Raw genomic sequence first — 71,698 nt, forward strand, 5'->3', positions numbered from 1 at the left:
GTAAGCTTTAGCAGCTCGCATAAACAATGCAGCTCCACCTACTTTGAACTTCAACCTTGACTTGATGTTTTGTCCTAGATTCCATATGCAATGTCCATGTCGTGCTCGCTTGTATACGGAAGCAAGACCATTGATGATTCCGGTGTGCCTGTCAGAAATAAAAACCAGCTCATCATCATCAGGTATCAACTCATACAAGTTGTTTGGAGTGATTTTGGCATTGGTTTATGAGCCTCATTGATGTTGGACGAGATTCAAGTTTTCTGTGCGCCAAGTGTTTGTGTATTTGCTTGTTTGAGATTGCTAATGCTAGCTACCGTAAGAAAAATATATAAAAAAAATAAGGGTACATTTGTTCAAAAAAAATTATCTACAAATTTATCCCACTTTTAAAAATCACACCATACATAATATTACTTACCACAAATATTATATATCCTCCTCTATCAACAACTAATCGTTCTAGTTATTAATCTTTCAATTATCCATTACACTCACCAAGTGTTGCCAAATTATACTAACCATGTAAGATGTTGAATAATGATGGATAAACGATCATATGTTTATTTTGATGGATCAATTTTGTGATTGATATTATGATTAAGTGACGAGTTACAATTTTATCCTTTGCTGATAATATATAATCTTATTTTTAGTTTTATTTATAAAATTGAGATTGTGATTTTTATTGAAGAATGTAAATTATTATTAATTCACATGTAAATATTTTAATTGATCAAAATGATTGATTATAAACATTATTTATTTTTTAAAATAAAAATTAATAAATTGAGTTAAATTTTTTTCCATGAATAAGCATAAAATCAAATGAAATGTATTAATCATATCTTAAATTATTAGAATTTTTATCCATGTTTTATAATTTTTAAATAGATTTTTCATATATTAAAATCAAATGAAATGCAATAATCTATACCATATCTATACTTATTATTATATTATAATAGTTCAACCCTTTAGAGTAACCGATTTTGATGCACATCAAAATTTTTCTCATTTTACTCCTAAATTTAACAAAAATATCTTTTATGTTGATCTTAAATGACTAAATTATCTCAACTTTTCTCTAACATTCTTATCTTTAACTCTTTTTTCAAATTTCATCATTTATCAATACCTATTAAATTATTTACAAACTTTTTTTTACAATTTATCTCTACTTTATATAAAATTATCGAACATGTGAAAATCACGTGTCACAGTCACTAATAAATATTATATTGCACACGCAAATCGTGTGTTGCGGTCACTAGTATATCTTAAAGTAGTGGAGTTTTTATATATTATTTTTTTAGAAAGTAAAAGATACTAGTGTAATTTTTTTCAATTGAAAACATAATTAGTTAAAATGATTATTTATCATATCATTTATTTGTGATAAATCATCAAGATTTAAAGTTTAAATATATATTATATTATAATAGTTTCACCCCTTATAATAACCAATTTTGGTGTGTTAAATCATACAAAAAATTCTTCTTATTTTATCTCTATTATAATAGTTGCAGCTCTTATAATAACCGTTTTTTGTGTGTCAAATCACACCAAAAATTTTTCCTATTTTATCCCTAAATTTAACACACATATCTTTTATGTTAAATTTTAAATGACTAAATTATCCTCACTTTTTTTTAACATTCTTATACCTTTTTATCTCTATCTCCTTTAAATTTTATCATTGATGGATTGTTATTAAATTATCTACATAATTTTTTACATCTTCTATTTACTTTATATCAAAACTCCCGTATATTTTTTACAGTGATATTTTTTTACATTTTTAAAAATAATTAAATTATTGAGCACGTAAAAATTACGTGCAACAGTTGCAAGTTAGATAAAAATGTATGAAGTGAGTTAATATGAACCATAAAAAAAATAAATAATAATGAGATTGATAAGATTATTAATATAATTTTATATTTATCATAACAAATAAATGGGTTTTTAATTAAAAAGGTCAATAATAAATTAAAAAAATTTAAAAAAGAAAATAAACGTCTGCCCTAAGTCGTTGATTCGCATCAAGAAACAGCAGTAGCTGCAGCAAAACCAGGAGAAAACCAAGGAAAAGCTAGGCGTAATCGCCTCCCGTTTTCTCTTTTTGTCAGTACGTGTTCGTAAAATATAAACTATATGTAATCAACAAATTTTTTGGTTATCAACGTTTACGGGCTCTCTTTTTTTCTTCGTAATTTTTTCCTTAGATCGGACAAGTTTTGGGTCAATGGCTTCCAAGCGGATCTTGAAGGAGCTCAAAGATTTGCAGAAAGATCCTCCTACTTCTTGCAGCGCTGGTGAATCTTTGACCCTTTTCATTTTTGTTGCTTATTCTTTTTAGCGTGTCTAGATGTGTCTATATTTATATATATTTGCTGAACTTTATTGCCATACATTTTGTATGGGATTTTTGGACTTTCGTTAAGATGTAGTAGATTGGCATTTATTCAGTGTGGGTGCCCGTGGTTTTGTTGTTTTCACTGTTGTTTGCAGGTAAAAAACTTTGTCATAGCCATGAATAATGCTAATTTATTACGTGATATATGAGTGTGCAGATTAGCTTATTTTTTGTGGTTTACATAAATTTGTTGTTTTGACTGTTTTAGCAAGTAGGAATGCGGCTCTGGCCGTAAAGTTTGATGTGGGGTGTTGTCGATCCTTGGTGGAGCTTCTTAGTGAATTATGATAAAAAAAAATGTAGCATTTTGGTTATTAACTTGTTGATTAACGGTTTTATGGTTTTATTCTAGGGACAGCTTGATTTTATGGTTATAATTAACGGCTGCTGGTAAAAGTTATCTCGGTTGTTGGAATTTTTTGTCGGTGCCCATGTTGATGTTAGTAGGATAGTGCAGAATATTAAGAAAATATAATATATTATGTGAGTTTTGAGTTAATTTTTAAAGGTGGTGATGTTCTCGCAATGATCTTGTGTCCATAAAGCCTATCAAATTATACACCTTGAGGCTCTTTATGATCCACAGCTTGAGCTAATGATTAAAAGATTTGATGTTTGTCATGAATTGACAGTGTTTGTGCAAAGCTATTCTTGTGTTATATATGAAACCATGAATTATATTTGTAACCAAAAGTTGTGCATTCATGTTTACTATGTCCCCCAGGTAGAAGTTTTCAATCCATTTGCTTTTTTGTATAAAAGCTATTCTATTGCAAGTTTGCAAGTATATATGCATTATTTACATCTGCATATCTTTATCACATAAAAACCTTGGGAACTTCGAACATTTTTAGTGGGCTGCATTCCGTTTTCACGCCCTTTATCCATTTAAGCTAACTGCAAAGTTGTACCTGCCTTTTTTTGTCCTGAACCATGCAAAAGCTTCCATTGATTATAGTGGTATTTTAAAGGAACTGAAATCATAATCTGCAAGTATCCATAGGTATTCTTGCATTATGTGTTTTATTTGAAAAAAATGTTTCTATGACACAGCACTACTGCAGGACTTGCTTTTGACACTTGAACTTTACACGATGGATCCATTTCTCCCACCATTTTCCTTGTTTTGAATGAAAACGTGATATTCCTTTTGTTGTAACAGGACCTGTTGGCGAGGACATGTTTCATTGGCAAGCAACAATAATGGGACCACAAGATAGTCCTTATGCTGGCGGAGTGTTTTTAGTCACTATTCATTTCCCCCCAGATTACCCATTCAAACCTCCAAAGGTATGGAATTCATTATATAATGTTTGTGAATTGTGGCTCTTTATATACTGGCTCGTTGTTGTCGAAAAATATTGATCTTTCCACATTTGTCCTTCATTGCATGTGATTGTGATTTCTGTTGAAATGGTTTTGTTTTCAATTTTTTTCTGAATGCAACCTGTTAGAGCATTATTGCGGTTTTGTATCGTGTCCGTTCTTAGTAACCAAGATTTTATTGGCGTGACTTCTATGGATATGAGCGAAATCATTCCAGCACTGATTTTTTGTTTCTATTATTTCTTGCAATGTTTAACCTAAATCTGGTGGAAAAAACCGATACTTGGTTTCAATTTCCCCTACAAGTGTCAGTAAATTAATTCAAAAATTGAAAAGCTTGAAATTCTATTTTCCATGTATATATTATTTCATAGAGCATTAATTTGGTTCTCGCAGACTATTATGATCAAATTCTTTCGTGCCTTTAACATTGCTGAAATTGTGATGTGTTTTTTGTGATTAAACTTCTGCAGGTTGCATTCCGGACTAAAGTTTTTCACCCAAACATTAACAGCAATGGTAGTATTTGCCTTGACATCTTGAAGGAGCAGTGGAGCCCTGCTTTGACAATTTCGAAGGTTGTTACTTATTATTATTATTATTATTATTATTATTATTATTATTATTATTATTATTATTATTATTATTATTATTATTATTATTATTATTATTATTATTATTATTATTTTGACAGAGGTTGTTACTTATTATTGCTTGGGTGCTTTCTTGTAATTTAATTTGTGACGAGTTCACATTTACACCTCAAAACCAACAAGGGCTTTCATGGCCAGAAACACTGTAGAATGCTCTTTAGACGAAGAGGGTGTTTGACTAAGCTTATTAAAAAAGCTTAAAGCTGTTTTATGAGTTTATAAGCTGTTAAAACTTATTTTAAAAATAAGATGTTAAAGTGTTTGAGTAAACTTATTTTAAACAACTTAAAGACTTTGATATGTTTGGTATTAAGATCTTTTTATTGTCAAAATTACCAAAAAGAGTATAATTCTATGAAGATAATGTTTCGAGTTATACATATACGAAAATGGTTTTAGAATAAACTTATATTGTAAAAATAAAACTATTTTAATATTTTAATTTATAAAAATTTATGTGATTTGGAAATTTTTAAAAAATAATATTTAATATTTAATGAGTTGAGTGTATGATGGAGATTTATGAAAATATTCAAGGATATTTTAGAGAAACTGAATGTTTAAATAATATTTTTTTCAAAAAAGTAAGGCCACCTTTATTTTTTTAAAAAAACAACTTTTAAGCTGTCAAACAACTTATTTTGACAGCCTATAAGCTAGATGTTTAGAAAATTTTTTACCAAACAAAATTTAAGAGCTTATAAGCTCTGCCAATCACCCTCTAAATCTTTTCATGCATCTCTTCTATAAGTCCTCCCCATCAATTCGTCAGAGCACCGTACATAGCTTCCAAGGACTTACCATTCTTCTCTTCTTCTAAATTCATATAAGATACAGTTTTACTGCTCAATGTTTGTTTTCTCTTAGTGATGTATGCAAAAGGTTGGGAGGATGGATGCATAAGCATAGCAGTTATCTATGCTCAACAGTAGTATATAATATAGTAAATAAAAGTCGATGGTAGTATATAGCATGTAGTGATAGCATGAAGTTGTAAATAGTACCACATAATTGTATATAGCAGAAAGTTTTGCAGATAAGTGTAGACAGTGATGTATCATAGTATAAAGTAGTATATATTAGAATGAAGTAATATAGAATAGTTGTGGATAGTATATTTTGTAGCAGTATGTTGTATATATTAATAGTATCAACTATCAAGTAGTATTGTATTTTTAGTTTATGATAGCACTATAAAGTGGTGTGTATGGGGTATTTGGGGGTGTAAGATGAGTTGAGTAAGCTCGCAAGCCTGATAACCATCTCGCGCCGAGCTCAATCAAGCCAAGGTTTTCATGAGCTCCAAATTTTATTTAGTCGTGACGCTCTGGAGATTATTTATATGACTTCAAAATCACTTTAATACTACGTATAATATTATTATTAGGCAAAATATTATTTTTATGTTTACGTATGAAGTTCACAGCACGTTATTGAGTTCAAGATTTCTAACCAACCTCAGTGATATGAGCGTGCAAACATGTTGTGAATAAAGTATTCGAACTCAAGCTGAGCTCGAGCTTCTTTATTAAGAGCTCGATCGGCTTGAGCTAGAGTTATAGATTGTACTTTTGTAGTCTAACTTAAGCTCGAGCTTTATTCAATAACGGAGTAGTGTATTCTCATAGATGATACTAGTATAAAGCAGCATATAGGTAATGCATTGTAGCTTTATTTTTTCCCTTGTCTTAGGAATCGCAATAGTAGCCGTCCGTGTGATCCAACCACAAATAATAATGCAGAAAATATATACGAAATGGAATGTATCGATAATGAAATAACAAACGACTACAATTCCGAATTACTGTAATAAACCTAAAACAGAGAAGAAGAAGATCTTACTAACCGTGCGCCTTCACTTGAGGAAATGCCCAATCTCCTTACCCCTAGCTCAAGCTAGCCTAACAATACAATAAGCATGAATGAATAATCCCCTATCAACCCATCTCTACTTGTTCCCTCCCCCATTCTGAATTCTTTCTATTAATTTAAAAATAGAAGACTTTGGCCTTTGTTGCCATCTTTGATCCAGACCCACTGTAATTGTGCCTTTAACAATACCGCCCACTGAAAATAGGCCTTGTCCTCAAGCCGAAGTCAGGAATTTCAAATTTAGTGGTTCCACCATAATTCCAACTTGTCTTCCTTGATGCTTGAGCTTCTTCCCCATCCTTCTCCCAACAACAGCTTGGATCACCACCATAACTTGGTACCTGGCAACTCCAGCCATGAATTTAATCCCTTGCATTCCACTGGAAAAGCTGTTTACTGAAATAACAGAGGCTCCGAACACAACCCTCAACTTCAACCAGCTACATATCCAACTCACCTTATCTTGATATTCATCTTCTACCCATACCCCAATCATATGTGAGACATTAATCGACAACCCTCATCTCCTCGATTTACCCATAGAACATGTGATCTCGTCATCAACCAATGTTTGAAATTGGTTAACCCGTACTCTCTTCACTAAATCATAATTGTGGTTCACACCATCACCGTTGCAAACACAGAAACCCAAGTGCACCCACTAATATCATAGTGAGTGATAGAAATTTACCTCCAACCACATCCATCAATCGCCTTAGCAACTGGAATTTGCATCCTAAAACAGACCCCGAATTTGTTTTTGGGCCATTTACACCACCACTTCCCAAGGATCGATTGCCATTTTGACAACAGAGTTGCCATTTTGACAACAGAAAGCAAAGACAGCATCACATAAGACATGCCTGTCCATTTTTCCCAGCTGTCTGCCGTCAAGTTGGCCCTTAGAAATAGTTATCCATTTAAGCTCCCAATCAATGACAATCTTGGCAAATAAATTCCCTTTGAGCAAACTTACTTTCGGTATCAAAAATCTTTGAAGGGTCAAAATAATTAACAGTGAGATCTGAGAGAACAATAGAGCAAGAACCATGTGGCGCCTCCATCATCAACCACTGCTTCACTGCCCCGCAGACCCTCTCACTCGCCTTCAACCCCTTCTGTGTTTCTTGCTTTCTTTGGGTCCCCTAGTTCCGCTGGCATAACCCATCCCTTGTATGCCTTTCACCATATCACTACTGCATTCCCAATCGAAACCATCACGGTCCCTCCATGGATGATGTGGCTATACAGTACACCTTTAGTTTGCTAGTCACATTCCAGAACCCCTTATAAATATAATGGGGCCTGGGTCTATTTCTATTGTCGTAATCCCATCTATGGGCTGATTATTGGCATAACTCAAGCAACCTACTTCAGCTGCAGTCCACTCTTGAAATGTCCAAGACCCATACCTTACTACCAGCTGCTCTAGAATCAATCGCCCCCGCAACAAGTCAGCGAGAAAATATAGAAAAGTGATGTTTTCTGCTGGTATGTTATCCGCATATGATTCGGCCCTAAAAATTAACCCAATAGTGTCTCTCCCCCTGTGAATCCCATTGAATTTTGTAGCCTGAAAGCTCATAGCTTTTCTCCTTCCATATTGATTTCTCCCTCTGCCTGAAATCTGGATTTTGAAGCCAGTTGCAATTTGGACTCAATTGTTGGCTTGTACCCTTTGTTTTTGGCCCGATTTTGCAGGTGATCTCCAGCCCAATGCACTCCTATATTCTGCATCTGACTCAATCCATCCCAATAACCCTTAGCCTCAATTAATGGGTCCGCTCCTATAACCCGATTGATGGTAGCTGGCCAACAGTTTTTCACACCTTGACACTGGTTAGCTCGTCAATGCTCCGCCATAGTTCTTGGTTCATCTTCTCCTCCTCCCAGAAGAAAATTATTAATCTTCCTCAAATCATGTCTTATCTCATTGAACCCAAAATTCCTTTTCATGTGCGCACTGGTGGTCTGCTCCTCCTCAACTTCCTCATTATCACCAGCCATCTTTTTCATAATGTTAGATGAGTTTTTTCTACTTCCATCCTTATCACCTTCAGCAAAGCTGCCCCCCATTATTGCATGACCTACACACCGTTGCTTGAAATTCTCCTTAAATTCCAATTTATCAGCTACCATCTCTTCCATCTTATCTTCCAAAATTTTAAACCTCTGCTCTGATGTTCTGGCCTCTTGTTCAATTTCATCAGTTACATTTCTAGTACCTCATCCTCAGCATCAGATCTCGTGGTATCATTTTACCCTCTCGGTCGAATCCGGCAAGTCGGACCAATTTATAAGATAACTAATAATAATGCAGAAACACATACGAAATGGAATGTATTGATAATGAAATAAGAACCAACTATTACAATTTCCGAAGTACTGTAATAAACCAAAAACAGAGAAGAAGAAGAAAATCTTACCAACCTTGCCCCTTCACTCATGGAAACACTCAATCTCCTTGCCTTAGCTCAAGCTAGCCTAACAATTCGATAAGCATGAATGAATCATCCCATAAAAACCCATCTCTACTTATTCTCTCCCCTCATCCAGATTCTTCTATTTAATTTGAAAAATACAAGACTTGGGCCATTGTTGTGCTCTTTGGTCCAGGCCCACTGTAATTGAGTTCAGTACTTCAGTAACACTATTTTTTGTTTAATGGAGGTCTCTTTGGTTAAAGCTGGCATGTGTGATATATACACACTACTTTTTCTCTACACTCATTCAGATTCTTCTATTTAATTTGAAAAATACAAAACTCTGGCCATTGTTCCCCTCTTTGGTCCAAGCCCACTGTAATTGAGTCCGTAACACCGTGTTACCGTTGTACCTATTTTTTTGTTTAATGGCGGTCTCTTTGGTTAAAGCTGGCATGTCTAATATATACACAAGATGAAATATATCCACAGAGCAAAAGTACCTATAAGTCTACATTCGGTGTGGACTCAGAGTCCACAATCATGGATTGAGAAAATAGATCAACCATGAAACATCACCAACCACGAAAGGGCTGGCATGGAGATTTGTCACTAAATCTGAGCTCAGGTTTAATAAAAATGATGCAATTGATGAAAATGAAAATGCTTGAGGATTTTACCTGGAGTCTCGTAACCGTGAGGAAAACATGTGCATCTGATGTCTGAAAAGGTTAGGTATGTGAAGGGAATAAGCTGTGAACCTAAATTAATAGTTGCAAAACTAAATGTAGTGTAGCTTGCCAACTTGTATCATTAAGCTCTTGAAACTTATTATATCTGTTTGGTGGTGAAATTAAATTTCCATCTGTTCCTCGACGGTTGATCGATGTGGAGGGAATAAGCTGTGAACCTAACTTAGTAGTTGCAAAACTAAATGTAGTGTAGCTTGTCAGCTTGTATCATTAAGCTCTTGAAACTTATTATATCTGTTTGGTGGTGAAATTAAAGTTCCATCTGTTCCTCGACGATTGATCGATGTGGTTTCTAGGTACTGCTCTCGATATGTTCCCTTTTGACGGATCCAAATCCCGATGACCCTCTTGTGCCAGAAATTGCTCATATGTATAAGACGGACAGAGCCAAGTACGAGCAAACAGCAAGGAGCTGGACTCAGAAATATGCCATGGGTTAGTATTATTTGTTGCTGGTGACCTATTATGATTTATAAATATGTGCCTGTGCTCTACGATCTCATAGTTGAAGAAATCCTGAAACTGATGCAATGGTGTCTTGAATTGTTTATGTGGAATGATTGTTGGAAAAGACTGGGGGCATTCTGTTGACTGTTTGATCTGTAACATTGAGTAACTTCTATTATCTTTAATCTACTGTTTATTTCTTTACTCCATATATATATATAAGTTAAGTTTACAGTTTCTGATCTCGGAAACAAACTCGACTATGAATATGTTATATGGAGAGCATATGTATTGCATATCATATACATCGACGGGATATTCATAAGTACTGTTGCTGGTTTTCTGGGTGTATATTTGAATTGGAATCATTACCTGGAGAAAATCAACCATGAATATGTTCCACACGCCTTTAAATTTCTCATGGATCAAATTACAAATATACTGATGCGAAGTTCAGCAGTTTTATTGTGGTATACCTACCAAGCATCCGGTATGGATGATAGGTTGATCTGTGCACTGTAATGAATACCTCAGTGGGAAAAAAATAATGTAACCATGAATCTGTTACATGGTTGTGTATGATCTGTGCATCGAATATGCAGATAGGACATCAAACCAGTTCTATCATGGGACAGTTCGAAATCCCTGAGTCGATCATGTATCGCCGAATGTAGGTTTGCATAAGATTGAGTACCTTTTAGCCACATTACCAGTGACACAAGGCACTCCTGATCAAGTAAAACGTTGATGCTGGATTCATGTGCATATCATAATATGGAAAGTGTACTGAAATCAGCATCAGTTTCTTGAAATTGGAATGTGTATAAATGAACCTGTTCATGCAAACCTTGAAAACAAACAAAACATTTAAATTGTGACCGAAGAATCGACGAATCTTTCTTGAAATAAAAGTTGGATATATAAATAATTGAAGTGTGATTGTTGACTCGTGAATTTCCATTTTGGATAATTTGTTTAAAGCTTGATGCAAAAAAGCCACGAAAAGTGTACCAGTATCTGCTTTTTGATCTGGGTAACTTTTGCTGTCAAATTTTGAAATTTGCATCATTGAGAAACTTGGTGGCAAGCATTCAAAATTTGTTTATAATTTTTTATGTGTGAATCTGCGATTGTATATATATATATAAAATTTTGTTATCCTGCCCACTCACCGTGCCCACCTAATGTGCCCACCATGAAGTGGCACTTAACTATTGGATGTGATGAATTGTGCGTCCAATAGTTGAGTGACACCTCATGGTGGGCACATTATGTGGGCACGGTGAGTGGGCAGGATAACAAAACTCTATATATATAAATATGTAAAACTTTCATCGCTTGGTTTGTGTGATTCAAACACTACCTTAAAAGCTCTCCCAAAACTCTACCTAAAACTTTCATCCCTTGGTTTGTGTGATGTGATAACTGAAGGATAGATAATTAGAATGATAAAATAATGAAAGATGTGGATAATTAATGTAAGGTGACAAAATATGTGTTGTTTGGTAGCATTTTAAATTGAAGAATAAATTGTATGTATTCCAATGCAATGACAAAAATACCCTTCTTGTATATTAATTTTTTCAACTTATTTTTGTATATATCCCACCTAATGCATATATTTGGAAATTTCTTTATATAATATTCAACTACTCAACTAATTATTTACATAAACATCAATTCATGTATATTAATAACATAATTATATTACATAAAATTTATTACTTAATTTATTTATAATATTTTTTCCATAATAATAATAATAATAAATAAATTATAATTTTATGGTAAAAAATAACTATAACAAAAAAATAATTAATTATTAATAAATTATCTATTTATTATTCTTAATAATAATATTGTTAGTATTATTATTTATTATCAACATATTAATTACTAATTACAATTATTACTATTAACCATACCAGAAAGTGAATGATGATGATTAACTACAATTATTATTATTAACCATACTAATGAGAAAGGGAACGATATGATTATTATTGAATATTTTGATAATACATAATATTTCTAACAATATTATTCTTAATAATAATATTTTATTATTAAGAATAATAAATAGATAAATTATTAATAATAAAAATAATAATATTGGTAATATATTTAATAAAAACCAATAGTTAAAATAAATATATTAATAGTAAATAATAAGGTCAATAATATTAAATTTAAGAAAATTATATATATATATATATAATGTATATATGTATATTATGTATATATGTATATATTGATGTTAAAAAAAGAAAAATAATATTATATATATTGATTTTTTTAAAAAAACATTATCTTGATATAATAATGTTTAGTATAAATAGTTTCTTATTTTATGATTTAATTCTATTGTTTCTTATCAAATATCAAGTAATTTTTTGTTTCACTTATTATTTATTATTACACGTTATTCTTGTTATTATATTTCGTTTATTTATTTATTATTATTAATAAATTTGTTCCGTATTATGAAATAATCATTTCATAGTAATTTATTTTTATTTATGATTACCATTATTTTCACCCTTATTCTTTATTTAATATTGTTTCATTATTATTGTTAATACATAAATATTCGTAATTGTTTTATTATTATTAATTTAATTATTCATATTATTCTTAGTTATATTATTTGAGGAAAAAAATTAAAATAAAATAAAATTTATGAACAATGTGGTTTATCGGTTTGAGAGAAAAGGGTATAATTGGAATTTTTGAAAGTGATAAAGGCATGGATGACTTATACTAGGATGTGAGAAGGGTTTACTAAACCAACCATAGTACCACTTTATCCTTGCTCAAATGGATTGGATTGTATTAGTAAAAATGCTACCAAACAATGGATAATAATATAATTCACCCACAATCTCACTTTATCATAGCTACCAAACACTACCTAAATAATAATTAACACACGGGTTCCTAACTTTCTAGCTCGAGTTAGACCTTTTTGCTCTTTCATAGTAGATACTTGATATGAGCAGATTTAAGTTTAGAAAAAATTGGCATCATGGATTGTATAATGGAAGGAAGATCGGAAAAAAAATGCGAAATAAAGATGTAAATTGACTGATAGAAAGAGAAAAAATGGAATGGAAAATATGTGTCTCGTAGCAATTTTCCCTCGATAATTTAAAAAAAAAAAAAAAAAAAAAGAATGACATCAAGAATTGTATGGAGTTAGTCTATGCTACACCAGGAGTGATTTTTCTCTTATTTCAATACCATTAGATCACGTGGGACCCTTATATTTTTATGAAAATTGACATGTGTGTCGATGATCCAATGATTGACATTTGACCACATCATTAAGGGAGAAGTACTACTCCAGGTCTAGCATAGAATAATCCAATTGTAGGAGGGATGGAAAAATCAGACCAATTATTTAATAATGCATTTAAATATAAGGTTAAGATTTGCGTCTGGATTTATGATATTCAAATTATATATATATATATATAGAAATTTTCAGATGTCCAACTCGTCCCCGACAACTAAAATTCGCTAGTGGGTTTTAGTGATACGAATTTTTTTTAAAAAAACAACTAAAACCCGGTAGTGGGTTTTAGTGGTCGGGGACGAGTTGGGCAGGATGATTGGACAGCTGAAAATTACTATATATATATATATATATATAGTTTTACTATGTTGTTCACCTATAATGCCCACCAATCATGCCCACCAATGATGTGATACTATTCTATTAGACCTACTATTTATCACATCTTTATCACATCCAATAGAATAGTGCCACATCGTTGGTGGGCATGATAGGTGGGCAGCATAATAAAACTCTATATATATATATATGCTACGTAAAAGTGTGGATGATAAATTAGAGGTTTATGGTTTTACTTCTGTGAAATAAAAAATAAAAAAATTTGAAATACGTGTATTTAATGTATTTTTGTTGTTTAGAAAGGTAAGTGGTAGCGCTTAGTCGTATCACGCCCAAATTAACCTAACTCAAATTAACTAAATAAACATGTAGTAGCGAGAGTATGAATCATTCCCACGATGAAGGTGAAATTTATTTGTGTTCTTAAAAATACTGAAAATAAACAAAAGAGGGGTTTTTGGATTTGAACTTAACTATTATTAATTAAAAGCAATTTAAAATAAATTTTTATCAACTATCATGCAAGAATAAATTATAACGAAGAAATCAATTAGAAACAAGTCTTGGTATCGGTCGACTACACCCTTGAAATTATTCATTCGATCATCGATTATCTAAAAATAATTAATTAACATTGAATATTCATCATTGAAAACTAAATTAATGTTTTACCTTAATATTAGTTAACTAGACACAAGAGTTCTAAATTAACCATTACCAATGAATTAACCCAATACAAACGATTAGATTAAATTCAAGTCAGCATGCAAACTAGTAAAACTGATAAATCTAGACAACACATACACAAGCGGATGTATTTAATCTAGTCTATTGTTCTTCCTACAATTTAATAAACTCACAAGCGGACGATTATTAATTGCAGTTGCTTCACAAATCAGATGATTCAAAAAATTACGGATTTAAATTTTAATTTAGCAGTAGATTGTATAGCGAAATCATAGGGTGATCAATCCGTAAATCTCACATACAAGCATGAAATAATCCAAAACAACTTTTGATACTCAATAATAATCAAACACTGAAAATTTGAATCTCACAAATAAATAAGTTCAAGGGCTTGTATTCCTCAAACTAAGTTCTAAATTCTAGCCATAAATATTCATGAAATTCGCAAGAAAAATAAAAAAGAAGAGAAGAAATCTAAGAAAAGTTAGAACAAAATCTAGCCGCCAAGGAATACTTGGTGTTCTACCCTTCAAAAGTTTGATAATAATCCCAAAAAATGAAATAAAAGTCTTAAATATAGACTAGAGTCCTCAAAAATAAAGTTTCCTAATTAAGAGATTTTTCCCGAACTGCGCAGCTCGCTCGATCGGTTGAAAAACACGGATCGAGCGAGAATGTTTCTGATTCAAATCTCCCTTTTGTTCTTCCGGCCGCTCGATCGGTTGAAAAACACGGATCGAGCGGAAATAACTCTGACACAATTTTCATGCTCCTCTCGCTCGATCGGTGGAAATTGGCGGATCGATCGAGATTACTTCTGTCCATTTTTTCTTCAAAATGCCACGTCTTGGAAAATAAACACGGGAGCATGTAATGTAGACACAAAATATGAAATATGAACAAAATGCTTAATTAAAACACACAAATGCATTCAAAACAACAGTAAAATGACATTAAACTATGCAATACAAACACGACACAGTGAAACTATAAACATCAAATTCATCTCTTACATAATAATAATAATAATAATAATAATAATAATAATAATAATAATAATATATTATTATTATTATTATTATTATTATTATTATTATTATATTATATTGCATGTTAATTAGAGGGTATTTCAAGTTCACAATAAACTTCGAATCTATTCTAATTTGTATTACTAAAATGTAAATAATTAAAGTTTTGATTTAAGATTTATCTATGTTTTATTATAAAATATAAAATTATAATCGAAATTCGTAGATTCCAAATTCATCAATCCAACTGCAAACCTTAGTAAAAATTGACATCACTTAATCTCTTATGGATCAAGAATGTCCTAATATTTTTTATTAATTTGAATTTTTTCTCAATTGTGTGGCCATGAACATTTAAGGTATCATTTGATTTGATTATTATTAATATCTGTATAACTTGTCTTATACAATTTTAAGTTTTTTTGTCATATTATTTATCCATCCACTGATTATTTATCTTATATCAATCAAATCATTAATTATTTATCTTAAATTAATAGAATCATTAAATTTAAATTATTATATTACCTTTTATAAACAATATTATTTTATTTTATTAATTATTAAAAATACTAAATTATAATTTATCATTTTATCTAACACGAAATAACATTACCTCAAGTCTGACTGTGAGTTAATTCTATTTTTCTTTGTGTACTTTCTCTACTTGTTACCCGCAAAAAATGTCTTATGCTAATTGATTCTTGACTATATCTAACAAAAAATTTAATTATATCTATTATAACTATAAATTATATAATTTAAAATTTTTGAAATGAATTTGTAAATTAATATGTATGTTTCACATGTATACGTTAATATTAATTACATAAAACTAGTCAAATTTACAACATAAGTAATCTATTCATAAATGATTTCTTAAAAATAAGAGGACACATTGCATTTAGCTATGTAACTATAGATTGTCTTAAATATAAACAAAAAGTGTAAATACATTTTTTTTTAAAAAAAATCATCATTTGTTTAGGCATATTAAAAAAATCATAATCTAAGTTTTTTTTTTGAAAAAAATTATTCCTTCTAGAACTCTCAATATCAAAATTTAATAATTAGAAAAAAGTATAATCCTAAAATTTTATTACGTAAATAATTGATTAATATGAGATCATACTAAATAAGTGACTAATATGGTTAAGAAAAGTGAATTATCCTTTTTTAAAAAAATTATATTGGTCTTATATAATAAAATTATATATATATATATATATTAAAAATTTTCAGCTGCCCAATCATTGATGCCCAACTCGTCCCCGACTATTAAAACTCATTACCGTGTTTTAGTTGTTCGAAAAATTAAAAAAAAAACAACTAAAACCCAGTACCAGATTTTAGTGGTCAGGGACGAGGTGGAAAAATATTGTTGGGCAACTGAAAAGTTCTCATATATATATTCTCGACCGATTCATTAGATTCATATTGGGTATGAGTCTAACTATATAAACGTGTAAGGAGTAAATTTGAAGTTTATGTTCTTACTTACAACCAGAACACATTTAAATAAATGGATTTAATTGTTTTCAAATGTATTTTTATTGTTAAGAAAAGTGAGAGCAAAACCATAAAATTCAAATAGAACATTTACAGATTAGTATAATATTTCACGTAGATTTCAATTTCAACCGAAAAAGGTGTAATTTAAAATCGTAACAGTGTAAATAAGTAAGATATGAATGTAAGATTTGATCTATGTTGCATTGTAAATAATAAAAGCTATAATCGAAATTCAAAGATTTAAAATCTATCCATCCAAACGCGAAACATAAGCGAAAATTGATAGAATTGATTTGAAATTTAGTTGTATTTCCTTCATCCCGATTATATACACCTATTTTTTTGCCACACAGATTAAGAAAAATTATTGGGAAAACAGATTTTGTACAAACTTTATATTTTATCCTTATTTGATGTATTCAAAAAATGATTGCACTATTTTCAAAATGTGTTTAATAGGAGTATATTAGTAAAGAAGTATAAATATTATTACTAAATATGATATATATACCTATATATTAAGATAAAAAAAAAAAGAAACGCGACCTATATAATTGAAACGAGAAAGTATATTTTGAGCGGAGTTGGAGTCAAACGAATCCAAGCGATGGATGGATGGTCTACGTATCTTGAGGCGAAACCAACCAGTTAGTTTTTTATGTAGGTTTGAATTATTCCTTCACGAAAATAAAAGATCTGAGACATTTCTTTTGTTTTTGTTTTTTAAAAAATAAAAAATAAAAAACCCAATAAGTATTAATTATATTTTTTAAAAAAAAAAAAAGAAAAAAAAAAAGAAAAAAAAGACCCGAGTCAAATATAACAATATTTCCTTGATTCAACGCATTTTGTGGGTGATATGACGAGGTGTGAGAAGATGAGTTTCTTTTGCTTGAAGCCCAAGTTCCTCGTAATTCACGTTCAATGAGTCGGTGCCCTGTTGGATGCGGCTGCTTGTATTACATACAATTCAATTACAAAACAAATGTTAATTAAAATTAATAATTATATTTACTTTTATTTTACTCTCATCTCATCTCATAAATAAAAAGAGAAAATATCAATCACTACTGATCTCGTCTCGTCTATCATTAAATTAAATTATAAATGAATTTTGATCCCAACAATTAAGGGGTCTCACCACCCTTATACAAATGCATTTCTCAACTCTCATTTCTGCTTTGCTTTTTGTTTTGTTTCTTTTTCTCCATTTCACACTTTTGTATTTCTCGGCATCAGTTACTCTTTCACTCCCTTGTTATGCTGTAACCTACTCAGATTTTTTCTCCTCTCATTTAACTGCTTTGAATTCCCATATTTACCACTCTACTACTCTTGCTCTTCTTCATCTCATCATTTCATTTCATTTCATTTGATTACTTATTTCTCATGAATGGATCCCAAATACTCCCAACCCGTCAAGTTTTCGGTCCATAAGACTCTCACCACCGTGCTGATTCCTCCGTCGTCGTCGTCGGCTAAAAACGCCAGAACGCCGCGTTTGGTCAGGATTTCTGTCACTGACTGTGATGCTACTGATTCTTCCGGCGACGACTGTGAAATGGGGGCTCTCCGCCGAGTGAGGAAGCATGTGACTGAGGTTAGGATGGAGACGAGGAGTGGGTTCAGCAAGAGAGCTACTGAGGAGAGGGGTCTCGGGAGGAAGAAAAAGAGGCCGGTGATGGAGCAGAGGGTGGTGGCAGCGGCAGCGGCCGCGGGGGGAAGGAAGTTCCGTGGCGTCAGGCAGCGACCGTGGGGGAAATGGGCCGCGGAAATACGTGATCCGACGAGGAGGACGAGGGTGTGGCTGGGGACGTACGACACGGCGGAGGAGGCGGCGCTGGTTTACGACAGGGCCGCAATCCAGATACGCGGCCCGGATGCTCTGACCAATTTCATGAAGGCGCCGGATAGGGAGATTCCGGCGGCGGAGGCCGTTTTGACTTCCGTCTCCGGCTATGATTCCGGAAAGGAGGAGTCTTGCGAGAATCTCTGTTCACCCACCTCTGTTTTAAGGTTTAGCCATAACAATAAAGCTCCGGTTCGGTCTAACGTCGCCTTGGTTCGGTCCGAGTTCAGAAAAATGGGGGAGACTTTGTTCGAACCGGTCTCGCAACAAAACAACGACTTCGAATTGGTCGACGATTATTTGCCGTTGGATCAATGTTTTTTGAAGGATTATTTCGATTTTCGGTCTCCTTCGCCGTTGATGTACGACGAAATCACCCCGCCGGAGCAAAATACGTACGGGGATACGATCGACTTAGGGGGTGATTTTGAGTCTTTGACATGGGATGTTAATGAGTTCTTTGAAGATCAATTCTTGGTGACTTGAAATGGCAAGTGGGGATTTGGACCTTTTTGATTGGTGACTTGAGCAAGTTTTGAAGGAAATATGAATCTTTTGGTACGCAATAAGTCTTGTGATGGAAAATGGTACATAATAATTTTGGTAGCATTGGTTTGGGTATTTTCTTGGAAAAATCTTGTAAATTTGTAGCGATTCTATGGTAAGTTTATGAATTGTCTTTTAATTTATGTGACCTAATATCTTTATTTTATGGTATGAGCAATCAATTTAGTAAAAATGAGTCACGATCCTCGAAGAAAATGAATGTTTGCCTTTTTAGTTTGAGAAACTTTTTTCAAATTTCAAATTTTTTCAATCTCGCTTGCTAGAATGAATTTGGATGTTCTGCAGTGATAAAACGTCGAGGATCCATATGATGTAACGACTCTGCATTACATAACACCAAATTCAAAAGCCACCAAAGGTTCAAAATACTGATTTTGCTCATCCAATGATAAAAGATCAAATCCAAAACTAATACAAATATCTCATATTCAGCCTAACTAGGTTTATGTACTAATCAAAATTTTAAACAAGTAGAATCCATAATTTCTTAATTAAATTTTTTTTTTTTCAAAATCTAATACCACTTCAAACTTACTTATGTAAGAGAGACCCAAAGGCAACGAATGCTAGAGAGTTTGGTAGGCACTAAACAAAATTTCGAAATTCGACTCATTAACTGCGACAAAATTTCAAGATTAAAAGTGGGTTTCTCAGAAAATACGCGAGACTCGTGTAATCTAATGATTTTTAAGATACTTTGCTGCTTTCATAATTGCCGATTTACGAGTCCGAAATAAAAAAAGGACCCAATAAATGATTTACAGATCCAAAATAGAAAAAATGTAACTAATAGATATGATACAAGCCTATAATTCAAGTAGACCAACTTTATAATACTCCATTCGTTCCAATTATATTGTTTACGTTTTCTTTTTTGTTTGTCCCAAATATATAGTCATACTCATACACCATATTTAATAATATTTTTTTACACTACTTTACTATTATACCCCTATTAACTACACCTTGAAAATTGTGCAATCATTTTTTAATATATTAAATAAGGATAAAATAGGAAATTTATATAAAATTTATTTTTTTAATAAATTTTTTTTAATTCGTGTGAAAACTAAAAGAAGACAACATATATAGAACGGAGAAAATAATAAACAAGAAATTGGATTATTATCGTTTTTACTACGTATGATGTGAAATCGACCCTATGTCGAATTAGGTAACAAATTGTTTCTTTTTCTTTAAATCTTTTTATAGAAAAGTAATTATTTCATTCTAAGCAAAAAAAAAAAAAAAAAAAACATGAATTGAGATGTCAACTTTGAACTGTGAGTACGGCTATCGTACCTTTAGTCTGTGTTTACGTACAATCTATGTCGATTTGTCGGCACCCCTTGCACATGTCCTTTGGACTAGGGATGCAATGGAATCAAACAGGTTCACGAGCTTTTCGAACTTATTTGATAAATATTTGATTTGTATTCGAACTTATGGAACTTGAGCTGAATTTGAACATGTTTGAATTTTTTTACGAATCGAACTCGAGCCAACATTATTTTGTTTTATAGTTTGCGAATAGTTTGCGAGCCTTAATATTTAATTAATATAATATAATTATATATTAAATATATATACATTTCGAACATTTTCGAACATTCGAGCTTTTCGAACCATAATATCCGAACAATAGTTTACGAATAGGTTTGAATATTTCGAGCCGAATTTCGAGCCGAGCTCGAGTCAAAATATTTGAAATTATCAAGCTTCGAATCGAGCTCGAACTCGCATATACTTATAACGAGCCGAATTCGAGCCTTAAAATTTTACCATTATTCGACTCGATTCGATTCGTTTGCACCCCTACTTTGGACACCCAAAAAACACAATTTCCTTTTTTTTTTTCTGAAAAAAATCTGATATAATACAAATTAGTGATTATTTTACTTTCATGACATTTATTAATAATGCAAATTTGAACCATTTCGTTTTATTTATTATTTATTTGAGAAACGGAAGATGATATTTTGTAAAATTATTGGTATTATAACGAACTGTCTATAATAATAATAATAATAATAATAATAATAATAAAGAAGGAGCCATGGCCATGGAATCCTGATTGGATTTAAGATAGTCATGTGATTGTCAAGAAAAAGTGAAACATATCGCACTACTTCACATTTATGTGACAAATACATGGTATATATTTTATTTTATTTGTATTGTTTTGACTGATAAGATGTTTGATTCATCCAACTTAATTTATTTATTTAGACAAAAATGAAAACTCATTAATATGTATAGTGTAGCAGTTAAAATATGCGGATTTACAGTCTCAGTTTTATTTTATTATTGAAAATGAAAGAATATTGTGAAATATGGGACTTTAAAATCAAATTTCTCATTAATTGAATAAGTTTTGCAAAAGGGGAGGTGTTTGTTACTGGAAAGCAAAGGAAACTGTATTTTGCTACCGGCAAAACTGCTCGAATGCAGCGACAATCTGTGCCGGTTGAACTACAGTCCATTCCTCTAAGACGCCAGCGTATGGAGTCGGCACATCCTGCGATGACAAACACAGGATCGGAGCATCCAAATAGTCATGGAAATTTTCGTTTATGGATGCTGTCAAGCTGGCGCCAATGCCACCGGTTCTCATACACTCCTCCACGATCAGCACGCGGTGAGTTTTCTTCACAGAATTCCCGATGGTGTGAAGATCAAAGGGTTTCAGTGACCTGATATCGATAACCTCGGGGTCGTATCCTTTGTTCACCAGAGTCTTGGCAGCCTGCATAACATGATACCTCATTCTAGAGTAAGTTAGAATCGTAGCGTGCTCCCCCTTCCTGACCATCTCGGCTTCTTCAAGATTCAATACGTATTCTTCATCTGGTATCCTCTCTTTGAGATTGTAGAGCAAGACATGCTCGAAAAGAATCACCGGATTATCACTTCTGATAGCAGCTTTCATCAAACCCTTGGCATTGTAGGGTGTTGAGCAAGCAACCATTTGAATCCCAGGGATCGACTGGAAATATGACTCGAGACGTTGAGAGTGCTCTGCTCCAAGCTGTTTGCCTACTCCACCAGGTCCCCGGATGACGACTGGTATCTTGAACTGACCACCAGATGTGTAGTGGAGCATGCCACAGTTGTTGGAGATTTGGTTGAACGCTAGAAGGAGAAAGCCCATGTTCATTCCCTCGACAATGGGGCGTAGGCCGGTCATGGCAGCTCCTATAGCCATGCCAGTAAACGAGTTTTCAGCGATGGGAGTGTCGAGAACCCTGAGGTCTCCATACTTAGACGCCAAGCCCTTGGTCACCTTGTACGAACCACCGTAGTGGCCAACATCTTCTCCCATTACACAAACGTTTGGATCTCTGTCCATTTCTTCCTCGAGGCCTTCGCGAAGAGCTTCAAAAAGCAAAAGCTCATGGCTGGGAATAGAAATTTATTCTATTACTTGATCATGTAATCTCAATTAGATGTAAGGCAGATAAAGGCTATAATTTGTTACTAAAGTACCATGCATGATCAAGAAATTATTTTTTTTCCAACAATTCCTATGCATGAGAGCTATAAACATACGTATACATGGATACATTAAAGCATCCGTTCACCCTGGTTCAAATATTCAGCAAACACCGTGATCATATACTACAATCAGAGGCAAATTACAGTAAATAACTAGAGGATATCATCGCGTTGCTTGTTTGCTTTAAAGTATGTAATACGATAACACTGACATTCGACAGAACGAGAGTCCATCTTGCTGGTGTTTATCAACACTCTTGTGTTTTTTTCCTTTTTGAAATAAGATTGTTACTACGGAATAAAAGTAAAATCAATGGCAAGATAAAAACAAATCCACATGACAATATATGCAATAGATACATAAATTTCTGAAGCATACCCCGGATTGGAAGCAGTAGAAGCCGCTGCCTTTTCTTGCTTTGTCTACAACATAGAGAAGCAAAATACACACACAGTAAGAGAACTCAAACAAGCGGATCATGAGTGCATTCCACGCACGAGGAGAAGGATGCGAAAATTACTGAAACCGCATTAGTCGTTAGCCCTCCCCTTCTACTCTTGTCGCCGTTTAAGCCAGAGGGCAAACTTCCATCAGATCTAATGACAAAGAAGCTAACTCTCCTCTCTGAAAAATTTGATTCGTAGACAGAAAGAACAAAGAACAAGCTTACATTGCTAGTAAACTGTTTGACATGCTTAACTTCAGAAAATACACCGAAATGACATAAAAATGTAAAACTTGATTATGAGACATCATGAACAAGCAATCAAATATAGAAACGAACAGATTTAAAATACAGTAAAAAATGTAAAGCTTTATTAAATTCTACTATGCCGAATTCGGAACAGCTTTGGCATCCTACCACTAATTAGAAAGAAAGAGAACAATTATTACACATGTATGTAATTCGAGGGGAAAAAAGACTTCTTTTAACATAATTAACAAAACCCAGCTCGAGAATTAAAGAATAAAAAAGAAAAAAAGAATCAACGAACATAAAAACCTGGGAGAGTTCTGCAGGAACCCGGATGAGCTATTTTGTAATGGGCAGACGAAAAACCAGTCGCCAACCCCATCCCTTGCATAATCAAAGTCGCCATTGAGAAACAATTTACTGGAATACAATAAACAATTGCGTGATTATTCTCCTGCAATACGCTGATTCTTTTTATCCCTTGGAACAAAATCCACTTTTGGAAAATATCCTCTTCAGTTCTCAAAACAATTTACTCTGAATCGTGTGGTGCTGCATTTTTCTACTTATTTAAAATTTATTTTTAAAGGAGTTCGTGCAAAAAATATATATATCCGTGTCTATGGAAAGCCAACAACAAAAGGATCCCACTTTTGTTTTCATGACTTTGCCAAAAAAAACAGTGACTTAGAGTTATAATCAAGCAAAGGGGTTTTTTTTATTATTAATTTAAAAAAATAAAAAAATTACAAAATTAATTTGAATAATGGAAAATTGCAAAAATACCGCAATCCTCCTTAAGTAATCGTGGACCTTCACGTTTGCAGGTCCCCATGTACCAAGTTTTCTTTCTTTATTTTAAAAAAATTAATTATATAATTAATAAATGTTTTAATTATAAAATCATTATTTATTTATTATTAATATGGTGATTTTGTTTCTCAAAAAGTCAAATTTTTAATTTCGAATTTCACGACCAGCTAAAAAAATTATTAAGGAGAAAAAAATCAAAAAAATTAAATGATTGATCAGTTATATTTATAGAAATTTTGGTTAACCTAAATAAACATATGTTGATTACATTTATTTTACGTTATATTTTTTAATATAAATTTTATTTTAATTACAAATTTGGTTAGCGTAGTTGTTGGATTATTTTAATTTTTTCGGATTATTGAAGGTTCCTCAACCCGAATTCGACCGAACAAAAGTCATCTCGAAAATGGTGAACTCGAATCAGACTAACCCGATTAATCCAATTTGATTTTTTTTTATTTTTTATAAAATAATTAAATAAAAATTTAAAATTTATTATATTAAAATTTTAATTTAAACATAGAATTAAAAATATCGCTTATATATAATTTGATCGTAGAAATTTAAAGTATACTTAGTAAACAAAATAAATAATTTTTAACAAAAATCAAACTTTTACGAAATAAAACAATATGTGCAATGGTGCTACTGGAACTATAGCGAAGCTGTGCTCAGGTTGTGGGCTCTCGACAACAGCTGCCTAACGACAAATGCTTGTATAAACTTGGATTCCTAGTAGTTATTGGGATTTGGAGTAGTCACTAGCTCAGTTAAGTCTTTTAGACAAGTAATGATAATAATATTCGCTTGACATGTGGGCCTGGACATTAGGTTGTTGTACTCCTTGACCAGTGATTATAGGTACGTAAGTATTGACTGAGATATTTAGCTGAGTATGTATTGTATTATTATATGTCATCTGATGCATATCTTGTCATGTTATGTATGAGTCACTTGCATACAATGTTGAACATGTTAGTTTTCGGATATAACCAGTTGTGTCGGATCGTTCATTTTTAGTTTTTTTGTACGATAGGATATCATGTGACATTCACTGGATCGACAGAACGTATGTGGTTACCCATGATGGTGATAGTCCAAGATCGAAATTAATATGTATGACACCTACTGGATCTTCGAAGCAGCATGTACAAACTTGTGGCTCCCATAGTCTGAGCATGTTATTCTAGAGTTTGATATCTGACTACCGAGTATTCATGTTTAATGCATTGCATATAGAAATATATACTCATACATTATGTATTTGGTGTTAACGTTGACGTCCTTGTTGTTATTTTTGATATCCTATTCTACGTGACAGTTTGCAGGTTGTTCATGAGATAGATCAGGGTCAGTCGGTGACCACGACCTAGGAGCAAAGGTTACCATTGGTTCAATATAAGGTTATTCATGTTTTCTGTCATATTTGATATGGTTATATACTTGATATTTGAGTTTTAAGTTGTTGACTCGGTTATATATTGTCGATTTGATGTTTTGATTTCCGTTTTTGCATTTATTTTTCTAATTAAGTTAATTTCATGCTAATCAAGTGATTAGTATGTGATTCAGATCGATATCATACGAATAATTGATTCAAAAAATATAATAATTGAAGAAAATTATTGTTTCTGCTGGATAGAGCAACTGAAACGTGGCGCTTGAGTTGTCCTATATTTAAAAGATTTTAGTTATATCGTTATAAGCCGCTATAATTTTTGGTAAGACGACAATAGCTCGATCCTACAAAATGATGTTAACAAAAACTTATTTTAAGATTTTATAAGTCAAATACAAAATAAAATCAAGATATATATGAAAAAGATTCAATGTCTTATCTTTGACACATACTTTTACCGCATTGCCTAACTTGTTTGCCTATATTTAATGGGATATTCTATCTTGCGTCGAAAGACATACTCCGTCTTTATAATATTATTTGATGCCTAACTTGTTTGCCTATATTTAATGGGATATTCTATCCTGTGTCGAAAGACATACTCCGTCTTTATAATATTATTTGAGATGATAGTGCTAACATCTCACTAAAAAAAACATATAGATCTTGTCAATATTTTTTTCCTTTTGTTTTTTTAACAAGATTTTCGTGTCATGTTTCATTGTCCAGGAATTGAAAATGGCACAGGCCAGCATTATGATCTACTTTTCAAAATCAATTTGGCTCCGATTTGGACAAATCTTTTTAAAATATTTTTAATGTTATGAGCGAAAAGTTTTAAAGTATTTGTTAAAGCAAAATACTTTTATAACCAAATTGGTCTTTAATTATTTTTAACTATAAAATCTTATTTTTTTAATAATTGTTCACATGAATTTTCAAACATAAAAAAACATAAATAGACTAGCTGTTTAAAATTCACTTTTATTCTTAAAATAATTTTCAAAATTTTGTGTAAAAATTTTATAAAAAAACATTTTGGCCCCGTTTGGTATAAAAAATCAGACCAAAAAAATATTTTTTTTTAAAAAAAATGCGTTTTTTAGTTTATAAGGTGTTTGGATGGTTATTTAAGTGCTTAAAAAATTACTTTTATAAATCAAATTTCACTAAAAAAAGTGATTGTTAGCTTTTGGCTTAAAAAAAATCATTTTTGTGTGTTTTTTAAACCTAGATTATGTGTTAGCTTATGCTTAACTTAATTGAAATTCAAAAGCTAGTCATGTGGTGATTATGATTCTCCAAAAGTGATTCTAATAAGAAGATCATTGTTAAAATAATTCTAATAACTTATTTATCAAACATTACCAAACTTTGATTTTTAGATTTTCACATTTGTTTCCAAACACTATCAACTTTTAATTTTTCTTAACTTTTTTATAATTTATAAATTAATCACTTCTACAAAAGCACAATCTATTACAAACAATCCTTCGAAAATTTTTCAAAACCTTAAAATCAGAGCTTGAAAAAACATTTTTTTTCAAAAAAAATTTATGAAATTCAGAGGGGCTCTAAAAACGGGAGCAGTTTAGGACATGTAAATAGCGGGAAAGTCTATGCTGGCCTTTGGGCTGTGCCCCAATCCATTTAATTACAGCCCAAATCCATTTAATTTTTGACACGTGGCATAAATTTTTTAAACTCAATAATGGTGAAAATCGTGTTTTTTTTTAATTACAAAACTGATTTGCTTGACCAAGGTTAACTTTGGTGAGATAAAAATTTAGGATTTTTGTTTTCTTAGCGCTAAACTCTGATCTCTCATCTCTCATCTCTCCCGCCTCACTTTCAAAAAAAAATTTGGTTCTTGATCTTGGCTAACACACCCACCGTCTCTCGTCATCCCTCCCGTCGCCGTCCGGTCCTCCATCTGCATCATCGGATCATTCAATTTTTCAAAACTCTCCGCATAGCTTGGGAAGAAGAACTCCATATTTCAAAACTCTTGGCATCTCTAGCAAAGAATAATTCTAGATTTCTATTGAGTCGCTCAATCCACAGTCATCCGTGAACTCCAGAATTTGTTGCTCATAAAAACACAGTGAGTGTGGAGTTTTTCTTTCTCTCTGTCATGATTTTCAAAGTGTTTCTTGTTTTGTGATTGTTCTGTGATTTTGTAACTCATCGTGGTGTATGTATATTGTGATTTGAGCCTTGCTTCTTGTGAGACCCGGACGCTACAACCAAAACCCAAAACGATTCGGGGGCATAATTTTTTTAAAATATATAGTGCTCAGTTGCGCATCAATGATGCGCGTTCGCGCATAGCTCATGTGCTGTTGAGCACAATGATGCGCGTTTGCGCATGAGCATGCGCTGTTGGGCATCATTAGCGCATGAGCTATGCGCAAACGCGCAACATTGATGCCCAACAGCGCATGCTCATGCGCTAACGCGCATCAATGTGCTCAACAGCGCATGAGCTATGTGCAACACTCATTTTTGCAGAAATCCTAAAAACAATATAAATTAATATTATCCAACCTTAAGTATTGATCGATTCTTTTGAAGAAAGTGGTGATTAAGCTATGAGGAAGGCAACTTGATTTTGTTCTACATGATCATTTCTAAATTTTTTATAACTTGACACATAGCTTTGATTCATTATTATTTTTATTTACATTTGAAAATTTTGTTTAATTATAGGCTTGATGGTAGACAACAACGAAGAGTTTGAAGTTGCAAATCTAACTCCTGAAAATGTCGAGGTATCATCTACCAACTCTATTGCAGATGAATTGGAGAGTAAACTACTTGTTGGAGAAGTAGTGAGAAGTGTTGAAGATGCTTATTTACTTTATTGCAATTATGCACATGCTAAAGGGTTTAGTGTTAAAAAAGGTGATCAACGTTATTTTCCTGGTACAACTGAATTGCAAGCTAAATATTTTGAGTGTTCATGTGAAGACAGTAAAGATGAAAAACGCTCTAATGAAAAAGTTCCTGTTTACTTGAAGCCAACTAGTAGAAGTAAATGTAAAGCTAAACTCAGAATAACCAGACAAAAAGGGGGAGAGTGGAAGGTTGGTAGGTTTGTTGTTGATCATAATCATGACATGGTTGCTGTTGATCAAAGGCATCTGCTGAGATCTTCACGTAATATTTCTCATGCACAAAAATCCACTTTAGAAGCAATGGTAAATGCGGGGATATCTGTGTCTAATGTTGTCTCATATATGGAAAATGAAGCCCAAGGGTCACAGAATTTGAATTTTCTCCGAAAGGATGTATATAATCACCTTAGTCGTATGAAAAAGCATACAAAAGTTGAGAATGGGGATGCTTCTGCGCTACTTCATCATTTCATAAATAAGGCAAATAAGGATTCAAATTTTTTTTGGAACGTGCAGTTAGATGATGATGATAGGTTCATGAACTTCTTCCTTAGGGATTCGAGATGTCAAGTTGATTTTGAGTATTTCGGTGATGTTTTATCAGTTGACACCACATATCGAACCAATCGTTACAACTTGATCTGTGCTCCTTTTGTTGGGATTAATCATCATAAGCAAAGTGTGATGTTTGGTTTGGCATTCATGTCAGATGAAACTGAGAGTTCATTTGAATGGTTGTTCAAAACTTTTCTTGATTCTATGGAAGGGAAGCAGCCTGAAATAATTTTCACAGACCAATGTCAAGCTATGATGAATGCAATTGAAACAGTATTTCCATATTCTCACCATCGGTTATGTCAATGGCACATCAATCAAAATGCTCTGTCACACTTTGGGAGTTTGAATGGTGATTCGAGATTTAAAAGATTGTGGAATAAATGCATGAGTCATTGCGAATCGGAGGAAGAATTTGAATCTACCTGGAGGATTATGAATGAAGAATACAATCTTAGTGGCCATAAGTGGTTGAATAATATGTATGCTTTAAGATACAAATGGGCTACTGTATTTAGCAGTCATAGGTTCAGTGCTGGTCTTTTGGCAACTTCTAGAAGTGAGGGGACAAATGCAGTGCTGAAGAGAGTGGGTAACAGTGCCATGTCATTGTATGATTTTGTGCAGAATTACGAGAAAGTCCAAAAAAGTTGGCGTGAGAGAGAAAAAGTCGAGGATACGCGCTGTCATCACATGAAAGCTCCAACGATGCTAAAAAATAATCCATTGCTGAATTCTGCGGCAGATGTTTATACACTCAACGTGTACAAGCTTTTTGAACTAGAATTTATTAATTCTTTGAATATGCGGTATTGAGATGCCCTCCGATTTGAGTGAAGTTTCTCTCGGGTTTAAAGTAAAATCTCATGATGAGAGTTCAAAGGTAAGACACGTGTTATTTAACAAGCAAACGTTTGAAGTAAAATGCAGTTGTCAAAAATTTGAGTCAATGGGAATACTTTGCAAGCACATTTTGATGATTTTCAATCTTATGAATGTGAATTTTCTACCAAAATAATATTTGAAAAAGAGGTGGATGAAAAATGCAAAAAACAGAGTTGATGACTTTTTTCTGGATGAAAGTCGAAGTGGAAGCGGCAGTGGCTGTGGTCGTGAGTCTGAGACTGTTTTTGTGAACGAAATCATGAGATCAACATATGCTCTGAGCATGAGATGTAAATTTAATGAAAATTCCAGAAATATGTTGACAAAAATTCTAGATGGTGCGAGGGAACAAATAGATTGCTTGTTTGAAAATCTGAAGTTGGAAGATCCGAAAGTTTGTGGCGACGAATTTGTTGAAGAAAATATCCTGTTAGATGACATACTCGTGCTTAATCCTCCCCGAGTGAAGTCAAGAGGAATCACAAATAAAAACATACAATGTCATTGGGATGTTAAAAATAAGAAAAGGAAAGGAAAGGAAAAAGGTGATCGATCAAGTAAGTTAAGTTGTAAATTGATCTTTCTTATGTGTTTAGTTCTTTTATGTTTAAATTATTATTTTGTATGATATAGATACAAGGGGAACCAAAGGCAAAGGTCAAAGTTCACAACCCTCTCAAAGTACAAAGTGCCAACGACGTCAAAATGCTACTGTCCCACCTTCACAAATCAATATTAATCATCCCTTTGATTTTGCATCAACTGGATCTCAATTTCATGTCAACCAAATATATCATTGGGTTGTTACTAACTTTTGCCTTGGGTTAATTGAACACCTAACTTTTTTTAAAGGATGGGGAAGCGCTTCTGCTGCGCATATGGAGTGCTGATGCGCTCTATCTAAAGCGCAACAGTGCTTCTAGTTCATTATGATGGGTGCTACTGCGCTCTAATTCTCTCATCATCTTACATTTATTTGTGTATTTCAAATGCAGAAAAGTGATGCAAACTTAAATTCACATGGCCAAATGAATTCATTCTCATATCAATTTGAGAATCTTCATTCATTCCAAGTAAGAAAAATTGCTAAAGAATATTTAAATTGTTTATAAATTTATCTCATTTTTTAAAAAAAATATTTTTAGGGACACAATGATAGTAATCATAATAGCTCGATATAAGAGCTGCGATGTCTCGGATTCTCAAGGTAATTTTTTTGCTTCTTTATTTTGTATTTAAGCTAAAATAATAAAGATGAGGTGGTGTAAAAGATTTGTTTTTGCTGTGTTGGTATTTTCATAATTGTTTTCGTGAATTATGGTATTTTGCGCTAGAATGTATGCCGGTTTCGTGAACTCTGGTTTGATCTTGGTTTTGAACAAAGAATCAGTGGGCACATGATGATCCTGCATTTGTTGTCATATGTAATCTCCTTTTGTCAGTTGCTACTGCTGGTTATTGTGTTGCGTAAGTGCACTGTTTTCATGATCTTGGTTTTGAACAAATTTGTGCACCCGAGTTGAAATGTTCAACATAATATTCTTTTAAATGATTGCAATACATGTGTTTTGTGGTTATTTCAGTATTGATTTTTCCATTTCCTTGTGACTTTGTTTCCTCGCTGGAATTAGTCGGTTTCATGAATTCTAGTTTTTTTGGGAGAAGAGATTTGAAACCAATTGTGTGACTTTGTTTCCTCTCATTTGAATTGATATCTCATTTGATGTGTTGGTCTTTTCAGAATTGTTATAGTCGCGAGCGTTTTTTGGGAACTAGTTGCTTTTGTGAATTCTGGTTTTTGGGAGAGAATGGAGATGTTGGCAGCTGGCAGGAGAGCTGATAATAGATCAAGAAAGGAGAAAGAACAGCAGCTTACCCACTGTGGTGCTAAGCAGTCGTCTCGTCGCCAAGAACATCCTCTTGTTTAGCAAGAGCATTTTTGGATTCTTAATGGAGAAGTTGTCAAAAGTTGGTTAAGAAATAGTTGAAATTGTATGGGATTTATGTTCTGGAATCCAAATGTCTGTTTTGGAATTTACTTTTATAAATTAGTTGGAAGTGTATGGAATTTTTTTCACTCCAATTTCTGTTCTGGAATTTGCAATGAAACAGAGGCGTGCATTTTCCAATTTTTTTCAGTCCAAATGTATGTTCTGATGCTGTGTTGTATATAGGTAAAGAAATAGCAAGAACCCAACCCAAAACTTCCCAGCTCTCGAGTGAGAAAAGAAACTTTATTTAGCTTGAACCTTGACTTTCTTTTGTTGATTTTGGGGAGGGAAACGGTTGTACAGCTTACTTTTTTTTGTTTCTGGTAACCACTATTAAATTCGAGCTTAATCGAAATGTTTAAACCATTTTAATTTTAAATTTGTGCCGCTTTGTCTTGTAGTCACAATGCTTTTCTGGATCAATTTTTGGTAACATCTTAAATACAAAATCATCGAACACAAGGGGAGCATTAATGAAGACATACAGAACCGATAATTATTTTCATTTTCCATACGGGAATACAATCCCAGAACTAATAAGGCCGCAACATTCTGCATAAAGAAACCATTCAATTGCAGATCTTCAGTTGTTAAAGTACAAAGCACAGCTACTTAAGCTTCTGTAAGCATGAGAGAAGCAGCAATTGGCTTGGCTTTTGCTTCAGTTTTGTTCATTTTACAGAGCACAACTACTTACAAATATTAATTAATGAGTAGGACCGAATTTATGCATTGCAAAATTGATAAATAATTTTGGGATTTGAAATGAACCAATATGATCCAAGAATTCATTCAACAAAAATCCAATACACGGACGTGAATAAACGGCTAGCTAAAGAAAATAATATCAAAAGGGATCATATTTCTTGACAAACAAATTATATTACAAATCTCTCGGCTCTTCTCATTTTGAACTCCATTGGATGTATCTCATCATTGTCCTTCATTACCAACCGCTCCGGAGTATCCAGTCCTCGGAGATGCTTACCTTCAAACAGGAACAAAAAATATACTAAAAAAAGTGTCGCAGCAGAGTGGATAGGAAATCTGTATAGTTCCAGAGCAGTTTGGACACAAATTTTAAGAGTGAAAAATCAATACAAGCGAAAAAATGAATATGTATATATATATATATATATATATATGTATAAATACAGCTTTGTGATTGGTAACCATCAAGGACAGAAAAAAGAAACATGATACACAATCTACTATCTAGATCCACAAAAAAGGAAACAAGATATACAATCACAGTGAAAAATCAACCCATATAAATTGGTAACCGTCAAGGCCAGAAACAAGATACCCAATCTACTATCTAAAGCATGAGTTGATACTGATCCAATTCGAATAAATAGAGCTCATGATTCAATCAAGCTAAACTTGAGAGAATAAAAGAAAAAAAAGAACATTCTAAATGCTCAAGTCTCCTAGTTGTATTGATAAGTATTGTTACTATCTATTTGTTGAAAGGATGTTTTAAAAACATTGTATCATATTTCTTCAAATCAATATCATTTGGTTATATACTCCAAGAAAACTATGACAACGAAAAAAACATAGAAGCCCAGAGAACTACCAGCACGATTCAGGACTATCCGGCGTGATTCAGGTCTCTTTTCGTTTGATGGAAGGAATTTCGAAAACTGTCATTCCGGCACCAAGAACAAAACTTCAACTAAATACAAAATGTTTGATAATATATTAATAGTTAATATATGATATCTCAAATTAAGTTAATATATATATATTGTAGACATCAATATATAACTATTTACAGGTAAGAATATGGAAAGAAAAATTAATATTGAGAAAATAAACTCACATTCATTATAAAACACAACCATTCTGTTTGGAAATGGAAATACATCGAGTGATCTTTGAAAGAATTCTAATCCATCACAAAGTTAGTCACAAAATTGGTGAAACTAATATAGAAAATAAATTATTTTCATTTAACCTATTCAATATTGTTCAACGAGAACTAATAAAATTAAGATTTTTGTATGGATGTGTTGGAAAAGGTCTACTTATCTACATATTAATTAATTTATTTAATGAATTTTGAGAAACAATAAAGACAACCATGTGTGGTAAAAAAAACCGACATTATAATGTGAAGTAAAAAACCAGGTGTGGAGATATTTCTTAATTTTCAAGTAAAATTAATACAAAATTTCATACATAATGAATTCAACTGATTAAAATGAGAGATATCTTTCACATAAAGTACCGATGGTGACAGGCGACGGTCGGTGGTGGTGAGACGAGGGTGGGGCGGTCGGTGGTTGGCCACTGCTGTGGTAAAAAAAAGAGACTTTAAAAATGTGAAGTAAACATGCCTAGATCTAAATCTGAATGGAGGGATGAGGATCCGAGATATGACGAATCACATAATCAATTACCTGAGCTCAGATTTCTTCAGGGTTTCTTCCCTTCCGACGTGGAAAAAGGGAAACGAACCTGGCTTTGAAGCGGCAACCGAATTCTGACCCGATTTCTCGATCATGGGCAACAAATGGGATGAGAAATCTTTTTCGAGTGAAATGCATCATTAAAAGTGAATAAAGCTGTAAATGAACTTTGTTGTAATTCCATCGAAGGCATTATTCCAGAGCAAGATCCTGAAATTATTTTTGGGGAGGTGAAGCGGGAGGAAGGGAGATGAGCTGTGAGCGCTATAAATGAGAAATCAAAAGTTAGGTCTAACCCAAGCTAACCATGGTTAAGGAAATCTATTTATTTATTTAAAAAATATACACGATTTGCATTATAATTCATTTAAAAGGAGGTTGACATGTGTCGCACAGTGAATGGAAGAGGGCACAACCCTTTGGCCAGCATAGACTTTCCCGTAAATAGCATGTTTCCCACGCCAAAGCCAAAGTATGGAGCTGGTTTACCTGCTCATTTCCATCGTCTCCACCACTTTCACCTCTCTTATCCTCTCACTGCTCCTCCCCTTCCGCTATCTTCTCCACCGCACACGCGCCGCCGCAGATTCTGTCTTCCTCTACCAAGGCACCGTCTGGCACGAGCGTCGTCGCCCTGTTCACCACTCTTTCAGCTACCCGGTTCGCTATGCTCTCTTTGACCTCGACGGTGCTTCCCACGCGCCGCCCAACCATCTTTCTGCTGATGAGGCCCGCCGTGTCGCCAACACCAACGGGCCAGTGTGAGTTTCACTTGATTTCTACTTATCATGTTGCGATCTATCATTTTATCCTTCATATATATATATAAACTGTTCATTGCATCCAAAAATAAAAAAAATCATTCCTTTACAGTGAAATTGTTTTGAATATATATAAGCATTTACTAATTTTCAAGTGGTTATGTGGGGTATTGACCAATGGATGAATCTAGCCATGCAATTCTTGACACCATGGGCAAATTATATATAAAGTGAAGTTCATTGACTTGGAGACTGATCTATTGAAATGTTCTGTGGGGTATTTTGGAACTTCTGATTGGACTGAATCAATATGGATCATTTTTATTATTAACCTACTTGCTTTTCTTGAATAGACATTTAGTTTGTGTTACTGGTTGAAATTGAACTGGATTGATGATTAATTTAATCGATTCCCCAGTTTTCTGTTGACAATACCTCCCAGCGTGGGATATGAGCAAAACCCGTTGAGTTTGTACTATTGTTACGATTTCGAAGCTTCCAAGAAGACTCTGAGGAAATGCATTGCTGAGGTGAGTTGTAGTCCCCCATCCCAAGCCCAACCCCCTGCCCCCGAAAAAGAACTAAAAAAAAGAGAGAATTTGTCCACTCCAATAGAAAAATGAAGGGCGTCTGTGGCTTTTAATCATTTATCTGGAATTATCTGGAATTAGCTAGTTTCTGAAATGATATTATTGTGTTGCATCAGGTTACTAATACACCATGGGGTGAAAGAGTATCATTTTTGTTCAATCCAAGCTCGGATTTGGTGGCAAAATCTCTTCATGTCAGCCCTTTCATGGTTGGTGGTGGTTAATTTATTTTCTCAATCAACGGTTGCTCGCCTGAGTCCATACTGAATTTTTGAGTGTTGGGTAGTTTTTCTCTGTTGACATGTTTCACCTGGTGTATATATTACTGCTAACTACAATAGGACATGCTTGGGAACTGGAGCATGAAAGCAAATGAACCTGGGGACAATTTGCATGTAGTAATCTCAGCCCAACACCCCGAGCTGGGCAACTACTTCACCGCTTCGTTGACTGCCAAGAGAGTGACCCCCTCTATGTCAGGGGATCATACATGGTTTTTCTGGCTGATGCCCCATAAAGTTGCACTATGGATATATTGGCATGTAAGTATTATAATTAGCTTCAGTTTAACATTGGTATTTAACTGGATGATAGCAATATGATGCCCAAGCAGCCACATAATTAGGAAAAAGAATGCTTTTTGAGAAGGATGCTTGTGTTTTTTTTTTTTGAACCAAATAATTATATAGTTTGAGTTACTCATTTTATAGTGTCGAATGAACGGGTTATTTGACTTCCTGGGCTGTTCTAGGCTCTTAAACTTTGGTGGAAAAGTGTTCCCTTGATTCAACATCCAAGATACCAAAATCCGGCATACAAGGAAGAAGCGTTGTTGCGGGATGAAACTATACGGTGTTGTCAGGCGTTTGGAGGTGACCAAGCAAGCAATGTTCGAGAACCAGGACGAGCATTTGATCAAGTGCCTATAACAGAGAACATTCGCCGCTGCACTTGGACAGATGCTTCGTGGCCATGGTGCTGAAGAATGAAGACATATTCGTAGTATTGTCTCTCTGTTGAAAAACCGAAATGGTCGCCAACCTCGAATCCGTATGCTTCTGAAGCTTGTGATCCAATTTTTCTGCTGTATTAGTTCCATTAAATATTCATTTTTAGCATTTATTTTCATGTATAAGCATTGTGTTCAACTGATTCTTGCTAAACTCATTACATTTCAATCGTTATAATCTTTGATTTATACTGAAACCTATTTACATCACAGACGAATACAATCAAAGAATCACGTGTTTTATGCTGTTTTTCATGTTTATTGAGCTTCGGCTGTCTGGCTAGGGACGAAATCCTCTGCTACACTTAGTGCTACAAATCGTGCTACACTTTGCTAAAAACAATCCCGTTTGCACAAATTATTAAAAATTAAATTCATTAAACAATATGGATGAACAAAATATAATTAATCATTGATAAAATATTCGATTCACTATTTTTTCAATTAAAAAAACATCAATAAAATTGTTTTACTCATTTATCGTGCTTGGGACACAATTTATTGCCTATTTTAATTGAAAAAAATAGGTGAATCGAATATTTTATCAATGATTAATTATATTTTGTTCATCCATGTTGTTTAATAAATTTAATTTTTAATAATTTATGCAAACGAGTTTGTTTTTAGCAAAGTGTAGCACAATTTGTAGCACCAAGTGTAGAAGAGGATTTCGTCCCGTCTGGCAATGGGTTTCTAATGTTTATACCAAGTACAACGAATTGGGCCTCCTAAAATCGGAGGAGATCCAACAAATTTGATGGGCCACGATTTATAGAATCAAGCTACCATCATTTACTCGGAATAAATGGGCCTCAACAGCGAGTTGTCCTTAGAAAGCCATGAATATATAGAGAGAAAATCACACTAAATAATAATATAATATAGATCATCCAAAATGTAATTTTAATGTAATATATATTCACGTATGTTTCCAATATAAGCATTTCAGTTGGCTCTAAAAATAGTAATGGATGATATGCATATATATAAATTTTTTTTTTTAAAAAATCTATCCCACTCCGAAAGGTTAATTTCCATTTTCACATGACATTCATGAAACCGTTTCGCGGGTTAATTTTACAAGATAAATGTCATATCTGACGACTCGATCCAACTTATGAAAAAGTATTATTTTATGTCAAAAGTATTAATTTCATTATTGACTCGTCTCACGAATATAAATCAAGATATCTGATCACATTGACCTACTCTTCGAGTTTTTATTGCGTTTATGTTTAAATATCGTGCAGCAAGGACACCAAGTCAGAAAGAAGATGAAGATTCAATAGAAATGAGTATGATATATATGATTAAGACCCTATAAAAATATATATTATATATAAACAAAGTATTTTTAAAATTTGTGATGGAAATGATCTCGCCCCCTCCCTAAGTCGTGTCACAACACAAATATATATTGTATTCATTCGTAAACAAAGTGTGATAATAGCGTAAAGTGGGACATGAAACAGCTAAGTTTGTAGGCATTGAATGATCTCACTTGCAAACAAAACTTGGTTTTGAAGTAACACCACATGAAATTAAAGGAAAAGCAGAATAAGTTAAATTCTTGGTTGCAATTTTTCGTTTTCAAAAAGAAAAAAAGGCTGCCTGCAGGGGATAGATCAATTCAATTGTCCCCTGCTGATAAAGAAGTAAATGGTCGTGAGAAAACCCAAGAAAATAGAACCCGAACAAATAAAAAATAAATTTTTAAGGAAAAAATCATCCCAAAGTAATATATATAAATATATAGAATAAAAATGATCGATATATGGGATATTGGGACAAGTGTTTGGTCTAATAATATAGAATGGAGGCAAACGTGAGCAGCAGCAATCAGCTGCAAATCCTGACGGATAAAAGTAGGGATTTGTTTGGCAAAATCAGCGAGATCATCGACGAAGATGGGTTCGGTTTCTGCTGCCATTGCTCGAATCATGGGCGGTATTGCGTGGTGGCAAACAATAACACTTTCTTGGATGAGAGGGAGAAGCAGCATATGATTGGTATCAGGGATTGTGTTCAGGATTTTCATGCTATTCTCGTCTCCATACAGGTAATGAATCATTTTATATATACTTTATGTAATGGCTAGCTAGCTAGCTTGTGTCCAGAATTCATCTTTCTTGAATATTCAATGGATTGAAAATGCTACGCAGGCGGGGAAATGGAGCCAAAAGAGGAAAAGAGACGAAGCTCTATCCCGTCTGGAAGAAAGTAGAATGCATCTGACGAACAGGATAAGCCGATGCTCGGAGAGGGAGAGGAAGCTGGAGGTTCTTGAAGACCTCATCACGTTTCTTCAACATTGGAATATCCAAGATCAGAAACTATTAATGATGGAGGAGAAAGCTGATGATCATGTGAATAGGGTCTCGAGTTTTCTTGTTAATGCAACCAAGTTCGCATTTGAATTCGTTGTCGCGTTCGCGGGGATTTATTCGACCATTCAGTTCTGTAATAACAGGCATCATCGGAAGCTGCAGGCGGCTCCGGTAGAAGCAAGTATAAATGATAAGTACTCCGATATGTATTTAGATGTGTTTCGTGGGAGGGGTTGAATTTTTATGTAATTAATTAATTATTTGTAATGTACATAAAGTTAAAATGATATTTGTTAATTCACACGCGCGACTTGTTTTTATATATATTTGACTTACAAATCAGGCTCTCTAAGTTTTGAAAACTATGACTATGCTATAATTTGGTGATCTGAATGACGATTGAACAACTCACGTCTCTGACAAATGTTCGTGACATAGGCAAATGAAGTTACAATTTACTATGCCTACGATACATCTTTCGGCTACATGATCATAAGCAAATAAAAAAAAAAAAATGCCAATAACATGCATGACAATTGAAAATGACAATGTTATATATAGCAACAACAATCCTTTTTACTACTAACTCGCATTAAAAATAAATAAACTAGGAAAACATCAAATACAATACCAAATAAAATTTCCTCCAAACCAAAAAAAAAAAAAACTCGTGTACGTTGGTCGGCACATGACTAGCTAGCATATATGATATATCTTACAAATGAAATTCAAGAATTCCACAAGAAAGCTCCCATTGCGAACTTCCTCTTCTGATCAACGTCTCCGCTCACCCGCAAACCGTATTCCAATAAAAGACAGTCGAGTTTCCACTCGGGCATGAACTCGTACTCGGCCCGAGTGTACCTCGGGTAGTGCAGTGGCATTTGGAACCCATTAATCTCTCTCGTTAGCGGCCCCCCGTTGGCACCATCACCAGCGGAGGAGGTGCAGGTGGAAGCGGCGGTGCCGGTGGCGACTAGATTTTTGGTTAGCAATCTTGAAATGGATTCAAGCATTCCTCGACTCATTTTTTTTTTTTTTGGTTTCCCTCTCAAGTAACTGAAATTCTCTCTAAATTTTTTTATGGTATCGGTTAGGAAATTTTTGGGTGGTATTTATAGGGGGGAAGGAGCATTGTGAAAAGGTAGGTGATAGGAATTAAATTTTGATTTTGATTTTTATTTTTTGATGAAAATTTTAATGTAAGCTCTTCGTTGCCTCTAATAGCTGTTTCCCTATGCAACATGGTGATGCGCCGTATTTAAATTTTAAACATATGCTTACAAAATGTGGTGACCGACCCAGCAAGAAACTACATAGCTTTATGGCCAAGAGACTACCATATTTAAATATAGAATATCCTTTAATTTCCTTTTTTTAAATTATATGTTTTTTATACCTTAAATTTCCTTTTACAAAATTCTTCTGAATTTAGAATTAATTAAACATACCTCGAAAACATTACCCTCGAAATTCCTAGAATCAAACATGATCTAAAGTACTTCAATTTTATTAGAATTAAGATGAAGGTAATACCCGACAGACGTCTCATTAACCTTGTTTACACATATACTCGATACAGCCAAATTGATCGTAGCTGAAATCATACGACTTACATCAGTTACTCCACCAATGATGGCCAACTTGGAATTAACTTATTAATATTTATACATACCTATTTTTATATTAGACATTAACAATACCAAGGAAGTTGAAATGAATTCATGTACTCTGGCGAAGGATAATTTTACTCGAGCGTTTCAAGAAAAGTGGAATATTTTGATTTGATTCGTAGATAGTAACAATGACAGCTTATGGTAACTTCGTCAATTTCTATGAACCAAGAAATTCCTTTGATTAATTAAAAAAAGGAAAATGAATCAGAAATTTAATGGCTGAAAGATCTAATACAAGCTACGTATATTAAATACTTACTTGTCCCCATTACTATGTCGTCCACAAATTTATCCAGCGAGCAGTACAAGAATCCAAATATTATCTGGTCATTGGACTTGACATATGTTTGTCTGAATAATTGAGTGAAACAATGAACAACCACACGATTCTGGGTGAGAGCCATCAATAATGCAGCAAATGTGGCTATGTAACTTGTATTTCCAAATGAAGAAGATTAAGACCAGGGCTAGACTGTCGGCAGGCTTGCTGGTATCATCGGCGATTACTTCAATTGCCGGTAAAAGACAGCGATTGAAAAAAAATCGACGTTCTCTTCCAATGAATAACAAGTTATCTTTGCATAAATAGCCGAACTGTTGAGATCAATGTGAAACTACGTTTGTTCCGTGCGGCTCGCAATTACTATCAGTATCAGGCAAGGATTACCTTGAGGAAGCAGAAAGTACACAAGAAATTATATAGACGAAATGCTTTGCGTGACTGTGCTATGCAGAATGAAATGTATTTAATATAGCACATTTGTTAAATTGCCAACAGATGACATGGTTAAGGTATTAAATGAATCCAATAGTTTACACAGATTTAAAATTATGAAAGAATCGTTGTAACAAATTCAAAAGTATAAAGGAAACTATTGAAGAACTACTCCAATTTCAACATAATATTTTCTCAGCAGCAAATTTTGAACTTAACCGAATATTTTTTACAAAGTAAGTTTCACTCATATTGTGTCCTAACAAAATCTCTAACCTACTCCTGATAGAATTCGTGGCCCTTTCGATGCTTGTGATCATACATCTCCCACCTTTTCAACTAATGGAAAAACTCGACTTACCAAAGTCGATCAGGAATCTGTAGAACGATCAACAGAAACTTCAACTAGACTTTGAGGTGCTGGTTTTGTTGTCAAAGGCAAATCAACAAGCATGCTCGGAGGAGCAAAATACATGTGCAATGACATCATGCAGATCATAATTCCCAGATAGAGCTGCATGTGCATAACAAAATACACACCAGCAAAAAAGTAAGGGACATATCGAAGGGGGAGAACATCTAAAATAGAAAATGACTATTCCACGTTTTGCAAAAGAGAAAAAAAAAAAAAAAAAGCTACCTGAACTGTTGGCTTGAAGTTGAAAAGGAACACAGATAGTACCATAGTTAGCAACATGGCCATGGATGTAGAGTACACCTGTTGAAATATTTTTTTTAATAAAAGAAATACTTGAAAATATATTGCCGTAGAGTAGTTAATACGAATAGTTATTGAGAATTGATTCCAGTAAAACCATAGAAATGGTATGAAATCAGGAACCTTACATGACAAAAACATGCATTTACCAACAACGCAAGTTACATAATGTCAGCACAAATGCCCTGCAAGTACTTGGAACATATCTCCAGCATGGTTCAAAGGTGTTTAATGGATTAATCTCATATGTTTGACCCCTCTCCCGGATTTGGTCCCAAATGTTTTGGCGTACCCAATTTATTCCTAAACGTTTCAAAAATTTGCCTGAGGTGATCCTTCCGTCAATCAAATGGTTAAAATTTTGTTGGTAACATTGGCATGCTCTCACACGGACACACACGTTTAATATATTCCCTTTTTTGGGGAACAGTATTTTTTTTTCCAAACCTTTGCATTGAAGCAAAGATGCATACACATTATAGGTAAGCGGATACTAAAATTAGAATTCATCAAAAGAGAAATTAGACAACAAAATAAAGTGTGAGATACCTCACCTTCACAATATTGTCCGCATACTTCATTAACCACGAAACTAAAAGCCCAGTAGAACCGAGATTTAAAACCACCAACCAAGTTGTGATGTCGTATCCATTGAAAAGGCGTTGCCACCAAGGTCCTTTCTCAAATCCACTTCTGAAATCATCCAAAATGAGCCTTGCCATGTTGAATATTGCACCAAATCTAAAAGTAAAACCATAATCATCACAGTGCTTATTAAGTTATTCCAAATTAATCATGCTAATCTAATAGCTGGCCTACACAAAGAGCATTATTCTAGTCTTGTTCCACCTCATGATATTCACTGGTGCATATATGAATTCACATATACTAGTGTTCGGATGCACATATTGCATGCTTATGCAGTTTTTTTTAGCAAAAAGCCAAAGAAAAATGTAGAGAACAATTTTGAAAACTGATGTTTTTTTGTAAATAAATAAATTAATTAATTTTATAAACACGACATTTTCGTAAATTAGTAGTTATCAGTGGACAAAAAGAAAATGGCATTTTGGTTGGTCATACCACACTCCAATCAAGGGTTTAGATATATAGGCTCGGTCAAATTTTCATTTGCAAATTTGACCTTCTGCAGTGTAAAGAATTACACAGCAGAAGGTCAAATTCGCATTTGCGAATGAAAATTTGACCAAGCCTACCCACTTAAATCTTCCCACCAGTCAACCCCACATCTTTAATAAGATAGAATAGATACAATTGTGTGTTCTGCCATCATACTCAAAAATTATAAATGATGGTAACAATGTAGTTCAAATCTTCTAACCATGCAACAGGGTGCTACTTTTCGCTTGCTGTATCATACGAATAGCCATGCGGGATAAATGTGGCAATTGTTAATCCCCAACAGTATTTAAATGAGCGTATGGATAAAATTACATGCTCGCAGCGTATAAGCGAATTTACAGTGTACTCAAGTAATATAAGAAAGGGCAGAGGTGATGGAATAACATTGCAGAAGAAGACTCACGTATATAGTTGCATATTTTGCCAGTATAAGCTATCGTTGTTCTTCTTCATCAAAAATTCTGTGTAGACACCAGCCAATGCTGAAAGGCAAGCAGATAATAGGCCCAACAAATAGCCCTGAATCGGTGACGAAAAGAGAGAAGCACAAGAAGCTTCTCCGCAGCCCTTTACCTGCATCAACATAAAATGAGTAATAATATGTTCAAATAATAATATTTAAACCAGAAACTGTACCAAGAGCGTATCATAAATGATTTGCTAGAATCTTTATAAAATTGCACATGTCTCTGGTCCATCTTAAGAGTGAGTACAAATGTGCATAAGGAGCAAACTCATAGTCTGATGATGGCCTTCGTAAAGGTTGCCAACAAATCTTACACTGGTTATTTTTTCATACCTAAATAACTGACATAGAACCACAAGATATAAAATCAAAAGACTGAAAGAGTTACTGAAAAGATCACTGCAGCACCTGACTTGTGGTCGTTCCGATAGCCAATAGGCCAATCGCCATCCACTGCAAATTGGAAAGCTTCCTCTTCAAAAACAGTCTAGAACAAAAACAGAAAAAATATTCCATAATTGTTCTCAAATAAAATCAGGTTCATAAAGTCCCGAGTAAAAAATTTTGTATGAACAATTATAATGAACGAAAATGAACATATGCATCACCTGAATAGAATTCCAGTAGTCACAATCTTTAAATTGCCCATTATTTGATATGTGGAGGTATCAACATAAGTCAATGTAGCAAACTGAACATTATTGTGAATCAGGTATATAATTGATGGGATGGGGTATAATCGGACACTCTTCCATTCTGTGGTCATTTTAGGAGGAGGTGAACTCTGGCATTCCCTCCACAGTAGTACAGTAGATACAATAAGCTGTGATTCAATGAAGGAAAATTAGTGGAAAACAAAGTTGATGCAATTTTACATCATTAAAAAACACATTGTGCAAAAATCAATCCATCAAACACTGCCTCTTAGCTCATGTATTTTATTAAAAGATATCTGATTCTTGATCTAAGATTCTTGTTTGAATACAATGGCTCACCTTTTTCAACAAAAAAGTACATGAGTTCTATCTGAATTCGGAAAAAAAAAAAACCAAAGCTTTAATCCTAACTACGTTAAAAGAGGTATAAAAAGGGGTCATATTTATCAAAGATCATGAATTAGTTTAACCATATGTGGGCTGGAACCAAGAAAACAGGATTAAAAAATAATTAAAGAAACATGTCAGTTTCGAGTGATAAATATGTAATTATACGAAACCAAATCATAGGAATTAGTAAAGTACCTTGAAAACTTCAGCAAGAAATGGCACTGTGGCATAATCATATTTATATCCCCCATTACTCTGTGACAATGTCGTCAGAATTCCCTACCAAAACGAAATAAAATCAACGCCCTTTACTCCAAAGATCATAAATTGAATAGAATCGATCACATATTTTCACACAAACACCTCTGCTTAAAAATTATGAGTAGCGGATTCGAAGTGAGGAGAAACCTGAGAACTCGTAAGAATCGTAAGAACCGAAGCGACGACGTACCACTGCATCTCCGCCTCACGGTCTGCACATCGCACTGAACCGTATAATTACTACACTGGAAAATCAGAATGCTTGAGTGGGAAAATTATACTTCAGCCCCTCTACTTTAACTTTTTCCGAAAGGTAGCCCCCCATTTATGCAAATTATACATTTCTTTTCCGGATTTATTTTTAAATAAGGTCGATGCCACCTGCAGGGTACTATCCTGCGGGTGACGTGACGGATTATAATTAGATAAAATCAGTGAATCCCACGTGGGACCCACTGATTAAAACCAATCATGATCTGCCATGTCACCAGCGGGTGACATGTACTAAACCTAAACGAAGATAGTTCGATGGGTTTAGTACATGCTACCCGCAGGGTACTTAAACGAAGAGAGTTCGATGGGTTTAGTATATGCTACCCGCAGGGTAGTACCCTGCGGGTGACGTGGCGGATCATGATTGGTTAAAATCAGTGGGTTTCACCTGGGATCCACTGATTTACCCAATCATGATCCGTCACGTCACCCGCAGGGTACTACCCTGCGGGTGGCATCGACCTTACCAGTTCGTTGTTGGCCCTAATCCATCCAAAAATCGAGACATGTGTCAATATTTATTTTTTTAAAAAAAATTATTTTAACTTTTGATCGTGGTTTTTTACCATGGTTAGACCTACGGTAAATTTGGAATAAATCCCCAAAACCAAACATTTTATATTTTTCAGTCCCTAGTCAGTCAATTATAAGTTTGTAATCCCTGAACAAGTTTTTTATTAGTTTGAGCTCCCCATTTCACTGGAAATTACCCATATACCCTTTATTTTTTATAAAATTAACGGATGTGTTTATATCACCATCTTCCTCCCTTAAGACATATTCCTCCCTTTATCTTCAGCCATCCATTTTCACAGCGTAATTCCGTTTTTTCCCTTCATCCATTTTTTTTTGCACATCCATGTGTTCGTAAGCTGAACGATGATGAAGAAGTCCCCTAAATCCAAGAAGGCGCGGAACATGAGAAGTAATAAGAGGAAGAAATCGAGAGATGCTCTGCCAGATCCTAAATCGACAAGAGCTTCTGAACGTAATGTTTTTATGATTACATTTGATTAATTATTTTCTATTCTTATTTATTAATGTTGGTTGTTGTCGATGTTATTTCCCAAATTTGTTATATTTCTTATGTAATCCTTTTTTCCAAATTCTAGGGTTTTTCTTGTTCTTTTGTTTGTAAATGTGTATGTTTATATTTTGAATGTATATTTAATTGATCAATGTGAACTTTTTAGCAATATTTAAGAATTTTAGAACTTAGGTTGTGATTATCGATTATCAGTGGGATATCCTCAGTTTCTATTGTATTGATGTTGTTTTTAATTGTAATGTATTTTTGACGTATTTGAATATGAATATCATATCGACATCCTTTATGTTTGTATGTTTGTATTCATGTTGTTTTTTTATAGTGTTCTTGTTTTCGGAGATCTTGTCATAGTTTTTTTGGTCATATTCGTGTCATTTAGACTGAATTTTAAATTGATGATCACAATTCTTGATCATGTTATTGTTTACTGATATATATATATATATATATATATATATATATATATATATAATATATATTATATATATATATATAATATATTATATATATATATATATATATATATATTATATATATATATGTACGCATATTTATATTTGAATTTAGGAACGACAGTGGAAGAGAACGTTGTTGATGAAGGACAAAACAAGAAAAGTACGAAACTCTACTGTAGTCGATGCTCGCCCAGTTGTTTTAAAGACGCGATGACAGAACTGAAACCAATTCTAGGACAAAAACAATGGATTAGGATAAATGAGACTCCTTTTGCTAATTGGTTTGACATGCCCGAACTTGCTGTTAGTAGTCGTAGAGTTGATTTCATATTGAATAGATTTCAGATTGAATCATGTTCTTTGACTGTGGGTGATGGTATTCTGATTCCTTTTACTCCAGAAGAGTTTTCTATTATTCTTGGATTGCATCATATTGGTCAGCCTGTTGACTTGGATCTGAGAATGGATTCTATATTTGTGGCTCGTCAATTTGGAGGTCAAGTTGGAAAAGCGAAGCGAACGACAATATATAAAAAACTTATTTCTCTTGCAGGCAGTGATGATGACTTAGAAATTGATGATTTCGTTAGGCTTTACATTTTGTTCATCTTCAACTCCATAATATTTTCCACCGAAAATTATTTTACCCCGAGTTTTATATTTCCTTATCTAGACAATCTTACCACATTCTTTGATTATGCTTGGGGAGATGCCGCGTTTCGATTTATTCAGAGAGAAATACGCTTAACTGGGAGTAAAACTTATTTCGATGGATGCACTGTTGGATTAATGGTGCGTATTTTGTTACTTTAGTTATTATTTTATTGTTTTATCGATTAATTGAATATTATTTAATTTTGGTTTAGGCTTGGGTGTATGAGAGAGTGCCTTCTTTAGGTGTACGACGTAGTTTAGAAATGTTTCCACGGTTGTTTCGGTGGGGGGACAGCAAAATCCCATTGAATGAGGAGAAAGCTGAATTATTGTTCAAATTCATAGATTCAACCAAGGTAATTTTTTGTTATAATGAATTAAATTGCTCGTTTCAATCTCATGGTTTGACCGACAACCTTTTTTGTGATTTTATAATTTTACAGGTCTTGCCGATATATCCTTTTCCCGAGGAGAAGAAGTTCGAAGTAAGTAGTCTGACCTTTTGCCAAATATTTATTTGGAATATTCATAATTGACTGAAAAGTTCAAACCATTAAATAATAGTTGACTTAACCATAGGTGTTGAAATTGGCTGACGGTGCCACTGATGCAGTACGATCAAAAGATGCGAGAAAAAAAATGGCTGAGATTAAGAATCGGATGTGTTTTGAATTAGGATGTGGTAGTGTTAGGCGTCGTAGGAAGAAAAAGATTGTGATTGAAAAATAAATGATGGATGTTAGAGCAGAATTTAAGTTGCAGAGAAAAAATGAGGTTGGATCTGTGACAGAAGAAGAAGATGATCTTATTGAGAGAAATGATGGGTATGAGAATACTGAGAGAAATGAGGAGGATGAAAATATTAAGATAAATGAGAATTTTGAGAGAAATGTTGAGGATGATAATATAGAGAACAGTGAAGATTATTTGCATTTTGTCAAAAACGAGGATGAAGAGAATATTGAAAAGAATGAGAAAAAAATGATTGAAGATGCTGGAAATTCATCTGAGATTGGATCTTCTAATGACCATGACAATTACACTGAGCTTAATTTTGTGGTGCAAAATGTTATAAACGAAATTAAGAATGATGTGGGATTTGAGAAAAATGATGGAACAGCTGAGGAAAGAAAAAGTGTGAGTTGTGTTGGTACCAGTAAAGCAGAGATCATGACCAGCTTTCAATCGTCAATCGTGGATACAGTAAGAACAAGGGTTGACCGCAAGAAGAAAAGGAAAGCTTCAATCTTTGTGACGCCGCCCAGTTCATCGCCAAGACCTAAGAGAAAGGGTCAAAAACGAGTTTGAAATTCTCTTCATCCTTTATATTTTGGTTTTATGTCTTTCCACACACTGACAATTTTTTGTTCTTTTCTATTGTGGTTCATAGTGTATTCGTTTGAAGGAAAAATGCATTGTAGATGTTGATGAGAATGCTAAGAGTCCAATGAAAGATGATCTACATGAATTCAAAGGTAGGACCGATTACTGTGGACATGAGGAAGCAAGTGATGAAGAGAAAAAAATTTTGACACACTATCTTTTGATGGAGGAATTGGAGTACACTTATATTTAATGATTATTTTCATAACTATTGTTGAATTTATAGATTCAGAAAACATTAACTTTTTTTTTATGTAGTGTCGTAATTTGGGAAGACGAAAGTATTAAGTTAGATGGTCGAAAATTTTGCCACTTTGTCTTTGGCCAACCCGTTGATTTCGAAATCATAAATGTTTATATGCGAATTATGCAAGCAAAAAGTAAGAAATATGGATCTGAAATATATTGTGTGGACACAACGGTTCAGGTTCGTCTTTGCACCCCGATTATGTACGTTTTATTGTCTTTTTTGACCAAATAAGAAGTATGATATTTTTGCAATCTTTGTTCTACAGAGAGAAATTTTTAATAGACTGAAAGAATATGGGAGTAGACGTAAGTTGCGGAGCGGTGATTACGGAGATTTTATTGCAAGCTTGACATCTGCGACTAGGGAAAAATTGAAGCACTTAAACGAGGAGCTATTTTCAAGATGCAAGTACATCATTTTTCCATTGAATGATAGGTGGCATTGGTTTTTGCTTGTGTATAAAACTGCAGAAGGTGTGTTCAGTATATGGAATTCCTTGCATGATCCATACGCATCTGGCATCACAAATGTTTTTGTGAGTATTAGTACGACCCTATTTGAATGTTTAAATATAATATTAAGAATGATATCTTGTAACTTTTAAATTTTGATAGGTATCATTTTTGTCTGGATATATGCGGTTCCAATCTGGTTTTGTCTTAGCCAATGACGAAGTGGTGACAAAAAAGTGTCGCGATCAAGGTCCAACACTTGAGTGTGGTGTCTATGCACTTATGTGGACTGAATGCTTGGCTAAAGACACACAGGAAATCTGGGCGTATCAAATGGATGTGAATATGAATGCTTATCGAGCTCGTGTTGCAGCTACCATTTTATCCGATAAGAAAGGATTGTTGAAAACCATTTAACTTGTTTGTTATGTTGGTGGTGATTAAGTTTGGATAATTTTGTTGGTTGAAAACTTACACACCTTTTGAAAGACAAATCCTTGTAATTGTGGTTAATGATTATGTTTTATGTGAAGTTCTTTTTTGAAATGGTAATTCCAATTGTTTTCCTATTTATGTCGTACATTTGTGACATTTATGTAGTTACACGATTGAGTTATGTAACGACAATTGACAAGTTAATCAAAGTACAAAATTGAGTAATTCCGGTACAATTATATCATAATAAGGTACATAACTAGCTGAATAATAAATACATTTTAGAAGTATCCTGACTTGTTACATCAGCCGCTATAAGCAAAAACTTAATTGAAGATGCGAACTAAACAAAAAAAAACTCATATTTATGAGTTTAGACACCAATATTCATAATTTAAGATGCGAACTCCAGGTTCAGCAGATGCTCTAAAACAAGCCGCATATGCGGTGATTCATTCGTTTTATTCTCTGCAACCTCACGCAGATGCGTGAGTTTTTCCCGCAGATGCGCCCCTAGCTTCTTCAATTCTCTGCCTGCTTCCGCTTATGCACCATATTTTCATGCATATGCGGTCATTTGTATCTTCAATTCTCTGCCATTTACTGCATCTGCACTTTCTTTTATCGCATATGCGTTACTTGTTTACCAAGATCTCTGCCCTTTGCCGCTTCTGCACAGATTTCTCATGCATATGCGCCCCTGGCTTCTTCAATTCTCTGCCTGTTTCCGCTTCTGCACCATATTTTAATGCATATGCGGTAATTTGTATCTTCAATTCTCTGCCATTTACCGCATCTGCACTTTATTTTACCGCATATGCGTTTCTTCATCTTTTCAGTTGTTTTATCTTTTCCAGTTCACAATTTGTCAAATAGTCGGATACTCATGTAATTCATAAAAATATATTTCATCATTGTTCGTTCCTTCCATTTCTTTTCATGACTTTGTATTTACAACCAACAACTACTTCACTCGACAAACAAAAATACAAACTTAAAACTCCACACGAACTGAACTCAACTCAAACATACTCACTTTCATAAAATCTAAATCACCCCCCCAAACTTAAACCAAATCATTGTCCCGAATGATTTAAATCAGTAAACAGAACAAGGGACATGTACCTCTCGGTACCGAGCATTAGGACTCGGTACCATCATCGTCAGACTCGTCATTTGAAGACCATGGTGGTGGCGGTGGATATGGCACATTGGTAGGAGGGAAATTCTGAGCGAGTGCCGCATTAAAATCATGCACATATGCCATGTGCTCTCGCATTCTCTTCCATTTCTTATGCATTTGCCTTTCCAAAGCATCGAAGCGGGCAGAATAGTCACTCCCTTGAGCAGCATGTGAAGGAAGTGCTGTTGACGGATGAATCAGTGGAGGGGCAGGCTCAGACGGCTGTGGTGGGGGCTATGCAATATCTGCCTGCTGTGTCTGCTTATGTTTATCCCTTTTCAATGGCCCGACAAGAACAATAGGAGCACGAGTAGGATGAAGTTGCTCAGTGGCATCCCAAGTCACTCCAGCATAACGACAAAGATCCGTAATCAATGAAACATGGACTAAGCTGCTAAGATGAGATTTTTTACTAGCAGCGTAAATGGATTGCTGAAGCACTTTACCCGCATTAACGGTCCTTCCTGTGACTATGCAGTACACCAAACTAGCCCTTTCCACCGTAATTTCAAAAGTGTGACCCGATGGCAACATGCGTGCGGCGACAAACTCATGCCAATTATTGGCGTCCCGGTTAAGAAATCTGGAGTACAATGTAATAGGGGCACCTTTCTTATTCAATTTCCATTCGGCACCCTCAATACAAAGTGCCTGTAGCACGGCAGTGGCTGGGAACTCGTTCTGAGTGAAAAGCGGATAATCGTCAAATGCAACCTTCGGCATTTGATACATTGCGTTGATAGTTTGATCATCAAACGCAACCATTTTCCCTCGCACTTTCACTTTGTATTCATCATGTTTTACCATTAGATTGGCATAGAACTCCCGAACAATAGACATGACAGCCTCGGAAGGTTGTTTGACGAATGCTTGCCAATTACGTCTCCGTGCTTCAATCAAAGTTTTAGCGTTTAAGTCCCTCATATCCATTCCCCGCTCCTTATGCATACTTTTGAGCGACAATTCAACAAAATTCGCCGCCGCGGCAGCATTCCAAAACCTATTTTTATCAAAATATGGTTGTCCCAAAGACGACGAGGCCGATCCTTTTCCTTTTGTTTTTGGTGGCATCCTGACACTCAATTCAACCAATTATCACAAAATAACCCACTAATCACAAGCAACAAATGCACAATAAAGATTTCAACAACTCAGCCCCTTCACACTCTCTTACACAATTTATCAAACACCTTGTGTACGTAAGGCTAACTGTATTTCCTTCACAATTACTCAATAACAATTCAAGCAACATAAGAGGTATAGCCAAGTACCTACTTCGATGCAGTACACTCGGGCAAAAGCAGAGGCAATTCGGAGACTTTTGTGTAGAGTTTTCACACGATGGCTTCGACCGGAGAGAGTGAAGTATTGCAATTGTCAAGTTTGGATTCCGGAATAATTCTTGAGCACTGGCCGGACCGTGAGCTTGGCAAGAGTAGATCACGCTTCTGAGGATATTGGGGGCATGAAGGTGGAGTTAGGGATTTTAAAAGTGAAGATGGCCGCTTCTGCGGAATTTTGTACCAGAAAATAAAGAAAATATGCACTTTGCGCTTAAATATTGAAATAACTAACGAGAGTACATATTTCAGAAAATTAGGTACAGACAAGCCTACCATGAAGTACAAATATCCGATAATAGAGTACAAAACGTGATAAAACAAGCACATTGGAATAAAGTGAGACTTGAGGAATTTCATTTGTAAGATATTAAAAAAGCATTTGGTATCAACTAAATATAGAATAAATGACATATTATCACAAGCATGGCCTTCGATTTATTCACTAAGTTGAGGAGGTGAATATAGGAGATGCATGTGCACTTTGGTTAGTGAATAAAATTTCTTGGTGGCAAATAAATATGCACTTTGCGCTTAAATATTGAAATAACTAACGAGAGTACATATTTCAGAAAATTAGGTACAGACAAGCCTACCATGAAGTACAAATATCCGATAATAGAGTACAAAACGTGGTAAAACAAGCACATTGGAATAAAGTTAGACTTGAGGAATTTCATTTGTAAGATATTAAAAAAGCATTTGGTATCTACTAAATATAGAATAAATGACATATTATCACAAGCATGGCCTTCGATTTATTCATTAAGTTGAGGAGGTGAATATAGGAGATGCATGTGCACTTTGGTTAGTGAATAAAATTTTTTGGTGGCAAATAAATATGCACTTTGCGCTTAAATATTGAAATAACTAACGAGAGTACATATTTCAGAAAATTAGGTACATACAAGCCTACCATGAAGTCCAAATATCCGATAATAGAGTACAAAACGTGGTAAAACAAGCACATTGGAATAAAGTTAGACTTGAGGAATTTCATTTGTAAGATATTAAGCATTTGGTATCTACTAAATATAGAATAAATGACATATTATCACAAGCATGGCCTTCGATTCATTCACTAAGTTGAGGAGGTGAATATAGGAGATGCATGTGCACTTTGGTTAGTGAATAAAATTTCTTGGTGGCAAATAAATATGCACTTTGCGCTTAAATATTGAAATAACTAATGAGAGTACATATTTCAGAAAATTAGGTACAGACAAGCCTACCATGAAGTACAAATATCCGATAATAGAGTACAAAACGTGGTAAAACAAGCACATTGGAATAAAGTTAGACTTGAGGAATTTCATTTGTAAGATATTAAAAAAGCATTTGGTATCTACTAAATATAGAATAAATGACATATTATCACAAGCATGACCTTCGATTTATTCACTAAGTTGAGGAGGTGAATATAGGAGATGTATGTGCACTTTGGTTAGTGAATAAAATTTCTTGGTGGCAAATAAATATGCACTTTGCGCTTAAATATTGAAATAACTAACGAGAGTACATATTTCAGAAAATTAGGTACAGACAAGCCTACCATGAAGTACAAATATCCGATAATAGAGTACAAAACGTGGTAAAACAAGCACATTGGAATAAAGTTAGAATTGAGGAATTTCATTTCTTACATATTAAAAAAGCATTTGTTATCTACTAAATATAGTATAAATGACATATAATCACAAGCATGGCCTTCGATTTATTCACTAAGTTGAGGAGGTGAATATAGGAGATGCATGTGCACTTTGGTTGGTGAATAAAATTTCTTGGTGGCAAATAAATATGCACTAACCAATAAATATTGAAATAACTAACGAGAGTACATATTTCAGAAAATTAGGTACATACAAGCCTACCATGAAGTACAAATGTCCGATAATAAAGTACAAAACGTAGTAAAACAAGCACATTGGAATAAAGCGAGACTTGAGGAATTTCATTTCTTACATATTAAAAAAGCATTTGTTATCTACTAAATATAGTATAAATGACATATAATCACAAGCATGACCTTCGATTTATTCACTAAGTTGAGGAGGTGAATATAGGAGATGCATGTGCACTTTGGTTGGTGAATAAAATTTCTTGGTGGCAAATAAATATGCACTAACCAATAAATATTGAAATAACTAACGAGAGTACATATTTCAGAAAATTAGGTACAGAAAAGCCTACCATGAAGTACAAATGTCCGATAATAAAGTACAAAACGTGGTAAAACAAACACATTGGAATAAAGCAAGACTTGAGAAATTTCATTTGTCAACAAGCATGGCCTTCGATTTATTCACTAAGTTGAGGAGGTGAATATAGGAGATGCATGTGCACTTTGGTTGGTGAATAAAATTACTTGGTGGCAAATAAATATGCACTAACCAATAAATATTAAAATAACTAACGAGAGTACATATTTCAGAAAATTAGGTACAGACAAGCCTATCATGAAGTACAAATATCCGATAATAAAGTACATAACGTGGTAAAACAAGCACAATGGAATAAAGTGAGACTTGAGGATTTTCATTTCTTACATATTAAAAGCATTTGATCAAATCATGAATATGCACGAGAATGTCGCGCTTCTGCGTGAATTGATTGAGATTTTAAGAAATAAATAGAAGAATCCAAGTTGCGCATATGCGGGAGAAAGTCACGCTTATGCGTGAAGAGGCAGTGAGCAGAAAACTGAGAAGGAAGAAGAACCGCATCTGCGGCTTAATTCACGCATCTGCGTGATTGTACAGAGAATTCAGAAACATAGGAAGCGCTTCTGCGCTTGTTTTAATGCATCTGCGGAAATTCTGGATTTGGAAGAAAAAGGCATATGCGTTTATTTTATGAGCATCCAACAATACCAAATAACAACACCATCAACATTAATCGTCAACGATAACAAGAATATCAATATGTTGTGCACAATACAAACACAAGAACCATCTAGGCAAAACAAAACCATAAATAAATAGAAGTCCACAAAGTTCGGACTAAAATGTCTAAGAACTGAAACCATTAAACTAAAACTAAACCACAAATCCACCACTGGAACGTGTATGCTTCCTAGCAGGCAAATCCACGATCAATTGCCCTTTCTCTCTCCTTTTTCTGCTGCAGAAATGTAAAAAAATAAATTAGTTATCAATACTTCGTAGTAATCATATATAATAAGAAAAGGATGTCGACAAGTAAATCATTGTAGGTACACTCAATATTGAGATACTATTTCAATTAACAATATAAACCTATTCTATGGCTTCTTTGCAACTACGTCTGTTGTGCCCTGGCTTATGACAACGACCACACTTTGACACACGTGTTTCAACTTGAGACGGAATCCTCTTAGTCCTTCTACGGCCTGGTTGACTTCGTATATCCGGAGCATTGATTACAGATCCTTCATCATTGTTGGTCTCATACATGTCAAATGTCGGTATAGGATTGATCATTCCTTTATATGCTTGACGATACATTTTAATATGAAAATACCGATCACAAAAAGCATATAGCGACATTGACTTTGATTTAATAGCTACACAAGCATGCTTGCATGGAAGCATATTAATCTGCCAAGATTTGCATGAACAAGTCCATTCATTCAAATCAACCGCAAATGATTTATCACCATCAACTACCTCAAATTTCCAACCACATGATTTGTTAATACTCAAGTTTCTGGATTCAATATATGTGGTAGCTAGAGCCTTTTCCTTCTTCGGGCTTAATTCCTGAACCATGACTGATGTTGTTTCCCGTCGTCTGTGCTTCATGTTCATGATTTGCACACGTACATGATCCACCATAGAAACAATTGGAAGATGACGAGCTGGTTTAACCCAGTTGTTCCAACATTCGGCAATGTTATTATTGAAACGACTCTAACTCTATAATTATTAAATAAATAAATATGCGGAATTTTTTTTTTATATATATATACTTACTAAATAAAATATGCACATATATACCCATACATACTTGCACAGAATAAAAAGATTTAAAATAAATAAATGAATAACTTAAATAAAAATTGCATTCTTTAAATAAAATAAATATCTGAGTCAAACATTTAATTAAAAATACTGCATAAGAAAAATGATGTAAAATTTGCATGCACTGAAAATATTCAAAACCACAACCACTGAAAAATAATTAAAAAGTGTAACATGCTGACGTAATTAAAAACATGCAATGTGACTCAGACATCTATCACGGTCACGGGGTCACTGCATGTCCGCTCATATGTCCTCGTCGCCGGTAGGAGCTACATCCTCCTCTACGAACTCACCTGCACCATACCAGTGTAGTGAGCCTAGAGGCCCAACATGCTAACATAACAAGGGTTTAAAATAATTTAAATCACTTGGATACTAATACATAACATATACATGAATGAACATGCTTAAAAATATCATGGCATAAACATAACTTAAATTAACTTAAATAACATAATACATAAACATTGTTGAGCAGTTAAATTTCTAACATCGCATGGTTGTATCCGTAGTGTAACCTTAAATCATACATTAAATACTGATCAGCGTGAAAACCAACGTACGTGGCGGTGACGAATCACCTCTTAAATTGGCAGTAAACTGCCCTTCAATAGTTCACATATGGGGACGAATCCCCCTTAAATTGTCACACTACTTCAACTTCCAACATAAAATATTTTATTATGGCTCAACCTTAAACATTTAATTATGCATAAAATTATTTCATGAATGCATGTACTTAAATAAAATGTGTGTCCTTCATATATATTTAATTGAATTTCTTACTAACGTATAAATATTAAAATAACTTCAATGCATAAAAATAATTAAATATATAATCAGGACACATGCAAATTTCCCATGGATTGTACTGGACTGCTGGCCCTAACACTCAAGCCCATATACTTAAATCTGGCCCAACAACATACTTAAGCCCAATAAAATTATTCTAAGCTCAATTAAAATAATTTAAAGCCCATAAAACATTCTAGGCCCAAAAACAACTTAAACTGGCCCAATGGGCCCAAAAGCCTAAAGACTGGCCCAATAACTTTCATGGGCTCAAAAGCCCATAAAATTAATGGACTAACTTAATTAAAATTTTAAAAAACCCAAATAAAATTATTTGGGAGTCCAAATAATTTTATTTCTAATTAATTGGCCCAAAAACCAATTAATTCATAAAATACTTTAAAAATAAAAAGACTCGAGCCCGGCCCACCAACCCGGACCCGGACCAACTTAACCCGACCCACTACCCTACTGACCCGACCCGGACCACAGACCCGACCCGGACCACACCCTAACCCTAAACCCGATGCTCCCCCTCCCCTTCCCTTCTCGGCCGCCGCGTGCAGCAGCCCTTCTAGGGCTGCTGCCGCCCTGCTCCGGCCACCCCTGGCCGGAGCCCCGCCGCCCAGACGTAGCCCACGTCTGGGCGGACCAAACCAGCCCAAGGCCTCAGCCCCATGCACCTCCTACACCATAGCCGATCACCCTTTCCCCAAAACCCTAACCTGCGCCGAACTAGAACACCCGATCGCCTAGCTTGCTTCCTGGGCTCGTTTGGCTCGAACCACTCGAGCCACTCGAGTCCAGACCACCCTTACACGACCTCAAGACCCCTGGCCAGCAGCGAGACGCACCATTAACCAAAAACATGAACATGAATGCCCAAAACGTGAACAAGTGCATACCTTCAACTCTTCTCGATTTTTTTCTGAAAAATTCTTAAAAATGATGCTCACGCACACACACACGTATAAATACTGATATAGTACGTAAAAATAAGAAGAATCATGCCTTGCACCGAAGTTTGAAGAGAAAGGAGTGCGTGGGACGATTTCGGGACGACGGGACGACGATGACACGCTCGGAAGCTTCAAGATCGTGGCTATGGTGTTCTTGGAGGTGTATCGGTCGAAGGAGATGATGAACAGTGGGGGTGGCGGCTGATGGAGGTGAGTGATCGGTTAGGTTTTTGGGTAGATTAGGTTTTGGGTTTTTAATTTAATTAAAATAGGTTTTAGGATAATTAAAAGTTTTAAATATAAAATATAAAATTTAAAAACTCCCATTAAAAGTTAAAATCTGATAATTAAAGCTAAAAATATAAAAATCCCGAAATTACAAATTTAGGAAATTTTAAAAATAATTAAAAGTCATTAAAATGGCTAAATTTGGATAAAAATGGACTCCTAAAATTATATAAAATTAAATACTAAAAATTTTGAGGCAATAAACTCAAAATAATGTTTTTAGGCTCTAAAAATGCTCATGGAATAAATTGGCTAGAAAGTTGTCATCTCGTCCGTCCACGGTCCCGTCTACGCGATCAAAACAATTAAAATACTAAAAATCGTAAAATCACTAATTATGGGTTAAATGCTTAAAAAATAAATTAAATTATGCACAAATAATTCACATAATTATTTAACCCATAAATAAAAAATTTAAATAATTAAATACCCTAATTATGCATGCGGATTTACGTATTTAAAATACCGGGTGTTACAATTCTCCCCCCCTTAAATTGAATTTCGTCCTCGAAATTTAAAGTACTTACCCGAACAACTCCGGGTAGCGAGTCCTCATGTCTGCCTCGGTCTCCCAAGTAGCTTCCTCCTCTGAGTGATTCAGCCACTGGACTCTGACCATCGGTATGACCCGCGTCCTAAGCCTCCGCTCCTCCCTTGCCAAGATCCGCACTGGCCTCTCCTCATACACTAGATCTGGTGGCAATTGCAAGGGCTCGAAATCCAACACATGCGACGGGTTAGAGACATATCTCCGAAGCATGGATACATGGAAAACATTGTGCACTGCCGCTAGCCCCGGTGGTAGAGCTAAACGGTAGGCCAACGTGCCAACTCTCTCCAAGATCTTGAATGACCCTATATACCTTGGATTAAGCTTGCCTCTCCGGCCAAAACGCACTACTCCCTTCATCGGTGACACCTTCAGGAATACGTGATCACCTACAGCGAACTCCAAATCTCGTCGTCTGGCATCTGCATAACTCTTCTGCCGACTCTGAGCAGTCCTCATCCGATCCCGAATCTGAGTCACAATGTCAGCTGTCTGCTGCACAATCTCAGGACCCAGTAGAATCCGCTCACCAACCTCATCCCAATGCACAGGAGATCTGCATCTCCTCCCGTACAATGCTGCATAAGGAGCCATACCTATAGACGATTGAAAACTGTTGTTATAGGTAAACTCCACTAATGGCAGTCTAGTCTCCCAAGAGCCCCGAAAATCAATGACACAAGCTCTCAGAAGATCCTCGAGAACCTGGATCACCCTCTCCGACTGACCATCTGTCTGGGGATGAAATGTTGTGCTGAACAAAAGCCTAGTCCCCAAAGCCGTGTGCAGACTCTTCCAAAACGCAGATGTGAATCTCGGATCTCTGTCTGACACAATAGACACTGGTATGCCATGCAGTCTAACAATCTCTCTGATGTAAAGCTCTGCATACTGTGTCAAAGAATAAGTAGTCCTCACCGGCAAGAAATAAGCTGACTTGGTGAGTCTATCCACGATCACCCAAATCGCTGTGCAACCTCTGACACTCCTCGGTAAGCCAACCACAAAGTCCATCGTAATATTCTTCCATTTCCATTCCGGAATAGGAAGAGGTCTAAGAAGTCCTACTGGACGCTGATGCTCTGCCTTGACTTGCTGACAAGTCAAGCATTCTGACACCACTCTCCCGATGCCACTCTTCATCCCGGGCCACCAATACAATAGCTGCAAATCTTTGTACATCTTCGTACTTCCGGGGTGAATGGAGTACGGAGATGTGTGAGCCTCTGCTAAAATCTCAGCTCTCAACTGATCGACATTCGGTACCCACATCCTACCACGGTACTGAACGATACCATCCACCACTGTATACAAGAGGTTACCCCTAGCCTCATCTCTCTGTCTCCATCGCTGCAACTCCTCATCAGTAGACTGTCCATCCCTAATCCGATCTCGCAGAACTGGCTGCACCGTCAACACTGACAAGCTCGGTGCATGACCACTCGGATAACACTCCAAGTCAAATCTCTGAATCTCGCTCTGTAGTGGTAACTGTACAGTCAAACATGAGACCACTGACGACTTCCGACTCAAAGTATCTGCTACTACATTAGCTTTACCCGGATGGTAGCTAATGTCACAGCCATAATCTTTCACCAACTCCAACCATCGGCGCTGTCTCATGTTCAACTCCTTCTGTGTGAAAAAGTACTTGAGACTCTTGTGGTCTGTGAAAATCTTGCACTTCTCTCCATACAGATAGTGCCTCCAGATTTTCAAAGCGAAAACCACTGCTGTTAACTCCAAGTCATGCGTCGGGTAATTCTGCTCATGAACCTTCAGCTGCCTCGACGCATACGCAATAACCTTGCCACACTGCATAAGTACTGTGCCTAAACCCAGCTTAGACGCATCGGTGTACACCACTAACTCCTCGTGTAGTACTGTCACCGCTAACACTGGTGCAGTAGTGAGTGCTTCCTTCAACTGATCAAAGCTCCTCTGGCAGTCTGAACTCCAGATAAACTTCGCATTCTTCTTGGTCAAGGAAGTCAAGGGTACTGCAATAGAGGAAAAACCCTTGATGAACTTCCTATAATATCCTGCCAAACCCAAGAAACTGCGAATCTCCGAAGCATTCTTCGGAATACCCCAATTTTGTACTGCCTCAACCTTCGACTGATCAACTGCAATCCCATCTCTCGAAATAATGTGGCCAAGAAATGCCACCTGCTCAAGCCAAAACTCGCACTTGCTGAACTTGGCATACAAACGATGCTCCCTCAAAATCTGCAACGCTGTCTGAAGATGCTGTCTATGCTCCTCGATGCTCCTAGAATAGATCAAGATATCATCAATAAAGACTATGATGAACTGATCTAAATACGGCTGAAAGACTCGGTTCATGAGATCCATGAAAACCGCTGGAGCATTGGTCATCCCAAATGGCATCACTAAGAACTCGTAATGCCCATATCGTGTCCTGAAAGCAGTCTTGGACACATCTACATCTCTAACACGCAACTGATGATAACCAGATCGCAGGTCGATCTTGGAGAACACTGAAGCTCCCTGCAACTAGTCAAATAAATCCTCTATCATCGGCAGTGGATACTTGTTCTTTACTGTGACCCTGTTGAGCTCTCGGTAATCGATGCACAGTCTCATACTGCCATCCTTATTCTTCACAAATAACACCGGAGCTCCCCACGGAGAAAAGCTAGGACGAACAAAGCCTTTATCTAACAACTCCTAAATCTGCTCCTTCAACTCTTTCATCTCGATAGGAGCAAGTCTGTACGGTGCCTTAGAGATAGGCACGGTGTCTGGCACCAAGTCGATGCTGAACTCCACATCTCTCACTGGTGGAATTCCTGCAACATCCTCCGGAAAGACATCCGGAAAGTCACGAACCACCTATATCTCTGATAATGATCTGCTAGATGGCTCTGAGGTCGTGACGATACTCGCTAGAAACCCCTGGCAACCCCGTCTCAACAACTTCCTCGCCTGAATAAGAGATATCACCCGAGAAAAATCACTGCTCTGAGATGCATGAAAAGTGAACGGGTCGCCTACTGTAGGTCTCACTGACACTGATCTCCGACGAAAATCAATCGAAGCTCCATTGACTGTCAACCAGTCCATACCCAAAATCAAATCGAATCCACTCAATGGCAAAACCACCACATCTGCTCGAATGGAGTGTCCCTGCAGCTCCAACTCCAGTCCTCGAATGACCTTCGAGGTAGAAATAATCTGTCCTGACGGCATAGTAACATCATACCCACTGTCAATACTCTCAGGTGTGATGCCTACCCGCCTGATAAACTCCAGGGAGATAAACGAATGCGTAGCCCCTGAATCTAGCAACGCAAACGTGGAGTTGCCTCCAACTAGAATTCTCCCTGCACGCAGAAAATTCCCAACAATTTCATACTACTACTAAATTTTCCCCAACGAGTCACTACTAATTCTTAATTCTAATCACAAGTAAAACATGCTTCCTATTCTAACATGCAGTTAAATAACCCAAATAACAACAATTCCAAATTAAAGACGAAATTTTAACCAAAGGAAAATTATTAAAATGTTAGGGGTAAGATATACCGGTGATCAAGGAGGTGTCTGGATCTACCTCCTTGGCCTGCATCACAAACACTCTACCAGCGGTGTTCTTCTTCCTCGGGCAGTTAGCTATCTGATGCCCTGGCTCCCTACAGTGGTAGCAAACTCCTGCTACCAAAAGACAAGGTCCCGAATGCATCTTCTGACACTTCGTGCAAGTAGGATAACCTATGGCATTAGGGGCCCCGCCCCTCTTCTGCTGTGGCCTCTGCTGTGGATTCGGGCCCTTAGCCGGTCCTGTAAACTGCTTCTTTGCAGGAGGCTGCGAAGATGGTCACTGATACCCAGCCTGAAACTACCTCTTCCCCTGCTGCTCCCTCTGGATCTCTCTCCGACCCTCCTCGGAACGCAAGGCTCTACTAACTGCAGACTCATAAGTAAGGACGTCTGCCATGCGAACATCATTCTTGATATCCGCCCTCAAACCCTCCACAAACTGCCTCAACTTCTCTGGTGGACTATCTGAAATCAGAGGCACAAAGCGATAGCCCCTCTCGAACTGACTCACGTACTCGACCACTGTCTTGTCCCCCTGACGGAGACTCATAAACTCCCGGATCATTCGACTGTGCATATCCTCTGTGAAGTACTTGGCGTAGAAGATACGCCTAAACTCTGTCCATGTCAGTGTAGGAAGGTGAACTCCCCTGGCAGCACCCTCCCACCAAAGCGCTGCATCACCCCTCAGCATGTACGTCGCACAGTTCACCCTGTCGGTGTCTGTGACCCCCATATAAGCAAAGATGGACTCCAGAGAGCGAATCCATCCATCAGCCACCAAAGGATCGGTGGTACCAACAAACTCCTTGGGTCCCTTCTTCTGGAACCTCTCAGCAACGTCCTCCTCATGGGACAACCTAGGACGAGTAGCCTGCTGCTCTAACAGAGCAGTAATCCCTGCCATCATATTCGCATTGGCCTGCTCCAATGCTGCTAGAGGATTCTACGGAGGTGGAGGTGGAGGTGGAGGTGTAGGTGGAGATCCCCCACGTCTGTTCATCGGTCTGGGAGGCATTCTGCACCACCACATATTTCTTTACGTAAATCGTCATGCATAACTAAGTTGTTTAAAATTAATGCTAACTTAAATTCTAAAAATTAAATCATGCTATAAACACTTAAAACTTACAGACCGGTAGCGTGGATTTCTGAGCTCGCATAGTAGTAATGACCCCTCCAAGGACCGTGCTCTGATACCAACTGAAATGACCCTAACTCTATAATTATTAAATAAATAAATATGCGGAATTTTTTTTTTATATATATATATACTTACTAAATAAAATATGCACATATATACCCATACATACATGCACAGAATAAAAAGATTTAAAATAAATAAATGAATAACTTAAATAAAAATTGCATTCTTTAAATAAAATAAATATCTGAGTCAAACATTTAATTAAAAATACTGCATAAGAAAAATGATGTAAAATTTGCATGCACTGAAAATATTCAAAACCACAACCACTGAAAAATAATTAAAAAGTGTAACATGCTGACGTAATTAAAACATGCAATGTGACTCAGACATCTATCACGGTCACGGGGTCACTGCATGTCCGCTCATATGTCCTCGCCGCCGGTAGGAGCTACATCCTCCTCTACGAACTCACCTGCACCATACCAGTGTAGTGAGCCTAGAGGCCTAACATGCTAACATAACAAGGGTTTAAAATAATTTAAATCACTTGGATACTAATACATAACATATACATGAATGAGCATGCTTAAAAATATCATGGCATAAACATAACTTAAATTAACTTAAATAACATAATACATAAACATTGTTGAGCAGTTAAATTTCTAACATCGCATGGTTGTATCCGTAGTGTAACCTTAAATCATACATTAAATACTGATCAGCGTGGAAACCAACGTACGTGGCGGTGACGAATCACCTCTTAAATTGGCAGTAAACTGCCCTTCAATAGTTCACATATGGGGACGAATCCCCCTTAAATTGTCACACTACTTCAACTTCCAACATAAAATATTTTATTATGGCTCAACCTTAAACATTTAATTATGCATAAAATTATTTCATGAATGCATGTACTTAAATAAAATGTGTGTCCTTCATATATATTTAATTGAATTTCTTACTAACGTATAAATATTAAAATAACTTCAATGCATAAAAATAATTAAATATATAATCAGGACACATGCAAATTTCTCATGGATTATACTGGACTGCTGGCCCTAACACTCAAGCCCATTTACTTAAATATGGCCCAATAACATACTTAAGCCCAATAAAATTATTCTAAGCCCAATTAAAATAATTTAAAGCCCATAAAACATTCTAGGCCCAAAAACAACTTAAACTGACCCAATGGGCCCAAAAGCCTAAAGACTGGCCCAATAACTTTCATGGGCTCAAAAGCCCATAAAATTAATGGACTAACTTAATTAAAATTTTAAAAAACCCAAATAAAATTATTTGGGAGTCCAAATAATTTTATTTCTAATTAATTGGCCCAAAAACCAATTAATTCATAAAATACTTTAAAAATAAAAAGACTCGAGCCCAGCCCACCAACCCGGACCCGGACCAACTTAACCCGACCCACTACCCTACTGACCTGACCCGGACCACAGACCCGACCCGGACCACACCCTAACCCTAAACCCGAAGCTCCCCCTCCCCTTCCCTTCTCGGCCGCCGCGTGCAGCAGCCCTTCTAGGGCTGCTGCCGCCCTGCTTCGGCCACCCCTGGCCGGAGCCCCACCGCCCAGACGTATCCCACGTCTGGGCGGACCAACCTAGCCCAAGGCCTCAGCCCCATGCACCTCCTACACCATAGCCGATCACCCTTTCCCCAAAACCCTAACCTGCGCCAAACTAGAACACCCGATCGCCTAGCTTGCTTCCTGGGCTTGTTTGGCTCGAACCACTCGAGCCACTCGAGTCCAGACCACCCTTACATGACCTCAAGACCCTTGGCCAGCAGCGAGACGCACCATTAACCAAAAACATGAACATGAATGCCCAAAACGTGAACAAGTGCATACCTTCAACTCTTCTTGATTTTTTTCTGAAAAATTCTTTAAAAAAATGATGCTCACGCACACACACACGTATAAATACTGATATAGTACGTAAAAATAAGAAGAATCATGCCTTGCACCGAAGTTTGAAGAGAAAGGAGTGCGTGGGACGATTCCGGGACGACGGGACGACGATGACACGCTCGGAAGCTTCAAGATCGTGGCTATGGTGTTCTTGGAGGTGTCTCGGTCGAAGAAGATGATGAACAGTGGGGGTGGCGGCTGATGGAGGTGAGTGATCGGTTAGGTTTTTGGGTAGATTAGGTTTTGGGTTTTTAATTTAATTAAAATAGGTTTTAGGATAATTAAAAGTTTTAAATATAAAATATAAAATTTAAAAACTCCCATTAAAAGTTAAAATCTGATAATTAAAGCTAAAAATATAAAAATCCCGAAATTACAAATTTAGGGAATTTTAAAAATAATTAAAAGTCATTAAAATGGCTAAATTTGGATAAAAATGGACTCCTAAAATTATATAAAATTAAATACTAAAAATTTTGAGGCAATAAAACTCAAAATAATATTTTTGGGCTCTAAAAATGCTCATGGAATAAATTGGCTAGAAAGTTATCATCTCGTCCGTCCACGGTCCCGTCTACGCGATCAAAACAATTAAAATACTAAAAATCGTAAAATCACTAATTATGGGTTAAATGCTTAAAAAAAATAAATTAAATCATGCACAAATAATTCACATAATTATTTAACCCATAAATCAAAAATTTAAATAATTAAATACCCTAATTATGCATGCGGATTTACGTATTTAAAATACCGGGTGTTACAATTATTTATTACACCCCATCGCCTACCAGGAAACAAAGCATTTGCCCAACTTTGTGGATCAGAACTTGTGATAAAAGTACTAGCACGAGGCATGGATTCCAAAATATTATTAATGTGGCGTGTAATTTCTTGTTGTGAAGGGGTATATGCAGCTTTCTTAAACACAGATGACCAATGTTTTTTGTTGTGTAGCGGATAACTTCGCAAGACCTTCAATGACAAAAAAGTTAAGACATTTATATGACCGTCAATAAATAATACTATTTGAAGATTTCAAACAAAAAGTTAAATTACTTACTAACCTGCTTCACAAAATTATCCACCAAGTGCCTCAAACACTACGCATGGTGACTTCCCGGAAATAATAGCTTAACAGCCTTGATAATACCGGGATGTCTATCTGAGAAAAAATTGAACTTTTCAAACACCATGATATGTTGCAAAACAAGAACACCTCTCAAATGAAAACAAAACCATTCCCAATTCGAATCATTCTCAGCATCCACTACAGCGTATGCCAATGTAAAAAGATCATCATTGGCATCTTTTGCCACTGCAAGTAGGATACTACCTTTATATTTGTTTTTAATATGAGTTCCATCGAGAAATATCATTGGTCTACAACCAGTAGCAAAACCAACTGCACATGCATTAAAACAAAGGAATAACCGTTTGAAATTATTGGTTACTACATCAATCTCACAATCTGCCACACTACCAGGATTTGTTTCTCTAACTGCACAACAATACCATCTCAATTTGTCATAACACCCTTTATCTGTGCCATGGAGATCATGCATAGCTAATTCTTTGCCCTTCCAAGCCTTGTGATACTCTAAATCTACTCCAAAATCTCTGTGTACATCTTTCACCATTGCACAGGGACGGTAAGATGGCTCTCCCCTCAATTTATTCTTCATCAAATCTGCGACCCAAGCTGAATCAGCTCTTGGATGTCCTCTACCAGATAAATTGTCCTCTCCACAAGTGTGTTGTAAATTGCATTTTTTGATCCCAAATAAATTGTCTGCCTTATGTCTGGATGCATAAACTCGCCACTTGCAACTATGTTCAGTACAAACAACAATAATCTTATCTCGATCATTTTTGGTATAAAAAAATGAGCGTCTTATAGCAACAGAATATTTTTTCATATAAATTCTAAATTCTGCAGCATCTTTGAATGTTTGGCCCACCCCACGTATGCAATGAAACCAAGAATCAAGGGAATTTTGTACGAGAGCCTCTTCAAGCTCATTATCACTTCTGGATTGTCTGTCATCTTCGTAGTCCCTTATGAATTTCACAACCATAACTTTAGAATTACTTTTAGGATGAATCAACATTAAAAATCACCAAAAAACTATAACGAAGTACAACAACAAAATCACGCTTTCAAACTCTATCTATACATAAAGATAACAAATAATTATTGAAGTAAACAGTATAGACAGTGCAAAAAAAAAAAAGGAACGAGTGAATTATACCTCTCAGTATTTAAACCTCCTGTAGTCTGATCTTTTTTCTCGGCCCTTAATTCAATCATAGTTAGCCTCATACACATGTGAAGATGTATCATATTACGGACATCATCATTGTTGTTCAAGGTAACGTACATATTGTACTTTGGAGCTATGTATTGTAGTGACATAGATTGAGGATTAATTTGTTCATATTTGCTTGACAAACTCTGAAATAAATCATCCAAACTAGATCCACTCATAATTGAAATCACAAATAATTTCTCATTACATTTGCAGCAACCTAAAAAAGCAAGGTTGGAAGAAGACCCTACTCCAGATTCCATTCTACAAAAATAAAAGTAGTTTTCAATCAATAAAAGTTCTCGCATACGATATCAAAATTCGAGAAATATAATTCGAGAAATATAATTCCAACCAACAATTAAAACATCAACACCAAGAAGAAACAAAGAAAAATCCAATATCAAGAAAAAACCGTTCAAGATAGAACAACAAAACATTAGTATCAACAAATAGTCACATATGAAAATCAACTCCGGAACACACGTAAAATCAATGGAAAATCGAACAAAACCTGCATTATAAAACCAATAATAAATTGAACAAAAACCTGCAAAAATTAAACAAAAAGTAAAGGAAAATCAAACAAAAACCTACAACCAAAAAAATTGAACAAAAACCTGCTCTGGAGTCACATACAAGGCCGCCGGCGATATATAAAGATGCCTGAGATTTGTTTCTCTAGCATGATTCCCGATTCCATGAATCGAATCTAGGTGAGAATTTTTTAGGGAATCTAAATATTTTGGTTCGAAAAAATTATTCAACGCAATACTCGAATACGTCGGAATAATTTTTGAAACTAAGAACATAACAATTTCCTTCCCAACTTTAAGGGACATAAATTGAACGGGGAAACTAAACTAAGAAAAGGAGGAAAGATTTTTCATAACCAAATAAAAGATCCCAGATTTGCCGATCGGCCTCAGCCTCTGATTATTATCAGAGAGCTATTCCAATACTTCAAAGAAAAATGGAATGAGCTTTCGAAAAAAAAAAAAACCAGATCAAGAAAGAACACCTGCTTTGCTTTCGTTCTTCTCTGGAAAATCGGCTTCAGGGTTAGTTCAATTGCTTGAATTCTTTCGTTCCCGATTCCAAATCTTCATTGTGTGGCCATGGATTGTGCGTTCTGTAGTCTTGGAGGAGGTTTCAATCCGAAATGGGTGAGGAAGAGATAAGATAAAAATAAAAAAAAATATAATTTTAAGGGTAAATAAGTAAAAAACGTGAATTAGAGAGTTTAAGATAAGTTTGGTTTGCATCAGGTACTGAAGATAAAATTTTTATGAGCTAGGGACTGATTTTAAAATTTTGTTTTGGATTTGGGATTTTTGCCCAATTCACCCTTAGATCTATGACTTTTAGACTATCAAATACCAAAGAAAGAATTTTATTACTATGGACAGAAATTAAAAAAAGGACAGGGAGCTACCGGCGTGTTTTTTCGGTGGAGGGAATGTATGTCATTCCGTGAATGAAATGGAAGAGAAAATGAGAAAGCTGGAATGGGATTTTCAAAATATTTGGGAAAGGGTTATTCCGCTTTACGCATCTGACCATTCAATTAAAAAGGCCATGGGGAATGAAAATAATAAGTTTTTCTTATTATTAATCAGATGATTAATTATGTTATTTAGATCCGTCAAAACGGATTTAGTAAGATTAACCGACCGACCCATAACTTATCATATGACTGAATAAAGTAACTCTTCACCCAATTCAAATTTTAGTTGTATCAAGATAATATGTCATTTGGATTAATCAGAAAAATTATCAACTCAATCCAATTATACGACGAAATTGATCGATCCAACGGAAGGCTAGTCATAGACGTTTTCCCAATTTTTTTTCATTTGCAAAATCGAATTATGGAAAGCTTTCGTTATTTATTATTGTGGCGTTGACACCGTTAATATCATTATTATTGTTGTTTTTATTATAAATTTATTTATTACCATTATTATTTTTTATATCATTGTCTTGAATTTTTTTATTGGTAGTAATATATTATCGTTATATCACTGTTATTATATTTAGTTTATTTATTATTACCAGGTACTATTATTATTATATTTAGTTTATTTATTACTAGCTACTACTGTGCATATATTTCTGTGTAACATAATCATATATATTATGTATTTTCGTATAATTCGTGCTCATTATTTATTATTATGGCGTTGACACGTGCAAGGCGTGTGGCGATTACCACACTTTGGAAGCAGCTCCCATTTTGCTAATCATATTCCTTGTAAGCATGATAAGGGATTGAATCGATTTGGAGTTGATCTCAATATTTGGTGTAATTTAATATGGTTTATTCCACAACCAATATAATGGTTTTAGGTCGAATCGAATTCGATTGTGATGGTGAATCGGATTTGGTTGTTTCAAAATAGATCCGAAACAATTTTAATCCAGGATCAGAACTAATTCATGACCGATTCAGCAATTTCATGCGACTATATTAGATATCATGTAGTGATCCAAACCGTAATTACGTATTAATCAAAGCTTTAAGCATGCAATTACTTAATTTAAATAAAAACAACAGATACAGCGAAAACATTTAAGTAAACAATCTTACAATCTACCGGCAGAACAACTGGTTTCTAAAATAATTAAACTTAATCGAAAACTTAATTCTAAAGCCTCAATAAAGAAAATCTGGAACGATACAATCCTCCCTGCAGATCAACGACCGCTACCACCTGAGCCGTCCAACCTAAGTCCTGCTCCGTGGAATGGGGTGTCTAGAACAAAACTATGGACGTGAACATAAAACGCCCAGTACGAAAACATAAGTATACAAGTGCTATGAATGCAATGCAAGTGAAGGTATAGGAAACTTATCCTCAATAGAACTCTGCTCAGTCAAAGGCGACATGGTATGTAGCACACTGAGTCGTCGCATCAGAAGGTACTCTCATACCATAAACCGTAGATATATCCAGGTCCAAAACTATGGTTCTCATCCACAAAATATAACGGGACTGAACGACCCTTCTACTGTTAGTATCAATGAAATACAGGTTCAACGTGTCAATGCATGCAGCATAATGTCAGTGACATAAATGCGCATATAATTAATGTCACATAAAAATGCAAACATAGAACATGCATACTCAAACAGGATATCTCGAATAGTACGTCTGTACCTTAATCTCAGCAAAAACAGCAACCTAGAAATTTCTGCTCTCTAGTCCAAACCTATAATCATATAGTCGTTATATCACTTATTGTGCTCGAAAACTCTTAACTAGACTACTAGCTACTCACAAAAGCTAATTTGAGTCTAGATTTTTACATGCGTTCGTCGTTAGCCCACTGATGGCGACTGTCTTAAAACTTATGCACAACTCCTCTAAAGTCTTCGTAGCGCTCCGCCACTCCCGATCTTCCAATAGGACGCCTAGAAACCCCTAAAAGCCCAAAAAACTAGCTAGAATAGAGAGAGGAAGAAAAATGGTGCGATTGGAAAATGAGCTCGACACCCCTATATATAGACACCGATCGGAACCTTCGATCCCTTTGCTTCCGATCGCTCTCCACCAACTACATGTCTTCCTTCTAGAACCTGGCTGTCGACAGTCCGATCGGAACTTCTGATCACGTTCGAAGCTTCCGATCTCCTTGACGTTACTG

The 71,698-nt window shown here is 35.1% G+C and overlaps 9 protein-coding genes across 12 annotated transcripts; 5 read left to right on the top strand and 4 right to left on the bottom strand.

Annotated features, from left to right (window-relative positions):
• The first annotated feature begins 1,995 nt into the window (after positions 1 to 1,995).
• Positions 1,996 to 10,096, top strand: LOC140860047 (ubiquitin-conjugating enzyme E2 28-like). Its single transcript, XM_073262805.1, has 5 exons — positions 1,996 to 2,131; positions 2,229 to 2,318; positions 3,582 to 3,709; positions 4,219 to 4,323; positions 9,742 to 10,096. Exons 2-5 carry the CDS (start codon positions 2,249 to 2,251, stop codon positions 9,883 to 9,885), a joined length of 447 nt encoding a protein of 148 aa, XP_073118906.1. The 5' UTR covers positions 1,996 to 2,131; positions 2,229 to 2,248; the 3' UTR covers positions 9,886 to 10,096.
• Positions 10,097 to 17,859: 7,763 nt separating this feature from the next.
• LOC140866549 (pathogenesis-related genes transcriptional activator PTI6-like) lies at positions 17,860 to 19,314 on the top strand. Its single transcript, XM_073271565.1, has one exon. It carries the CDS (start codon positions 18,147 to 18,149, stop codon positions 19,086 to 19,088), a length of 942 nt encoding a protein of 313 aa, XP_073127666.1. The 5' UTR covers positions 17,860 to 18,146; the 3' UTR covers positions 19,089 to 19,314.
• A 2,195-nt stretch (positions 19,315 to 21,509) lies between these two features.
• LOC140864505 (pyruvate dehydrogenase E1 component subunit beta-like) lies at positions 21,510 to 24,000 on the bottom strand. Of its 2 annotated transcripts, none has more exons than XM_073268732.1 (4): positions 23,669 to 24,000; positions 23,186 to 23,364; positions 23,044 to 23,087; positions 21,510 to 22,567 (listed from the first exon to the last, which is right to left on the bottom strand). In XM_073268732.1, exons 1-4 carry the CDS (start codon positions 23,763 to 23,765, stop codon positions 21,595 to 21,597), a joined length of 1,293 nt encoding a protein of 430 aa, XP_073124833.1. In that variant the 5' UTR covers positions 23,766 to 24,000; the 3' UTR covers positions 21,510 to 21,594. The 2 variants fall into 2 exon arrangements, with proteins under 2 accessions (XP_073124833.1, XP_073124835.1); XM_073268734.1 differs by having other exon boundaries at positions 23,186 to 23,289; positions 23,669 to 23,995.
• A 4,288-nt stretch (positions 24,001 to 28,288) lies between these two features.
• On the top strand, positions 28,289 to 29,842 carry LOC140860504 (protein FAR1-RELATED SEQUENCE 5-like). Its single transcript, XM_073263513.1, has one exon. The coding sequence runs from the start codon at positions 28,289 to 28,291 to the stop codon at positions 29,840 to 29,842; it is 1,554 nt and encodes a 517-aa protein (XP_073119614.1).
• A 4,926-nt stretch (positions 29,843 to 34,768) lies between these two features.
• On the top strand, positions 34,769 to 36,888 carry LOC140866082 (uncharacterized). Its single transcript, XM_073270957.1, has 5 exons — positions 34,769 to 35,077; positions 35,496 to 35,607; positions 35,784 to 35,876; positions 36,009 to 36,209; positions 36,419 to 36,888. Exons 1-5 carry the CDS (start codon positions 34,791 to 34,793, stop codon positions 36,647 to 36,649), a joined length of 924 nt encoding a protein of 307 aa, XP_073127058.1. The 5' UTR covers positions 34,769 to 34,790; the 3' UTR covers positions 36,650 to 36,888.
• Positions 36,889 to 38,489: 1,601 nt separating this feature from the next.
• LOC140860506 (uncharacterized) lies at positions 38,490 to 39,240 on the top strand. Its single transcript, XM_073263514.1, has 2 exons — positions 38,490 to 38,735; positions 38,839 to 39,240. The coding sequence occupies exons 1-2, from the start codon at positions 38,490 to 38,492 to the stop codon at positions 39,238 to 39,240; spliced, it is 648 nt and encodes a 215-aa protein (XP_073119615.1).
• Positions 39,241 to 40,879: 1,639 nt separating this feature from the next.
• LOC140865115 (CMP-sialic acid transporter 1) lies at positions 40,880 to 45,322 on the bottom strand. Of its 3 annotated transcripts, XM_073269629.1 has the most exons (9): positions 45,176 to 45,322; positions 44,963 to 45,046; positions 44,330 to 44,544; positions 44,130 to 44,208; positions 43,659 to 43,828; positions 42,667 to 42,853; positions 42,035 to 42,112; positions 41,756 to 41,908; positions 40,880 to 41,346 (listed from the first exon to the last, which is right to left on the bottom strand). In XM_073269629.1, the coding sequence occupies exons 1-8, from the start codon at positions 45,224 to 45,226 to the stop codon at positions 41,765 to 41,767; spliced, it is 1,008 nt and encodes a 335-aa protein (XP_073125730.1). In that variant the 5' UTR covers positions 45,227 to 45,322; the 3' UTR covers positions 40,880 to 41,346; positions 41,756 to 41,764. The 3 variants fall into 3 exon arrangements, with proteins under 3 accessions (XP_073125730.1, XP_073125729.1, XP_073125731.1); XM_073269628.1 differs by lacking the exon at positions 40,880 to 41,346 and having other exon boundaries at positions 41,489 to 41,908; XM_073269630.1 differs by lacking the exons at positions 40,880 to 41,346; positions 42,035 to 42,112 and having other exon boundaries at positions 41,489 to 41,908.
• A 10,433-nt stretch (positions 45,323 to 55,755) lies between these two features.
• Positions 55,756 to 56,247, bottom strand: LOC140860507 (uncharacterized). The gene has a single exon (XM_073263515.1). It carries the CDS (start codon positions 56,245 to 56,247, stop codon positions 55,756 to 55,758), a length of 492 nt encoding a protein of 163 aa, XP_073119616.1.
• Positions 56,248 to 66,844: 10,597 nt separating this feature from the next.
• LOC140860508 (uncharacterized) lies at positions 66,845 to 67,819 on the bottom strand. Its single transcript, XM_073263516.1, has one exon. It carries the CDS (start codon positions 67,817 to 67,819, stop codon positions 66,845 to 66,847), a length of 975 nt encoding a protein of 324 aa, XP_073119617.1.
• Positions 67,820 to 71,698: the final 3,879 nt, after the last annotated feature.

This window comes from Henckelia pumila, chromosome 4, assembly GCF_033568475.1.
Source record: "Henckelia pumila isolate YLH828 chromosome 4, ASM3356847v2, whole genome shotgun sequence".
In the NCBI taxonomy this organism is placed as follows: domain Eukaryota; kingdom Viridiplantae; phylum Streptophyta; class Magnoliopsida; order Lamiales; family Gesneriaceae; genus Henckelia; species Henckelia pumila.

Bases quoted from the DNA above. Each gene is read 5' to 3' on its own strand.
- LOC140860047 (XM_073262805.1), top strand. From the start codon at position 2,249: ATGGCTTCCAAGCGGATCTTGAAGGAGCTCAAAGATTTGCAGAAAGAT. The intron at 2,319-3,581 runs GTGAATCTTTGA...TTGTTGTAACAG, and splicing joins TCCTACTTCTTGCAGCGCTG to GACCTGTTGGCGAGGACATG. The intron at 3,710-4,218 runs GTATGGAATTCA...AAACTTCTGCAG, and splicing joins ACCCATTCAAACCTCCAAAG to GTTGCATTCCGGACTAAAGT.
- LOC140866549 (XM_073271565.1), top strand. From the start codon at position 18,147: ATGGATCCCAAATACTCCCAACCCGTCAAGTTTTCGGTCCATAAGACT.
- LOC140864505 (XM_073268732.1), bottom strand. From the start codon at position 23,765: ATGGCGACTTTGATTATGCAAGGGATGGGGTTGGCGACTGGTTTTTCG. The intron at 23,088-23,185 runs GTAATTTTCGCA...TCTATGTTGTAG, and splicing joins TAACGACTAATGCGGTTTCA to ACAAAGCAAGAAAAGGCAGC. The intron at 22,568-23,043 runs GTATGCTTCAGA...TTCTATTCCCAG, and splicing joins TCTACTGCTTCCAATCCGGG to CCATGAGCTTTTGCTTTTTG.
- LOC140860504 (XM_073263513.1), top strand. From the start codon at position 28,289: ATGGTAGACAACAACGAAGAGTTTGAAGTTGCAAATCTAACTCCTGAA.
- LOC140866082 (XM_073270957.1), top strand. From the start codon at position 34,791: ATGGAGCTGGTTTACCTGCTCATTTCCATCGTCTCCACCACTTTCACC. The intron at 35,608-35,783 runs GTGAGTTGTAGT...GTGTTGCATCAG, and splicing joins TGAGGAAATGCATTGCTGAG to GTTACTAATACACCATGGGG. The intron at 36,210-36,418 runs GTAAGTATTATA...GGGCTGTTCTAG, and splicing joins CACTATGGATATATTGGCAT to GCTCTTAAACTTTGGTGGAA.
- LOC140860506 (XM_073263514.1), top strand. From the start codon at position 38,490: ATGGAGGCAAACGTGAGCAGCAGCAATCAGCTGCAAATCCTGACGGAT. The intron at 38,736-38,838 runs GTAATGAATCAT...AATGCTACGCAG, and splicing joins CTATTCTCGTCTCCATACAG to GCGGGGAAATGGAGCCAAAA.
- LOC140865115 (XM_073269629.1), bottom strand. From the start codon at position 45,226: ATGCAGTGGTACGTCGTCGCTTCGGTTCTTACGATTCTTACGAGTTCT. The intron at 45,047-45,175 runs GTTTCTCCTCAC...TCGTTTTGGTAG, and splicing joins CGATTCTTACGAGTTCTCAG to GGAATTCTGACGACATTGTC. The intron at 44,209-44,329 runs GTGATGCATATG...TTTTTGTTCTAG, and splicing joins ACTACTGGAATTCTATTCAG to ACTGTTTTTGAAGAGGAAGC.
- LOC140860507 (XM_073263515.1), bottom strand. From the start codon at position 56,247: ATGGTTCAGGAATTAAGCCCGAAGAAGGAAAAGGCTCTAGCTACCACA.
- LOC140860508 (XM_073263516.1), bottom strand. From the start codon at position 67,819: ATGGTTGTGAAATTCATAAGGGACTACGAAGATGACAGACAATCCAGA.